The following is a 72089-nucleotide window of genomic DNA, read 5'->3' on the forward strand; positions in this document are numbered from 1 at the left end:
GCCCGTCAGGGACATGCCCGCCCACTTTCCCTCCATTTCGCCCAAAACCCAACCGCGCCCTTTCCCTCTCCCTCCACCATTGCTGGTGGCCCGACGAATCCCGGCGACCCGGCCGCGGTCGCGCTCCCCATGATGAAGAAGAAGCCTGCCAAGAAGCCGCGATCGGAGCTCACATCGGCAGAGGTCGCCAAGCTCGACGCCGAATCAGCCAAGAGGAGGAACCGGCAGATGAAGGTGGCGGAGAAGAAGGTCGCTACCGACTACGTCGCGGAGGCGGCCGTGCTTCTTGCCACACATCACCAGGCCTACATCGAGGACAAGGAGTCTATAGTCGCCAAGGCACACGCCCTCCTCATGCTAGGGTTGTGCCGACTCCCGCCGGTCATTATCTCAGTCACTGCCATGGCTGCGGCCAGCACAGGCTCGTCGACCGTTCGTCCTCCACAGCACCAGTCCCCGAGCTCGCCCGTCGCACCTGAGACACCAGGGTATCGTGCGGTGCCGCTGCTTAGCCATGGGCACACACGGTTCTCTACGTCGCCGAACTGTAGGATGTTCACTCCGGCCACGCCCTCGGGCATTATCGATCAACGTCATGCCGAGGTACAGTGGCGATGGCCAGCCGTCCGACGGGACGCAAATGAAGCAGCTCCGGTCGATCCCTTCGGCCAACATGGCCGTCGCTCGCAGGCTGTTCGACGAAATGCCACTGACGACGCCGACGATCGACGACCCTGACTACGCGACGCTCACGTAGAACGTCATCTTGGAGGGCCATGGTGAGGCTTTCCACGTCGACGGCCAAGGCCAGGCTTTTGATCCCGATGCGACCCAAAGCCAGGACGACCGTGACCACTATGATGACACTCAATTCGCGGGGCATGATGAAGATGAGGACGACCATGGCAACTCATGGCATGAAGGTGATTACCTGTATTGTGAGGATGAGGAAGAGGAGGTCGACATTTCGGTGTAGCCATTGGTGTTTATCGATGAGCTCACCCAGAGGGCCGAAGCACAAAAGAAGAGGCAAAGCATTCACACGGGATCATACACTCAAGAAGAGGACACTTTGATTTGCGAGAATTGGATGGAGATGGGCTAAGATCCCATGAAAGGTGCCGAGCAAAAATGATCCATCTTTTGGACTAGAGTTCATAAGAACTTTCACCAGCAAAGGAAGTTTCCCCCCTACCAATTTGCAAGCACCCGCGGCATCAATTCAATCCAAAAGAGATGGGGGTTCATTCAACAACAGTGGAACAAGTATTGTGTTGCTCTTGAGAGCGTTGAAGCCCATCCGTGAGTGGCCTAGGCATTGGTGACTTGGTATGGACCTCTTGTTTTTTCATCTTTGTGTCATTTCATGTTGGCATGCCATTTATGTTTGATGCATCTTGTGTCCTTCCATGTTACAATTGCGGCCACATCTTTAATTGTGTAGGCAATCCAATCTTTGGAAGTCTTCAAGGCCCGACACAAGTACAAGCCATTTACTCTCACGGATTGTTGGTCGCGTACCAAAGATTACCTCAAGTTCAAAGATGAGGGAGACTTGCTCAAGAGGCCGAGGAGCAAGACAAGCTCGAAGGCCGACGAGAAGCGTGATGCATCTTCCATAGTCTTGCAAGGAACTTTGGAAAACATGATGAGTCGAAAAGAAGTGAGGGAGCAGAGGAGGAGCAAATGAAAATATACCTATATCTTCAAACGAAGAAGCTTGACATGGAGGAGGCTGCGAAGAGGAGGAAGCTTGACATCGAGGAGGCCGCTCGACTCAAGAAGCTCAAGATCGGGGCCACCAATGCCGAGACCAAAGCAAAAGAGGTGGCACTCGTGATCATGAGCGTCAACAAAAACAACATGTCACCAAAGAGGAAGGCTTGGTTCGCGAACCGGCAGAAGGAGATGTTTCCTCGTGATGGCCTGAAGTAGGTGAGACCTCGGCCATGGACTGTGGCCATTCATTTTGAAGGCTGGATGGTGTGTAGGCCACTGGCTTTGCCGCCGGCACTAAAAACTTGTCCATTTTGAAGACTAACTCATGTGCCGGCCGCTGGCTTTTGTTGGGGATCGTAGCAGAAATTTAAAATTTTCTACGCATCACCAAGATCCATCTATGGAGTTTACTAGCAACAAGAAGGAAGGAGTGCATCTACATACCCTTGTCGATCGCGAGCGGAAGCGTTCAAGTGAACGGGGTTGATGGAGTCGTACTCGTCGTGATACAAATCACCGATGACCGAGCGCCGAACGGACGGCACCTCCGCGTTCAACACACGTACGGAGCAACGACGTCTCCTCCTTCTTGATCCAGCAAGGGGGAAGGAGAGGTTGATGGAGATCCAGCAGCACGGCGGCGTGGTGGTGGAAGTAGCGGCGATCCCGGCAGGGCTTCGCCAAGCGCAAGCGGGAGGGAGAGGTGTCACGGGAGGGAGAGGGAGGCGCCAGGGGCTGTGGTGCGGCTGCCCTCCCTCCCCCCCACTATTTATAGGGGTCCTGGGGGGGCGCCGGCCCCCTGGAGATCCCATCTGAGGGGGGGGGGGGCGGCGGCCAAGGGGGTGGCTTGCCCCCCAAGCCAAGTGGGGCGCCCCCCACCCCTAGGGTCTCCAACCCTAGGCGCAGGGGAGGCCCAAGGGGGGCCCACCAGCCCACCAGTGGCTGGTTCCCCTCCCCACTTCAGCCCATGGGGCCCTTCGGGACAGGTGGCCTCAGCCGGTGGACCCCCGGGACCCTTCCGGTGGTCCCGGTACAATACCGGTAACCCCCGAAACTTTCCCGGTGGCCGAAACTGGACTTCCTATATATAATTCTTCACCTCCGGACCATTCCGGAACTCCTCGTGACGTCCGGGATCTCATCCGGGACTCCGAACAACTTTCGGGTTTCCGCATACTAATATCTCTACAACCCTAGCGTCACCGAACCTTAAGTGTGTAGACCCTACGGGTTCGGGAGACATGCAGACATGATCGAGACGACTCTCCGATCAATAACCAACAGCAGGATCTGGATACCCATGTTGGCTCCCACATGTTCCACGATGATCTCATCGGATGAACCACGATGTAGAGGATTCAATCAATCCCGTATACAATTCCCTTTGTCAATCGGTACGTTACTTGCCCGAGATTCGATCGTCGGTATCCCAATACCTCGTTCAATCTCGTTACCGGCAAGTTACTTTACTCGTACCATAATGCATGATCCCGTGACCAGACACTTGGTCACATTGAACTCATTATGATGATGCATTACCGAGTGGGCCCAGAGATACCTCTCCGTCATACGGAGTGACAAATCCCAGTCTCGATCCATGTCAACCCAACAGACACTTTCAGAGATACCTGTAGTGTACCTTTATAGTCACCCAGTTACGTTGTGACGTTTGGTACACCCAAAGCACTCTTACGGCATCCGGGAGTTACACGATCTCATGGTCTAAGGAAAAGATACTTGACATTGGAAAAGCTCTAGCAAACGAACTACACGATCTTTGCGCTATGCTTAGGATTGGGTCTTGTCCATCACATCATTCTCCTAATGATGTGATCCCGTTATCAATGACATCCAATGTCCATAGTCAGGAAACCATGACTATCTGTTGATCAACGAGCTAGTCAACTAGAGGCTCACTAGGGACATGTTGTGGTCTATGTATTCACACATGTATTACGATTTCCGGATAACACAATTATAGCATGAACAATAGACAATTATCATGAACAAAGAAATATAATAATAACCATTTTATTATTGCCTCTAGGGCATATTTCCAACAGTCTCCCACTTGCACTAGAGTCAATAATCTAGTTACATTGTGATGAATCGAACACCCATAGAGTTCTGGTGTTGATCATGTTTTGCTCTAGGGAGAGGTTTAGTCAACGGATCTGCTACATTCAGGTCCGTATGTACTTTACAAATATCTATGTCTCCATTTTGAACACTTTCACGAATGGAGTTCAAGCGACGCTTGATATGACTGGTCTTCCTGTGAAACCTGGGCTCCTTGGCAAGGGCAATAGCTCCAGTGTTGTCACAGAAGAGAGTCATTGGGCCCGACGCATTGGGAATCACCCCTAGGTCGGTAATGAACTCCTTTATCCAGATTGCTTCCTGTGCTGCCTCTGAGGCCGCCATGTACTCCGCTTCACATGTAGATCCCGCCACGACGCTTTGCTTGCAACTGCACCAGCGTACTGCCCCTCCATTCAAAATATACACGTATCCGGTTTGTGACTTAGAGTCATCCAGATCTGTGTCGAAGCTAGCGTCGACGTAACCCTTTACGACGAGCTCTTCGTCACCTCCATATACGAGAAACATATCCTTAGTCCTCTTTAGGTACTTCAGGATATTCTTGACCGCTGTCCAGTGTTCCATGCCGGGATTACTTTGGTACCTTCCTACCAAACTTACGGCAAGGTTTACATCAGGTTTGGTACACAGCATGGCATACATAATAGACCCTATGGCCGAGGCATAGGGGATGACACTCATCTTTTCTCTATCTTCTGCCGTGGTCGGGCATTGAGCCGTGCTCAATTGCACACCTTGCAATACAGGCAAGAACCCCTTCTTGGACTGATCCATATTGAACTTCTTCAATATCTTGTCAAGGTATGTACTCTGTGAAAGACCAATGAGGCGTCTTGATCTATCTCTATAGATCTTGATGCCTAATATATAAGCAGCTTCTCCAAGGTCCTTCATTGAAAAACATTCATTCAAGTAGGCCTTTATACTTTCCAAGAATTCTATATCATTTCCCATCAATAGTATGTCATCCACATATAATATGAGAAATGCTACAGAGCTCCCACTCACTTTCTTGTAAACACAGGCTTCTCCATAAGTCTGTGTAAACCCAAACGCTTTGATCATCTCATCAAATCGAATGTTCCAACTCCGAGATACTTGCACCAGCCCATAGATGGAGCGCTGTAGCTTGCATACCTTGTTAGCATTCTTAGGATCGACAAAACCTTCCGGATGCATCATATACAATTCTTCCTTAAGAAAGCCGTTAAGGAATGCCGTTTTGACGTCCATTTGCCATATCTCATAATCATAGAATGCGGCAATTTCGAACATGATTCGGACGGACTTCAGCTTCGCTATGGGTGAGAAAGTCTCATCGTAGTCAACCCCTTGAACTTGTCGATAACCCTTAGCGACAAGTCGAGCCTTATAGATGGTCACGTTACCATCCGCGTCTGTCTTCTTCTTAAAGATCCATTTATTTTCTATGGCTCGCCGATCATCGGGCAAGTCAGTCAAAGTCCATACTTCGTTTTCATACATGGATCCTATCTCGGATTGCATGGCTTCTAGCCATTTGTTCGAATCCGGGCCCGCCATCGCTTCTTCATAGTTCGAAGGTTCACCGTTGTCTAACAACAAGATTTCCAGGACAGGGTTGCCGTACCACTCTGGTGCAGAACGTATCCTTGTGGACCTACGAAGTTCAGCAGTAACTTGATCCGAAGCTTCATGATCATCATCATTAACTTCCTCCCAAGTCGGTGTAGGCACCATAGGAACATCTTCCCGCGCTGCGCTACTTTCTGGTTCGGAAGGGGTGACTATCACCTCATCAAGTTCCACTTTCCTCCCACTCAATTCTTTCGAGAGAAACTCTTTCTCCAGAAAGGACCCGTTCTTGGCAACAAAGATTTTGCCTTTGGATCTGAGGTAGAAGGTATACCCAATGGTTTCCTTAGGGTATCCTATGAAGACGCATTTTTCCGACTTGGGTTCGAGCTTTTCAGGTTGAAGTTTCTTGACATAAGCATCGCATCCCCAAACTTTTGGAAACGACGGCTTAGGTTTCTTCCCAAACCATAATTCATACGGTGTCGTCTCAACGGATTTCGACGGAGCCCTATTTAAAGTGAATGCGGCAGTCTCTAAAGCATAGCCCCAAAATGAGAGCGGTAGATCGGTAAGAGACATCATAGATCGCACCATATCCAATAGAGTGCGATTACGACGTTCGGACACACCATTTCGCTGAGGTGTTCCAGTCAGCGTGAGTTGTGAAACTATTCCACATTTCCTTAAGTTTGTGCCAAATTCGTGACTCAAATATTCCCCTCCATGATCTGATCGTAAGAACTTTATTTTCCTGTCACGTTGATTCTCAACCTCACTCTGAAATTCCTTGAACCTTTCAAAGGTCTCAGACTTGTGTTTCATTAGGTAGACATACCCATATCTACTTAAGTCATCAGTGAGAGTGAGAACATAACGATAGCCTCCGCGAGCCTCAACACTCATTGGACCGCACACATCGGTATGTATGATTTCCAATAAGTTGGTTGCTCGCTCCATTGTTCCGGAGAACGGAGTCTTGGTCATCTTACCCATGAGGCATGGTTCGCACGTGTCAAATGATTCATAATCAAGAGACTCCAAAAGTCCATCTGCATGGAGCTTCTTCATGCGTTTGACACCAATGTGACCAAGGCGGCAGTGCCACAAGTATGTGGGACTATCGTTATCAACTTTACATCTTTTGGTATTCACACTATGAATATGTGTAACATCACGTTCGAGATTCATTAAGAATAAACCATTGACCAGAGGGGCATGACCATAAAACATATCTCTCATATAAATAGAACAACCATTATTCTCAGATTTAAATGAGTAGCCATCTCGAATTAAACGAGATCCTGATACAATGTTCATGCTCAAAGCTGGCACTAAATAACAATTATTGAGGTTTAAAACTAATCCCGTAGGTAAATGTAGAGGTAGCGTGCCGACGGCGATCACATCGACCTTGGAACCATTCCCGACGCGCAACGTCACCTCGTCCTTCGCCAGTCTCCGCTTATTTCGCAGCTCCTGTTTTGAGTTACAAATATGAGCAACCGCACCGGTATCAAATACCCAGGAGCTACTACGAGTACTGGTATGGTACACATCAATTACATGTATATCACATATACCTTTGGTGTTGCCGGCCTTCTTGTCCGCTAACTATTTGGGGCAGTTCCGCTTGTAGTGACCACTTTCCTTGCAATAAAAGCACTCAGTCTCAGGCTTGGGTCCATTCTTTGGCTTCTTCCCGGCAACTGCCTTACCGGGCGCGGCAAGTCCCTTGCCGTCCTTCTTGAAGTTCTTCTTACCCTTGCCTTTCTTGAACTTAGTGGTTTTATTCACCATCAACACTTGATGTTCCTTTCTGATCTCCACCTCCGCTGATTTCAGCATTGAATATACCTCAGGAATGGTCTTTTCCATCCCCTGCATATTGAAGTTCATCACAAAGCTCTTTTAGCTCGGTGGAAGCGACTGAAGGATTCTGTCAATGACCGCGTCATCCGGGAGATTAACTCCCAGCTGAGTCAAACGGTTGTGCAACCCAGACATTTTGAGTATGTGCTCACTGACAGAACTGTTTTCCTCCATCTTACAACTGAAGAACTTGTCGGAGACTTCATATCTCTCGACCCGGGCATGAGCTTGGAAAACCATTTTCAGCTCTTCGAACATCTCATATGCTCCGTGTCGCTCAAAACGCTTTTGGAGCCCCGGTTCTAAGCTGTAAAGCATGCCGCACTGAACGAGGGAGTAATCATCAGCACGTGACTGCCAAGCGTTCATAACGTCTTGGTTCTCTGGGATTGGTGCTTCACCTAGCGGTGCTTCTAGGACATAATCTTTCTTGGCAGCTATGAGGATGATCCTCAGGTTCTGGACCGAGTCCGTATAGTTGCTGCCATCATCTTTCAGCTTGGTTTTCTCTAGGAACGCGGTGAAGTTGAGGGCAACGTGGGCCATTTGATCTACAAGACATATTGTAAATATTTATAGACTAAGTTCATGATAATTAAGTTCATCTAATCAAAATATTCAATGAACTCCCACTCAGATAGACATCCCTCTAGTCATCTAAGTGAAACATGATCCGAGTCAACTAGGCCGTGTCCGATCATCACGTGAGACGGACTAGTCAATATCGGTGAACATCTTCATGTTGATCGTATCTTCTATACGACTCATGCTCGACCTTTCGGTCTTCCGTGTTCCGAGGCCATGTCTGTACATGCTAGGCTCGTTAAGTCAACCTAAGTGTATTGCGTGTGTTCCGAGGCCATGTCTGTACATGCTAGGCTCGTCAACACCCGTTGTATGCGAACGTTAGAATCTATCACACCCGATCATCACGTGGTGCTTCGAAACAACGAACCTTCGCAACGGTGCACAGTTAGGGGAACACTTTCTTGAAATTATTATAAGGGATCATCTTACTTACTACCGTCGTTCTAAGCAAATAAGATGTAAAACATGATAAACATCACATGCAATCAAATAGTGACATGATATGGCCAATATCATTTTGCTCCTTTGATCTCCATCTTTGGGGCGCCATGATCATCTTCGTCACCGGCATGACACCATGATCTCCATCATCATGATCTCCATCATCGTGTCTTCATGAAGTTGTCACGCCAACGATTACTTCTACTTCTATGGCTAACGTGTTTAGCAATAAAGTAAAGTAATTTACATGGCGTTATTCAATGACACGCAGGTCATACAAAAAATAAAGACAACTCCTATGGCTCCTGCCGGTTGTCATACTCATCGACATGCAAGTCGTGATTCCTATTATAAGAACATGATCAATCTCATACATCACATATATCTCATTCATCACATCCTTTTGGCCATATCACATCACAAGGCATATGCTGCAAAAACAAGTTAGACGTCCTCTAATTGTTGTTGCAAGTTTTTACGTGGCTTCTATAGGTTTCTAGCAAGAACGTTTCTTACCTACGTCAAACCACAACGTGATATGCCAATTTCTATTTACCCTTCATAAGGACCCTTTTCATCGAATCCGTTCCGACTAAATTGGGAGAGACAGACACCCGCTAGCCACCTGATGCAACTAGTGCATGTCAGTCGGTGGAACCTGTCTCACGTAAGCGTATGTGTAAGGTCGGTCCGGGCCGCTTCATCCCACAATACCGCCGAAACAAGATAAGACTAGTATTGGCAAGAAAAATTGCCAACATCTACGCCCACAACTGCTTTGTGTTCTACTCATGCATAGAAACTACGCATAGGCCTGGCTCATGATGCCACTGTTGGGGATCGTAGCAGAAATTTAAAATTTTCTACGCATCACCAAGATCCATCTATGGAGTTTACTAGCAACGAGAAGGAAGGAGTGCATCTACATACCCTTGTAGATCGCGAGCGGAAGCGTTCAAGTGAACGGGGTTGATGGAGTCGTACTCGTCGTGATCCAAATCACCGATGACCGAGCGCCGAACGGACGGCACCTCCGCGTTCAACACACGTACGGAGCAGCGACGTCTCCTCCTTCTTGATCCAGCAAGGGGGAAGGAGAGGTTGATGGAGATCCAGCAGCACGACAGCGTGGTGGTGGAAGTAGCGGGGATCCCGGCAGGGCTTCGCCAAGCGCAAGCGGGAGGGAGAGGTGTCACGGGAGGGAGAGGGAGGCTCCAGGGGCTGTGGTGCGGCTGCCCTCCCTCCCCCCCACTATTTATAGGGGTCCTGGGGGGGCGCCGGCCCCCTGGAGATCCCATATGAGGGGGGCGGCGGCCAAGGAGGTGGCTTGCCCCCCCAAGCCAAGTGGGGCGCCCCCCACCCCCAGGGTTTCCAACCCTAGGCGCAGGGGAGGCCCAAGGGGGGCGCACCAGCCCACCAGTGGCTGGTTCCCCTCCCCACTTCAGCCCATGGGGCCCTCCAGGGCAGGTGGCCCCATCCGGTGGACCCCCGGGACCCTTCCGGTGGTCCCGGTACAATACCGGTAACCCCCGAAACTTTCCCGGTGGCCGAAACTGGACTTCCTATATATAATTCTTCACCTCCGGACCATTCCGGAACTCCTCGTGACGTCCGGGATCTCATCCAGGACTCCGAACAACTTTTGGGTTTCCGCATACTAATATCTCTACAACCCTAGCGTCACCGAACCTTAAGTGTGTAGACCCTACGGGTTCGGGAGACATGCAGACATGACCGATACGACTCTCCGGTCAATAACCAACAGCGGGATCTGGATACCCATGTTGGCTCCCACATGTTCCACGATGATCTCATCGGGTGAACCACGATGTCGAGGATTCAATCAATCCCGTATACAATTCCCTTTGTCAATCGGTACGTTACTTGCCCGAGATTCGATCGTCGGTATCCCAATACCTCGTTCAATCTCGTTACCGGCAAGTCACTTTACTCGTACCATAATGCATGATCCCGTGACCAGACACTTGGTCACATTGAGCTCATTATGATGATGCATTACCGAGTGGGCTCAAAGATACCTCTCCGTCATACGGAGTGACAAATCCCAGTCTCGATCCATGTCAACCCAACAGACACTTTCAGAGATACCTGTAGTGTACCTTTATAGTCACCTAGTTACGTTGTGACGTTTGGTACACCCAAAGCACTCTTACGGCATCCGGGAGTTACACGATCTCATGGTCTAAGGAAAAGATACTTGACATTGGAAAAGCTCTAGCAAACGAACTACACGATCTTTGCGCTATGCTTAGGATTGGGTCTTGTCCATCACATCATTCTCCTAATGATGTGATCCCGTTATCAATGACATCCAATGTCCATAGTCAGGAAACCATGACTATCTGTTGATCAACGAGCTAGTCAACTAGAGGCTCACTAGGGACATGTTGTGGTCTATGTATTCACACATGTATTACGATTTCCGGATAACACAATTATAGCATGAACAATAGACAATTATCATGAACAAAGAAATATAATAATAACCATTTTATTATTGCCTCTAGGGCATATTTCCAACAGTCTCCCACTTGCACTAGAGTCAATAATCTAGTTACATTGTGATGAATCGAACACCCATAGAGTTCTGGTGTTGATCATGTTTTGCTCTAGGGAGAGGTTTAGTCAACGGATCTGCTACATTCAGGTCCGTATGTACTTTACAAATATCTATGTCTCCATTTTGAACACTTTCACGAATGGAGTTCAAGCGACGCTTGATATGCCTGGTCTTCCTGTGAAACCTGGGCTCCTTGGCAAGGGCAATAGCTCCAGTGTTGTCACAGAAGAGAGTCATTGGGCCCGACGCATTGGGAATCACCCCTAGGTCGGTAATGAACTCCTTTATCCAGATTGCTTCCTGTGCTGCCTCTGAGGCCGCCATGTACTCCGCTTCACATGTAGATCCCGCCACGACGCTTTGCTTGCAACTGCACCAGCGTACTGCCCCTCCATTCAAAATATACACGTATCCGGTTTGTGACTTAGAGTCATCCAGATCTGTGTCGAAGCTAGCGTCGACGTAACCCTTTACGACGAGCTCTTCGTCACCTCCATATACGAGAAACATATCCTTAGTCCTCTTTAGGTACTTCAGGATATTCTTGACCGCTGTCCAGTGTTCCATGCCGGGATTACTTTGGTACCTTCCTACCAAACTTACGGCAAGGTTTACATCAGGTTTGGTACACAGCATGGCATACATAATAGACCCTATGGCCGAGGCATAGGGGATGACACTCATCTTTTCTCTATCTTCTGCCGTGGTCGGGCATTGAGCCGTGCTCAATTGCACACCTTGCAATACAGGCAAGAACCCCTTCTTGGACTGATCCATATTGAACTTCTTCAATATCTTGTCAAGGTATGTACTCTGTGAAAGACCAATGAGGCGTCTTGATCTATCTCTACAGATCTTCATGCCTAATATATAAGCAGCTTCTCCAAGGTCCTTCATTGAAAAACATTCATTCAAGTAGGCCTTTATACTTTCCAAGAATTCTATATCATTTCCCATCAATAGTATGTCATCCACATATAATATGAGAAATGCTACAGAGCTCCCACTCACTTTCTTGTAAACACAGGCTTCTCCATAAGTCTGTGTAAACCCAAACGCTTTGATCATCTCATCAAATCGAATGTTCCAACTCCGAGATGCTTGCACCAGCCCATAGATGGAGCGCTGGAGCTTGCATACCTTGTTAGCATTCTTAGGATCGACAAAACCTTCCGGATGCATCATATACAATTCTTCCTTAAGAAAGCCGTTAAGGAATGCCGTTTTGACGTCCATTTGCCATATCTCATAATCATAGAATGCGGCAATTGCTAACATGATTCGGACGGACTTCAGCTTCGCTACGGGTGAGAAAGTCTCATCGTAGTCAACCCCTTGAACTTGTCGATTAACCCTTAGCGACAAGTCGAGCCTTATAGATGGTCACGTTACCATCCGCGTCTGTCTTCTTCTTAAAGATCCATTTATTTTCTATGGCTCGCCGATCATCGGGCAAGTCAGTCAAAGTCCAGACTTCGTTTTCATACATGGATCCTATCTCGGATTGCATGGCTTCTAGCCATTTGTTGGAATCCGGGCCCGCCATCGCTTCTTCATAGTTCGAAGGTTCACCGTTGTCTAACAACAAGATTTCCAGGACAGGGTTGCCGTACCACTCTGGTGCGGAACGTATCCTTGTGGACCTACGAAGTTCAGCAGTAACTTGATCCGAAGCTTCATGATCATCATCATTAACTTCCTCCCCAGTCGGTGTAGGCACCACAGGAACATCTTCCCGCGCTGCGCTACTTTCCGGTTCGGAAGGGGTGACTATCACCTCATCAAGTTCCACTTTCCTCCCACTCAATTCTTTCGAGAGAAACTCTTTCGCCAGAAAGGACCCGTTCTTGGAAACAAAGATTTTGCCTTTGGATCTGAGGTAGAAGGTATACCCAATGGTTTCCTTAGGGTATCCTATGAAGACGCATTTTTCCGACTTGGGTTCGAGCTTTTCAGGTTGAAGTTTCTTGACATAAGCATCGCATCCCCAAACTTTTGGAAACGACAACTTAGGTTTCTTCCCAAACCATAATTCATACGGTGTCGTCTCAACGGATTTCGACGGAGCCCTATTTAAAGTGAATGCGGCAGTCTCTAAAGCATAGCCCCAAAATGAGAGCGGTAGATCGGTAAGAGACATCATAGATCGCACCATATCCAATAGAGTGCGATTACGACGTTCGGACACACCATTTCGCTGAGGTGTTCCAGGCAGCGTGAGTTGTGAAACTATTCCACATTTCCTTAAGTTTGTGCCAAATTCGTGACTCAAATATTCCCCTCCATGATCTGATCGTAAGAACTTTATTTTCCTGTCACGTTGATTCTCAACCTCACTCTGAAATTCCTTGAACCTTTCAAAGGTCTCAGACTTGTGTTTCATTAGGTAGACATACCCATATCTACTTAAGTCATCAGTGAGAGTGAGAACATAACGATAGCCTCCGCGAGCCTCAACACTCATTGGACCGCACACATCGGTATGTATGATTTCCAATAAGTTGGTTGCTCGCTCCATTGTTCCGGAGAACGGAGTCTTGGTCATCTTACCCATGAGGCATGGTTCGCACGTGTCAAATGATTCGTAATCAAGAGACTACAAAAGTCCATCTGCATGGAGCTTCTTCATGCGTTTGACACCAATGTTACCAAGGCGGCAGTGCCACAAGTATGTGGGACTATCGTTATCAACTTTACATCTTTTGGTATTCACACTATGAATATGTGTAACATCACGTTCGAGATTCATTAAGAATAAGCCATTGACCAGCGGGGCATGACCATAAAACATATCTCTCATATAAATAGAACAACCATTATTCTCAGATTTAAATGAGTAGCCATCTCGAATTAAACGAGATCCTGATACAATGTTCATGCTCAAAGCTGGCACTAAATAACAATTATTGAGGTTTAAAACTAATCCCGTAGGTAAATGTAGAGGTAGCATGCCGACGGCGATCACATCGACCTTGGAACCATTCCCGACGCGCAACGTCACCTCGTCCTTCGCCAGTCTCCGCTTATTTCGCAGCTCCTGTTTTGAGTTACAAATATGAGCAACCGCACCGGTATCAAATACCCAGGAGCTACTACGAGTACTGGTATGGTACACATCAATTACATGTATATCACATATACCTTTGGTGTTGCCGGCCTTCTTGTCCGCTAACTATTTGGGGCAGTTCCGCTTGTAGTGACCACTTTCCTTGCAATAAAAGCACTCAGTCTCAGGCTTGGGTCCATTCTTTGGCTTCTTCCCGGCAACTGCCTTACCGGGCGCGGCAAGTCCCTTGCCGTCCTTCTTGAAGTTCTTCTTACCCTTGCCTTTCTTGAACTTAGTGGTTTTATTCACCATCAACACTTGATGTTCCTTTCTGATCTCCACCTCCGCTGATTTCAGCATTGAATATACCTCAGGAATGGTCTTTTCCATCCCCTGCATATTGAAGTTCATCACAAAGCTCTTTTAGCTCGGTGGAAGCGACTGAAGGATTCTGTCAATGACCGCGTCATCCGGGAGATTAACTCCCAGCTGAGTCAAACGGTTGTGCAACCCAGACATTTTGAGTATGTGCTCACTGACAGAACTGTTTTCCTCCATCTTACAACTGAAGAACTTGTCGGAGACTTCATATCTCTCGACCCGGGCATGAGCTTGGAAAACCATTTTCAGCTCTTCGAACATCTCATATGCTCCGTGTCGCTCAAAACGCTTTTGGAGCCCCGGTTCTAAGCTGTAAAGCATGCCGCACTGAACGAGGGAGTAATCATCAGCACGTGACTGCCAAGCGTTCATAACGTCTTGGTTCTCTGGGATTGGTGCTTCACCTAGCGGTGCTTCTAGGACATAATCTTTCTTGGCAGCTATGAGGATGATCCTCAGGTTCTGGACCGAGTCCGTATAGTTGCTGCCATCATCTTTCAGCTTGGTTTTCTCTAGGAACGCGGTGAAGTTGAGGGCAACGTGGGCCATTTGATCTACAAGACATATTGTAAATATTTATAGACTAAGTTCATGATAATTAAGTTCATCTAATCAAAATATTCAATGAACTCCCACTCAGATAGACATCCCTCTAGTCATCTAAGTGAAACATGATCCGAGTCAACTAGGCCGTGTCCGATCATCACGTGAGACGGACTAGTCAATATCGGTGAACTTCTTCATGTTGATCGTATCTTCTATACGACTCATGCTCGACCTTTCGGTCTTCCGTGTTCCGAGGCCATGTCTGTACATGCTAGGCTCGTTAAGTCAACCTAAGTGTATTGCGTGTGTTCTGAGGCCATGTCTGTACATGCTAGGCTCGTCAACACCCGTTGTATGCGAACGTTAGAATCTATCACACCCGATCATCACGTGGTGCTTCGAAACAACGAACCTTCGCAACGGTGCACAGTTAGGGGAACACTTTCTTGAAATTATTATAAGGGATCATCTTACTTACTACCGTCGTTCTAAGCAAATAAGATGTAAAACATGATAAACTTCACATGCAATCAAATAGTGACATGATATGGCCAATATCATTTTGCTCCTTTGATCTCCATCTTTGGGGCGCCATGATCATCTTCGTCACCGGCATGACACCATGATCTCCATCATCATGATATCCATCATCGTGTCTTCATGAAGTTGTCACGCCAACGATTACTTCTACTTCTATGGCTAACGTGTTTAGCAATAAAGTAAAGTAATTTACATGGCGTTATTCAATGACACGCAGGTCATACAAAAAATAAAGACAACTCCTATGGCTCCTGCCGGTTGTCATACTCATCGACATGCAAGTCGTGATTCCTATTATAAGAACATGATCAATCTCATACATCACATATATCTCATTCATCACATCCTTTTGGCCATATCACATCACAAGGCATATGCTGCAAAAACAAGTTAGACGTCCTCTAATTGTTGTTGCAAGTTTTTACGTGGCTTCTATAGGTTTCTAGCAAGAACGTTTCTTACCTACGTCAAACCACAACGTGATATGCCAATTTCTATTTACCCTTCATAAGGACCCTTTTCATCGAATCCGTTCCGACTAAAGTGGGAGAGACAGACACCCGCTAGCCACCTGATGCAACTAGTGCATGTCAGTCGGTGGAACCTGTCTCACGTAAGCGTATGTGTAAGGTCAGTCCGGGCCGCTTCATCCCACAATACCGCCGAAACAAGATAAGACTAGTATTGGCAAGAAAAATTGCCAACATCTACGCCCACAACTGCTTTGTGTTTTACTCATGCATAGAAACTACGCATAGGCCTGGCTCATGATGCCACTGTTGGGGATCGTAGCAGAAATTTAAAATTTTCTATGCATCACCAAGATCCATCTATGGAGTGTACTAGCAACGAGAAGGAAGGAGTGCATCTACATACCCTTGTAGATCGCGAGCGGAAGCGTTCAAGTGAATGGGGTTGATGGAGTCGTACTCGTCGTGATCCAAATCACCGATGACCGAGCGCCGAATGGACGGCACCTCCGCGTTCAACACACGTACGGAGCAGCGACGTCTCCTCCTTCTTGATCCAGCAAGGGGGGAGGAGAGGTTGATGGAGATCCAGCAGCACGACGGCGTGGTGGTGGAAGTAGCGGGGATCCCGGCAGGGCTTCGCCAAGCGCAAGCGGGAGGGAGAGGTGTCACGGGAGGGAGAGGGAGGCGCCAGGGGCTGTGGTGCGGCTGCCCTCCCTCCCCCCCACTATTTATAGGGGTCCTGGGGGGCGCCGGCCCACTGAAGATCCCATATGAGGGGGGGCGGCGGCCAAGGGGGTGGCTTGCCCCCCAAGCCAAGTGGGGCGCCCCCCACCCCCAGGGTTTCCAACCCTAGGCGCAGGGGAGGCCCAAGGGGGGCGCACCAGCCCACCAGTGGCTGGTTCCCCTCCCCACTTCAGCCCATGGGTCCCTCCAGGGCAGGTGGCCCCATCCGGTGGACCCCCGGGACCCTTCCGGTGGTCCCGGTACAATACCGGTAACCCCCGAAACTTTCCCGGTGGCCGAAACTAGACTTCCTATATATAATTCTTCACCTCCGGACCATTCCGGAACTCCTCGTGACGTCCGGGATCTCATCCAGGACTCCGAACAACTTTCGGGTTTCCGCATACTAATATCTCTACAACCCTAGCGTCACCGAACCTTAAGTGTGTAGACCCTACGGGTTCGGGAGACATGCAGACATGACCGATACGACTCTCCGGTCAATAACCAACAGCGGGATCTGGATACCCATGTTGGCTCCCACATGTTCCACGATGATCTCATCGGGTGAACCACGATGTCGAGGATTCAATCAATCCCGTATACAATTCCCTTTGTCAATCGGTACGTTACTTGCCCGAGATTCGATCGTCGGTATCCCAATACCTCGTTCAATCTCGTTACCGGCAAGTCACTTTACTCGTACCATAATGCATGATCCCGTGACCAGACACTTGGTCACATTGAGCTCATTATGATGATGCATTACCGAGTGGGCCCAGAGATACCTCTCCGTCATACGGAGTGACAAATCCCAGTCTCGATCCGTGTCAACCCAACAGACACTTTCAGAGATACCTGTAGTGTACCTTTATATTCACCCAGTTACGTTGTGACGTTTGGTACACCCAAAGCACTCTTACGGCATCCGGGAGTTACACGATCTCATGGTCTAAGGAAAAGATACTTGACATTGGAAAAGCTCTAGCAAACGAACTACACGATCTTTGCGCTATGCTTAGGATTGGGTCTTGTCCATCACATCATTCTCCTAATGATGTGATCCCGTTATCAATGACATCCAATGTCCATAGTCAGGAAACCATGACTATCTGTTGATCAACGAGCTAGTCAACTAGAGGCTCACTAGGGACATGTTGTGGTCTATGTATTCACACATGTATTACGATTTCCGGATAACACAATTATAGCATGAACAATAGACAATTATCATGAACAAAGAAATATAATAATAACCATTTTATTATTGCCTCTAGGGCATATTTCCAACAGCTTTGTTGCCAGTGTAAAAAACATGTCCATTTTGAAGATCAATTGGGGATATGCCTGTTTGAGCAATTGTCAGGATTGAAGATCAATTTTAACAAAAGTGAATTGTTCTGTTTGGGAGAGCCAAAGATATATGCTCAGTAAAAGGTTGTACACTCTTTCGGTTGAGACCGAAGGTACGTGGGTACAGATTTTGCGTAATAAGTGCCTGCAACCTAAGACATTGGCCCAGGTTACCGTAAGACCCAATGATTTGAAGGAAATATGCCCTAGAGGCAATAATAAAGTTGTTATTTTATATTTCCATATTCATGATAAAAGTTTATTATTCATGCTAGAATTGTATTGATCAGAAACTTAAATACATGCGTGAATACATAAACAAATACCGTGTCCCTAGTAAGCCTCTACTAGACTAGCTAGTTGATCAAAGATGGTTAAGATTTCCTAACCATAGACATGTGTTGTCATTTGATAACGGGATCATATCATTAGGAGAATGATGTGATGGACAAGACCCATCCGTTAGCTTAGCATATTGATCGTTCAGTTTATTGCTATTGCTTTATTAATGTCAAATACATATGAGATTATGCAACTCCCGGATACCGGAGGAATACCTTGTGTGCTATCAAATGTCACAACATAACTGGTTTATCATAAAGAGGCTCTACAGGTCTCTCCGAAGGTGTTTGTTGAGCTGGCATAGATCAAGATTAGGATTTGTCACTCTGAGTATCGGAGAGGTATCTCTGGGCTCCCTCGGTAATATACATCATAAGAAGCCTTGCAAGCAAAGTGACTAATGAGTTAGTTGCAAGATGATGTATTACAGAACGAGTAAAGAGACTTGCCGGTAATGAGATTGAACCAGGTATGAAGATACCGATGATCGAATCTTGAGCAAGTAACATACCGATGGACAAATGGAATTACGTATGTTGTCATAAGGTTTGACCGATAAAGATCTTCGTAGAATATGTGGAGCCAATATGGGCATCCAAGTTTCTCTATTGGTTATTGACCGGAGAGGTGTCTCGGTCATGTCTACATAGTTCTCGAACCCGTAGGGTCCGCATGCTTAACGTTCGTTGACGATATAGTGTTATATGAGTTATATGATTTGGTGACCGAATGTTGTTCGGAGTCCCTGATGAGATCACGGACATGACGAGGAGCTCATAAATAGTCCGGAGGTAAAGATTGATATATAGGACTGGTATTCGGACACCGAAAGTGTTTTGGAGTTTACCGGATGGTCATCGGAATATCGGAGGGGGTAACGGACACCCCCGGGAGGGCAATGGGCCTATTGGACCATTAGAGGGGAGTACACCAGCCCACAAGGGACTGGCGCACCCCCTATGGCAGCCGCCCAAGTGGGAGAAAGGAAAGGGGGGATTCAGCCTCCCCCTTCCTTCCGTCTCCCCCCTTTCCTTCCCCCCTCTGGCAAATATGGTAAGGGGCCGCCACTTGGGAAGGACCCCAAGTAGCCTTCGGCCTACTTGGGGGCGCCTCCTAGATGCTCCCTCCTCCCCCCCCCCCACCTATATATATGTGGGAGGGGGCACCACACATAACCACGACAATTGCTTAGCCGTGTGCGGCGTCCCTCTCCACCGTTTACACCCTCGGTCATATTTTTGTAGTGCTTAGGCGAAGCCCTACGGAGATAGCTTCATCATCACTGTCACCACGCCATCGTGCTGCCGGAACTCATCCACTACTTCGCCGTCTTGCTAGATCAAGAAGGCGAGGACGTCACTGAGCTGAACGTGTGCTGAATGCGGAGGTGCCGTACGTTCGGTACTCGATCGGTTGGATCGCGAAGAAGTTCGACTACATCAACCGTGTTACTAAATGCTTCCGCTTACGGTCTACGAGGGTACTTAGACACACTCTCCCCTCTCGTTGCTATGCATCTCCTTGATAAATCTTGCGTGTGCGTAGAATTTTTTTTGTTTTCCATGCAACGCTTCCCAACATGATTCACCTTTCCGAAAGCAGTTAATGAGGACGAAAGCAGCCTTTTTTCATAGGACTAAATTCATCATTGGGAACAGTAATTTGACTAGATTCTGGGAGGATACATGGTTAGGGGAGACGCCTGTAGCCACACAATATCCGTCTCTTTATAATATTCTACATCGTAAGGGCGCTTATGTTGCTACAGTATTATAGTATGTTTCTCTAAACATCCAGTTCAGGAGGTCCTTAGTAGGAGACCGATGGGACGCGTGGCTATATCTTGTGCGGAGGCTGATGGACATTCACCTCTCTGATGAGCCAGATTCGATTCACTGGAAACTATCTATGAATGGAGTTTTTCAGTGAAATCTATGTATCTAGACTTAACTAATTCTAGTCCAATTCCAAAATCATTACATATTTGGAAGATTAAAGTACCTTTAAGAATCAAAATCTTCATGTGGCTTGTTCACAAGGAGGTGATTTAGACTAAGGATAACTTGGCAAAGCGAAGATGGGAGGGTAGTAAGCGATGTTGCTTTTGTGATCAGGATGAAACTATTAAAAACCTCTTTCTCGATTGTCCTCTTGCCAAACTTTTATGGCATACAGTTCATATAGCCTTTAATGTCAGCTCTTCAAATAGTATTAACACATTATTTGAGGAGCTATTTTACGGTATCTTGGTACTCCCAAAACATGTGCTGGAGTACCGAACAGATCTTGCCGTTCGTTGTGAAGGGTAACTTAGTTATTTTCCCACGGGTACTTCCGATATTCTCCCTGTGATCTCGCATGGATGCCAAATACAGCTCCCAAAAGAAAAACAGAAACTCCAGATTGAGTGCCAGAAAAAGCTCCCGTTCGTTCGGCCGGAAATCCCGATCGCTCGGTGCCTAGCAATGGAGTGGCCGCGCCACCTCAAACCTGATCCTTCGCTACCGCAAGCCGCCCTGCTGCGCCGCCCGTCGAGCCGCCACCGGCCAACCCCTGTACTGCGCCATGGTTGCGGAAACGAGTCCTCGATCAGCTTCACGGCATAGATCTTGTTCCGGCTCGTCCCAGACGCGGATGCTTTCCCGTTACTCGCCTACGAAGGACGTGCATAGCCCGCCGGCATGGGCTCATCCCGGCATCTCCAGACGCTGCGTGCATATCAATATACTACGTTTTGCTTGTAATTGAAAAAAAAGACGCCAGAATACATGGGAGGTTACGAGGGGAACCACGAATATGAAATAATATTAGAATGTTATTATGATTACGGTTTTGCCCCTTAAATCAAGGTACTCCAGTACTTTTTAACTTAGTACTCCGTTGGATGAGTGATGGAGTACCAAGCAATACTGTCCACTGGATCAAGAGAAATGTACGGTCTATATTTATTTCGGGGTACTGTAAAAGATCTCTATTTGAGAGGTGGCTAAATGGAGTGGAACCAAACTATGCGGGACATATCCGGATAGGAGTATGCGCATTACTTTGGGCTATATGGAACTGCAGAAATGAAATAATTTTTAAAGTCAAACTCATATAAATATTTTGCAGGTTATCTACAGGGCCACTGCATGGTTCCATATGTGGTCATTACTCACTCTTGCGGAAGCCAGGGAGCATTTGGCTATTGGGTGTACCCGGTGAAAGATAGTAGCAAAGGGTACTTACAACCGGTTTGGATGTCAATCCAATAATAAGCAAGGTGTTTAGTCATCTCAACCTATTTTCACCGGTTGTTGTCAACTTTTATTTGCTCTTCTTCCTTTTTAGCTCCATGTGAGCTTGTATTGAACCGCGGACATTTTGGTACTTTTGCTTAATATATTATGGCTGCATGAATCAGTCTGATGTAGAGGCCGGGGATGACCCTCCTTTTCAAAAATAAAGTCAAAGCGTCTTCGGCTCGCTTCAGTGCTTATAGTTGTTGCTAGGTGGTCTACGAATCTGGATGTAGTTTTATTATTTCTTGTGTTCGTTGTATTACCATGATTGGAGATGGATAGATCAGAAGTTTCCCGCAAAATAATAAGAATTGCCATAAGTTTAGTATCGGAAAAAGTTAGCATGAAAAGATCAAGACGTGCCTAGCTTAGCTTGTAAACAATACAATGGAGTGGTTGGTAATCGGCCAGCATTGTTTATGTGACACTCCCCTGTTAATATGTTTTGCTGATTGAGCACTGAGAGCCACGATCTCAGTGGATCGTTTATTGCCAAAGTGAATGTTCGGAAGGTCCCAACCCCGTGAATTACAATAATCAGGTAGTACAATGATAGGTCTGCTCTTGACGTCTTCTTGGTGAGCATAAAATAGGCCAAAGAATACGAGTGACATGCAACTAAGTATTGTAATGACGTAGTACAATAATCAGGTAGAACATACTGTGTTTCTTCTCTCCGAGAGATGGCCGGACATGCGGGCAGATCCAGTGTTCCTCCAAAAAAAAGTCCATGTTGCCTTCAAGTGAGACGGAACTGTTATTTTCAACAAATATACTCCGTGTCATGGCACACCACCTTGCAGGTTATTATCAGACAGATCCAGATGGGTGAGCTGCTTTAAGCCGCCAAGCTCTATTGGGATGAAGCCCCAAAAATTGTTTCGCTGAAGGATTAGGTATTCTAACTGTTCAAGATTACCAAAAGAACCTGGAACTTGACCAATGAAATTGTTGGAAGAAAAGTTTAACAGTCTTAGCCCTGAAATATTGCCTAGTGAAGCAGGGAGATGACCTTCAAAATTGTTATTGTCCAAACAGAGATGTTTAAGATCTGGGAAGGTGTCACCAAAGTTCGATGGCAGTGTTTTTCCAAGCATATTGGAATATAAGTATAAATATTCGAGAGAAGACTGATTGTATTTGTACAGGGTTTCTGGTATTCCACCTGATAGCATATTTCCAGCAAGGCCTAAATAAACAAGAGATGGGAAACTTCCCATCTCATCAGGAATGGTTCCCATGAACCTATTATCAGTAAGCACGATGTCTTCAAGCTGACTATTGTTTCTTAGGCTTGGTGGGATTGTTCCGGTGAGATTATTTGAGGAAAGCCATACTTTCCTTAGATTGGATAGGCGACCTATACCTAGGGGAATTTCACCCATTAGTAAGTTGGCAGATAGGTCTAGGCTCCTTAGCTTGGAGCAGTTTGTGAGAGTATCTGGAATGGTCCCTCGCAGTGAGTTCTTTCCCAAGTCAAGGTATTCCAGTCTGTGGAGACGGTTGAGAGGAGGTAACTCACCGGTGAAGCCATTTTTGGACAGGTCCAGTGTCCTAAGGAACGTTAGGTTGCCAAGGGAGGAGGATATCCGGCCAAACAACCCTCGTTGTCTGAGGTACAGCTTAGTGACTCGCCCCGAGCTGCAGTGGACGCCCTCCCAACTGCAAAGAGGGAAGCTGGTGTGCCAAGATGTCAAGGCTTGTCTTGAGTCGTTGGTGATGGCCCGCTTGAAATCTAGCAGTGAGATCATGTCCGTGCTGTTATCATGGACTGTTGTCATTGATGAGCAGAGGATGCTCCCGACTCCGCAAGAAATGAGCAGCAACGGCAGTAGCATAAGCATGGTGGCGAGCCTTGCCGCTTGACTAATGGCCATGTCACCTGCAAAATAAAGTTTGAATGAAGAATAAAACATTGTGCGTACTATGTTTACTGCAAGTTTGGTCATTGCGTGCATCAATTGATACACAAGCATGCACCTTGCATATCTTGTTTTCAAAGAGAGAAAAAAAACTTATGAGTAGGTCATGAACAATACTACTAGGTTTTGTGAGCTTGCTCTCATGAACAACACTAATAGTTTTCATGATCCAATGGGGGGAAATATTAGAAGTAGAACCCATGTGAAAAATATTAGTTTTGCCTTTTGTGAGATTTTTGTTTTTGACAGTCAAGAAGATGTAAGAAGCAGTACTAAGTACTAACTACTAACTGAGTAAGTAATCAGGATTCAGGAGGAGGAGGCACCTTTGCCCAAGAGAGAGTGGCTAGGGCACCTTTGCTCGGCCGAATCACACGGAACGGCAGCCTCTCTTGCATGGTTTTGCCGCCGCCGGCCGGGCTCTGAGGTGTGTCAGCCGTGAAGCCTGTGAGTTGAGTTGGAGGTTGGAACGCTGGACGCTCAAATGGACGCTCAACTTGCTTTGCTTGCAGGTGTTTTAAAGAAAGAAACCACGCTCACAGTTACGTCCACACACCTGCAAGAATACTCTCACGCACGGCTCAGTCCTTCTCAGCTGGAATCAGACAGAGATGCTCTCCTTTGGCCCTTACTGCTTGTTAGAGTATGATTTGTAATCATCTCCTGCCTTATCTCTAGGAGAGACTTATTGTCCTTCAAGCCTTGTACTCTGTATAAACCGCCCGAAGGCTCAATACAACACCCATCATATTCTCTCAATCTCTCTTTATTCCCTTCTACCATGGTATCATCCTAGCCGGTCCAAACCCTAGCCGCCTCCCACTGCTTCCGCCCCGCGGCGCGCCCCTGGGGCGGTCGGCCTCCATGACGGCCGCCGGGGGCCGCGCCGCCCATACCTAGGGTTCTTCTACCGGTCGCGTTGACCGGTGCCCTAGAGAGTCTTTTTCTCAATCCTTTGATCCGGTTTTTTCTATCTCTCGCCGGTCGCTTTGATCGACGTTTCCTTTTTGGTTTTCAGATCTATGATCTTTCTTTGCTTATTCGTAATTCATTCAAATTATGACACCTCAGATGGTATTGTGCGTCTCGCATGGCATATAGGCGTATATTGTGTGCATAGTATCGCCGCCTGGAGCACATATTGCTTAATAGAGACAGCGATCGGCTTGCAATATTAACTCTACGCCCACATGCAGCTGGCAACAATATTATGTTAGAACCCCACTTGCAGCCGGCCACTAGAAGACATTTTAACATGTCTAGCAGATTTTCTGGTATTTTGATTCCAATCAGATAAGGTTGAAAGATCAAGTGGAAGTTTCTAAATGCTTTTCTGGAGTAGAGTAGATCAAACATTATTGTCCCAACTCTCAAGAGAAAGAATAAAAGTGTTATTGTCCAGGCCATCCCCATCGTCGCACCGCGTCACATGGGCTTAATTTTGTCACCATTTGCAACATGTTTACTAGTACTATACAATGCAATGACGCATCTTGCTGACAACACGTACTATATCATATAGAAGTACTACTAGAGACAACAAGGTCGCTTGACTAATAAGCTGAAGCTGTGATATATAATTAGCATTTGGCAAGCTAGACAGCATTGTAAAACAACGCCTAGCTGTTAGACAGAGGAGTCCAGCTTTTTCAAAAAATCATGTTGAGGATGTTGAGGATGCAACGACACAATATTAAAAAATAGTTGAGATGTTGAGGATGCACATAGTTAAGAAGATAAAACAAAAAGGGTAAAAAACAAAAAGAGTCACGCAACTAACGACACACGACTAAACAACTACACCACCACCAATGTCCTGGACAATAGACGAACCACATGCAAGGTTCTCTGAAAGCAACGCCTCCAGAAAAGGAACACTGCCCAAGCACCGCTATAGCCCGATCCGGGTGTTGAATGCCGGATCTTGGGGTTTTACCGTGAAGAGCACGTCTAAGAAATCTATGCCTTCCAACAAAGTGCGGAGCGTAAACTCCGTCATTGAAGGATGCAACCAATGATTGTCAGACGGAGGAGTCCAGCTAATTGAAAGAATCTATTGCGTTGTGCAACCATAGTTGCGGACTATGTCAAGTCTTACTCTTGTGTCGAAGCATGCAATAATGGTAACAACATACATATAAAGAAGGAAGACTCCACGTTGCTCATATTTTAAAGAGTGAATTCCGATTTTTACCCCCTATTTGACATTTTTTACACAAATTACCCCATTTAGCGAAATTTCATCCGTTTGGCCCTATTTAGCAGAAGTTCTGCCACGATTTACCCTATTTAAAATTTTACGAGTGTTCTGACCGGCAAGGTCCCAATTGTCAGGTCCAGCCGGCATGCCACATCGACGAGTTTTTCTGCCTATTTTTCTCTCTGCTGAACAGTCCTCGCAGCTTCTCCCGATGGAGGTCCCTCACGTTGCAGGTAAAAAACCATTGATGTGGCATGCCACATGGACCTGACAATTCGGACCTGCTCATCAGAACACTCACAATATTTTAAATAGTGTAAATTGCGGCAGAACTATTGCTAAACGGCGCAAAACGGATGAAATCCCACCAAATGGGGTAATTAGTGTCAAAAATGTCAAAATAGGGGATAAAAACCGGAATTCATTCTTTTTCTAAAAGAGAGTTTCCTCCCCGAATTCATTTACCAGAATCTAGTGTTCGTTACAGGCCCGCTAAGTCCAACTGAGCGGAAGGAAAAGAGTAGAGACATCCCATGACCAAGAAGCCTCTCTCTAACGGGACGAAACACCAAAGCCTGCTGGTGTCCACCCACGCAATGTTCAAGGTTATGATCCGAGCCAGAGTATAGCGTGCAAGGTGGATGGGAATTAAGAAGAGATTTTTTTTTTCAAAATGGTGGAAAATTTCCACAACCTATAGATCAGATAATGACGAAACAGCAAGCGGAAGTTTCTTTGCGACTGCTACTATACTCAAGGACGTACTTGATTGCTATATTTATAAGCAAAGTCTTCCTTTCGAACAGACAATATTGTCCCACCGCTAAAGAAAGGGAGAAAAGAAAAGTGTAGCTGTCCAGGCCATCCCCATCTTACCGTACCGGGTAACACGGGCTTACCATTTGCAACATGTCTAAAAACAATATAATGATGTACACATCTCGCCAACAACCGATATCATATAAGATTGCTACGCTGGAGACAACAAGTTCGCTTTACTAAGTTATGATATATAACCGGCAATTGCTATCTAGCATTGCCAAACAAGAAGTACCTAGCTGTTAGATACAGGAGACCAGCTAATTCAAGGAAGGAATCCCCTGCTTTGGCTGCCATAGGTGTAGACTATGCCAAGTCTAACTCTTGCATACGATGCAAACAAGTAATGATAAACATGGAAAAAGATGCCGGACCTTGTTGTGTCTTTTGTAAAGCGAGTTTTCTCTCCGATTTCTTTTACCGGAAACCAACTTCCATTACAGACCCCACGACCCCACTAGTACAACTAATACGAATAGGAAAAGGAGCAGAGACGGGATGTCCCTTCAGCGAGGAGCCTATGTCTAAGGCAAGTCATAATGAAGAGTAAATTAGACTAGTGTCATGCATATGATACCAGTTTATCGTTACCTTCATAGTGCAAAGTCCTTCCTCCCTTCCTAAATATAAGTCTTTGTAGAGATTCCACTATAGACCCATATGGGTCCATAGTGGAATCTCTACAAAGACTTATGTTTAGGAACGGAGGGAGTATCATAGATGGTCGCATTTATTAGCTTTTAGACTTAGTTTTTTAAAATGTTATGTGATGGTAACATAAATTGTCTTGGCGGCGCCACTGATTTTTGAATCATCTACACCAGTTTTGAGTGCCCACTTCCGCATCAAGAAAATCAGCAGCCGGAAAGTAAACCGCCTTTAGTATCCGTGAACTCAGTGATTCTTGATCTTGCAATATTCTCCATGCCCGCCTGGCTAGCAACGAGAGGTTGAAAAGCTCCATGTCACGAAAGCCTAGACCTCGTCTGTATTTCGGTATGCACATGGAATCCCAAGACACCAATGCGGTTTTCCGTTCACCCCCTTTGCTGCGCCACCAAAATTTCCGGATCATCGACGTAATACACTTGCACAGGCCCCTTGGTAGTTTGAACATTGACGTGGAATATGTAGAAATGGCTTGCACAATAGACTTGATTAGGACCTCTTTGCCCCTGCCTGGTAGCATCTTCTCCATCCATCCTTGTACACGCCTCCATATCCGTTCTTTGATATACGAGAAAGTTCCATTCTTCTCACGTCCAACATCCAATGGTAAACCGAGATATCTTTCATTCAATGACTCATTTGTTATCCCCGGTCTGGGCAGCCTTTGACAAAAAACAATAATGACTTTTGGGTATTGAGCTTTTGTCCCGAGGCTTGACTGTCCAAGTCATTATAAATCCCCCCCCCCCCCCCCCCCCTTGTTGGATTGCTTTGACTGTCCAAGTCATTATAATTTGTTGCCATAAGTTCATTATCAGAAAAAGTCAGCATGACAAAACCAAGACGCAGCCTAGCATAGCTTGTAAACAATACAATGGGAGTGGTTGGCAATCCGCCAGCATGGTTTATTTGAAACTGCCCTTTTAACATGTTTTGCTGATTGTTGAGCACTAAGAGCCACAGTCTCGCCGGATCATTTATTCCCAAGGTGAAGGTTTGGAAGGTCCCAACCCCATGAATTACACACAGCACCCCCAAAAAAAGAATGATAGGTTTGCTCCTGACATCTTGGGAGCATAAAATAGGCCACATAATATGAGTGACAAACCAAGTATTGTAATGAGTAGTCCAATAATCAGGTAGCTAGCACATACTGTGTTTCTTCTCTCCGAGAGATGGCGGGACATGGGAGCAGATCCAGTGTTCCTCCAAAAGATGTCTATGTTGCCTCCAAGTGAGACGGAACTGTTATTTTCAACAAACACTCCGTGTCATGGCACACCACCTTGCAGATTATTATCAGACAGATCCAGATGGGTGAGCTGCTTTAAGTCGCCAAGCTCTATTGGGATGAAGCCCCAAAAGTTGTTTCGCTGAAGGATTAGGTATTCTAACAGTGCAAGATAACCAAAAGAATCTGGAACTTGACCAATGAAATTGTTGGAAGACAAGTTTAACAGCCTTAGCCTTGAAATATTGCCTAGTGAAGCAGGGAGATGACCTTCAAAATTGTTATTGTCCAAACAGAGATGTTTAAGATCCGGGAAGGTGTCACCAAAGTTCGATGGCAGTGTTTTCCCAAGCATATTGGAATATAAGTATAAATATTGGAGAGAAGACTGATTGTATTTGTACAAGGTTTCTGGAATTCCACCCGATAGCATATTTCCAGCAAGGTCTAAATAAACAAGAGATGGGAAAATTCCCATCTCATCAGGAATGGTTCCCGTAAGCTTATTATCAGTAAGCACGATTTCTTCAAGCTGACTAATGTTTTTTAGGCTTGGTGGGATTTTTCCGGTGAGATTATTTGAGGAAAGCCATACTTTCCTTAGATCGGATAGGCGACCTATACCAAGGGGAATTTCACCCATTAGTAAGTTGGCAGATAGGTCTAGGATCCATAGCTTGGAGCAGTTTGTGAGAGTATCTGGAATGGTCCCTCGCAGTGAGTTGCTTCCCAAGTCAATGTATTCCAATCTGTTGAGACGGTTGAGAGGAGGTAACTCGCCGGTGAAGCCATTTTTGGACAGGTCCAGTGTCCTAAGAAACGTTAGGTTGCCAAGGGAGGGGGATATCCGGCCCAACAACCCTCGTCCATTGAGGTACAGCTTAGTGACTCGCCCCGAGCTGCAGTGGACGCCCTCCCAACTGCAAAGAGGGACGCTGGCGTGCCAAGATCTTAAGGCTTGTCTTGAGTTGTTAGTGATGTCCCGCTTGAAATCTAGCAGCGAGATCATGTCCATGATGTTACCATTGACGGTCGTCGAGGAGCAGCGGATGCTGCCGACTCCATAAGAAATCAGCAGCAGCGACAGTAACATAAAGATGGGGGCAAGCATTGCCACTTGACTAAGGGCTCCGTCACCTGCAAAGAGTGAATAAAGAATAAAACATTGTGCGTACTATGTTTACTGCAAGTTTGGTCATTGTGTGCATCAATCGATACACAAGCATGTAGCCATCTTGTTTTCAAAGAGAGAAAAAAAAACTTATGAGTAGGTCCAGTGGCGGAGCTAGGGAGCCATGGCTCCCCCCATGACCCAGGAAGTGTAGTATAATGCCCCTATTTTCCTTCAGATTTTAAGAAATTTTATGAAGATTACCATCATTTGGCCCCGTTCGTCAATATTATCACACATTTGGCCCCCGTAATCGTTTTTTCCTGGCTCCGCCGCTGTGTACACTAGTAGAAAAAGAGGCTTCCATACGCCCCCATTAGTCCCCAAAACAATCGAACCGCGACAAAAGGAGTCTTTAGTCGCGGTTCGGGAGGAGACCCGCGACCAACTATCTGGGCCCAGCGCGCTCGGTCGACAGCTGGCGGACGGGAGGGGCTTTAGTCCCGGTTGGCCTGGCCAACCGGGACTAAAGGTCCCCGAAGGCCTTTAGTCGCGGTTGGCCAGGCCAACCGGGACTAAAGGCCCATCCAGCTAGCGGACGGGAGGGGCTTTAGTCCCGGTTGGCCTGGCCAACCGGGACTAAAGGTCCCCGAAGGCCTTTAGTCGCGGTTGGCCAGGCCAACCGGGACTAAAGGCCCATCCCTATATATAGGACTCAGCTCACTTCACTTCACTCAGCTCACTTCACAATTTTCAGAAGGGGGTGGTGGGTTTGCTTTTGGTTCCTCCTATGCACACAAGGTGTCCGATGAAATGCCCGAGAGCCTGAAACAAACATGATATGAAGTGTCCGAGCCACACTTGAGCTTTCTCATTTATTTTTCCTCCGCGATCGCGGTTAGCAACTTGAACCTTTCATGTGTCATTGATAAAATATGCATGTGTGTAGTTTATTGTTTAATTTGTATTATTTCTAGCTAGTTAGTTTAACAAATGCATGATGGTTAATTATATACTTTATATAATAATAATGCAGATGAATCGGCAATGGATGTACGGTCCCCGACTCTTCGGCAAGTTCACTACGGGTTTGAAAGATTTCCTCGTAGTGGCAAATGCGAACAAGCAGCAAGGTTTTATTATCTGTCCATGTGCTGTTTGTAAGAATCAGAAGGGTTACTCCTCCTCAAGAGACGTTCACATGCACCTGCTTCGGCACGGTTTCATGCGAAGCTATAATTGTTGGACCAAGCATGGAGAAAGAGGGGTTAGAATGGAAGAAGATGAAGAAGGGGATGATATCGATGACAACTATCATGATCATTTCGGTGATACTTTCATGGAGGATGATGCTGAAGGTGGGGAAGGGTTAGGTGAAGGTGAAGAAGAGGCACATGATGAGCCCGCTGATGATCTTGGTCGGACCATTGCTGATGCACGGAGACGCTGCGAAACTAACAAGGATAGGGAGAATTTGGATCGCATGTTAGAGGATCACAAAAACTCGTTGTATCCAGGATGCGATAATAGTCTGAAAAAGCTGGGCTGCACACTGGATTTGCTAAAATGGAAGGCACAGGAAGGTGTAGGTGACTCATCATTTGAAAATTTGCTGAAAATGTTGAAGAATATGTTTCCGAAGAATAACGAGTTGCCCGCCAGTACGTACGAAGCAAAGAAGGTTGTCTGCCCTCTAGGTTTAGAGGTTCTGAAGATACATGCATGCATTAACGACTGCATCCTCTACCGCGGTGAATACGAGAATTTGAATGAATGCCCTGTATGCACTGCATTGCGTTATAAGATCAGAGGCGATGACCCTGGTGACGATGTTGAGGGCGAGAAACCCAGGAAGAGGGTTCCCGCCAAGGTGATGTGGTATGCTCCTATAATACCACGGTTGAAACGTCTGTTCAGGAACAAAAAGCATGCCAAGTCGTTGCGATGGCACAAAGAGGACCGTAAGTCCAACGGGGAGTTGAGACACACCGCTGATGGAACGCAATGGAGAAAGATCGACAGAGTGTTCAAAGATTTTGCAGCTGACGCAAGGAACATAAGATTTGGTCTAAGTACTGATGGCATGAATCCTTTTGGCGAGCAGAGCTCCAGCCATAGCACCTAGCCCGTGACTCTATGCATCTACAACCTTCCTCCTTAGTTGTGCATGAAGCGGAAGTTCATTATGATGCCAGTGCTCATCCAAGGTCCAAAGCAACCCGGGAACGACATCGATGTGTACCTAAGGCCATTAGTTGATAAACTTTTACAGTTGTGGGCCAGACCTGGTGTACGTGTCTGGGATGAGCACAAAGGAGAGGAATTTGACCTACGAGCATTGCTTTTTGTAACCATCAACGATTGGCCTGGTCGAAGTAACCTTTCGGGACAGACAAATAAGGGATACAATGCATGCAGGCACTGCTTACATGAGACTGAAAGTGTACGTTTGGTTAATTGTAAGAAGAACGTGTACCTGGGTCATCGTCGATTTCTTCCCCGAAATCATAATGTAAGAAAGAAAGGCAAGCATTTCAACGGCAAGGCAGATCACCGGCCGAAGCCTGTGGAACGTACTGGTGCTGAGATATTTGATATGGTCAAGGATTTGAAAGTCATCTTTGGAAAGGGTCCTGGCGGACAATCAGTTCCACGGGGAGTTGACGGGCACGCACCCATGTGGAAGAAGAAATCTATATTTTGGGAGCTAGAATATTGGAAAGTCCTAGATGTCCGCTCTGCAATCGACGTGATGCATGTTACGAAGAATATTTGCGTGAACCTGCTAAGCTTCTTGGGCGTGTATGGGAAGACAAATGATACAAAGGAAGCACGGCAGGACCAGCAACTTTTGAAAGACCCAGATGACCGGCATCCGGAATGGTTTCAAGGTCGTGCCAGCTACGCTCTTACCAAAGAAGAGAAGGTCATTTTTTTTTGAATGCCTGAGCAGTATGAAGGTCCCGTCTACCTTCTCGTCGAATATAAAGGGAATAATAAACATGGCGGAGAAAAAGTTCCAAAACCTGAAGTCTCACGACTGCCACGTGATTATGACGCAATTGCTTCCGATTGCTTTGAGGGGGCTCCTACCGGAAAATGTTCGAGTAGCCATTGTGAAGCTATGTGCATTCCTCAATGCAATCTCTCAGAAGGTAATCAATCCAGAAGATCTACCACGGTTACAGAACGATGTGGTCCAATGCCTTGTCAGTTTCGAGTTGGTGTTCCCACCATCCTTCTTCGATATTATGACGCACCTCCTACTCCACCTAGTCGAAGAGATTTCCATTCTCGGTCCTGTATTTCTACACAATATGTTCCCCTTTGAGAGGTTCATGGGAGTATTAAAGAAATATGTTCGTAACCGTGCTAGGCCAGAAGGAAGCATCGTCAAGGGCTATGGAAATGAGGAGGTAATTGAGTTCTGTATTGACTATGTTCCTGACCTTAAGCCGATTGGTATTCCTCAATCGTGGCACGAGGGGAGACTAAGTGGAAAAGGCAAGATCGGAAGGAAATCCACGATATGTATGGACGGTCATTCTATGACTGAAGCACACCACACAGTTCTGCAAAATTCCAGCTTGGTGGCTCCGTACTTCGAGCAACACAAGAATATTTTACGCTCGGACAACCCGGGGAAGCCTGAATCCTGGATTAGAAAGGCCCACATGGAGACTTTCGGCAGTTGGTTGCGAAAACATTTAATGAATGACAATGATGATGTTGGAGATCAGTTGTACATGTTGGCCAAGAAACCATCTTCGACTATAACGATTTTCCAAGGGTACGAGATAAATGGGAATACATTTTACACCATCGCCCAAGATAAAAAGAGCACCAACCAAAACAGTGGTGTCCGCTTTGATGCAGCAACCGAGAATGGGCGAAAGGTCACATATTATGGTTACATAGAGGAGATATGGGAACTTGACTATGGACCCTCCTTTAAGGTCCCTTTGTTCCGGTGCAAATGGTTTAAGCTAACAGGAGGTGGGGTAAAGGTGGACGAGCAATACGGAATGACAATGGTGGATTTCAACAATCTTGGTTACCTTGACGAACCATTCGTCCTTGCCAAAGATGTCGCTCAGGTTTTTTATTTGAAGGACATGAGTAGCAAATCGAGGAAACGGAAAGATAAGAAAACGATCAGTACATCATGCGATGATCCAAAGCGCCACATTGTTCTTTCAGGGAAAAGAAACATCGTGGGAGTGGAGGACAAGACAGAAATGTCAGAAGATTATAATATGTTTGGTGAAATTCCGCCCTTCAAAGTGAACACTGACCCAAGCATTAAGTTAAATGATGAGGATGCTCCATGGATACGGCACAATCGTAAGCAAGCAGGGACACAAGGGAAGAATTGATGTGTAATAATTTATTGTACCAAACTTTGTTGAATGGATCATGTGAATTAAAACGTACGATGGCGAATCCGGATGATTTGTATTTGGTCGATGAACTGAATGATGTATCAACCTTTTGTCAAACCTTCAAGGGATCGATGAACTGAATTTTTTGATATATTATTTGTATTTTTAAGATTTTAAAATGAATTAGTTTTATTTTTCTGATTTTTTTGATATATTATTTGTATTTTTAAGATTTTAAAATGAATTAGTTTTATTTTTCTGATTTTTTTGATATATAATTGCATTTTTAAGATTTTAAAATGAATTAGTTTTATTTTTCTGATTTTTTTGATATATGATTGTATTTTTAAGATTTTAAAATGAATTAGTTTTATTTTTCTGATTTTTTTGATATATAATTGTATTTTTAAGATTTTAAAATGAATTAGTTTTATTTTTTTGATTTTTTTGATATCTAATTGTATTTTTAAGATTTTAAAATGAATTAGTTTTATTTTTCTGAGTTTTTTGATATATAATTGTATTTTTAAGATTTTAAAATGAATTAGTTTTATTTTTCTGATTTTTTTGATATATAATTGTATTTTTAAGATTTTAAAATGAATTAGTTTTATTTTTCTGTTTTTTGATATATAATTGTATTTTTAAGATTTTAAAATGAATTAGTTTTATTTTATATGAAAAATGACCTTTAGTCGCGGTTCGTGACACGAACCGCGACTAAAGGCTCTTTCTGCGCGGGAACGAAAGCGGCACCAAAACCCTTTAGTCCCGGTTGGGGAGGCGGACCGCGACTAAAGGTACCCTTTAGTCGCGGTTGGGGAACCAACCGGGACTAAAGGGTACCTTTAGTCGCGGTCCGCCTCCCCAACCGGGACTAAAGCTCTGTCTATATATATAGCACTTAGCAGTTTCCGCCACCTCCCATTCTCCTCTCGACGCCGAAGCCCTGCCCCGACGCCGATCGCCGCCCGCCGCCGCCAGGCTGCTGCCCCGACGCCGATCGACGCCGATCGACGCCGACGCGCTGCCCCGACGCCGCCGCCCCTGCCCTAGTGAGCTCCGCCGCCCCCCACTTCCCCTGCCCTGCGCGCCGCCGCCCCTGCCCCAGTGAGCTCCGCCGCCGCCCTGCACTGCCCCTGCTCCTCGCCGCCGCCCCTGCCCTGCCCCAGTGAGCTCCGTCGCCGCCCCCACCCTGCCCCTGCGCCTCGCCGCCTCCCCTGCCCTGCCCTGCCCCTGCCCGCCGCCCGACGCGCTGCCCCTGCCCCTGCCCGCCGCCCGCTGCCCCTGCCCCTGCCCTGCCCACCGCCCGCCGCCGCCTGCCTGCCGTCCTCCGCCTCCCGCCGCCGCCTGCCGTCCTCCGCCTCCCGCCGCCGCCGCCAGAAACGAAGGAAAAAACAAAAGAAAAGAAAAACAGAGAAAACAAAGAAAAACAAAAGAAAAACAAAAGAAAAACAAAAGAAAACAAAGAAAAACAAAAGAAAAGAAAAACAAAAGAAAACAGAAGAAAAACAAAGAAAACAAAACAAAAAGAAAAGAAAAACAGAAGAAAACAAAGAAAAAAAAAGAAAAACAAAGAAAACAAAACAAAGAAAAACAAAGAAAAACAAAAGAAAAACAAAGAAAACAAAAGAAAAACAAAAGAAAAACAGAAGAAAAACAAAGAAAACAAAAGAAAAACAGAAGAAAACAAAGAAAACAAAACAAAAACAAAAGAAAAACAGAAGAAAACAAAAGAAAAACAGAAGAAAAACAAAAGAAAAACAAAAGAAAACAAAAGAAAAACAGAAGAAAAACAAAGAAAACGAAACAAAGAAAATCAAAGAAAAACAAAAGAAAAATGAAGAAAACAAAACAAAAACAAAAGAAAAACAAAAGAAAAACAAAAGAAAACAAAGAAAAACAAAAGAAAAACAAAGAAAACAAAACAAAAGAAAAGAAAAACAAAAGAAAACAAAACAAAACAAAACAAAAAGAAAAACAAAGAAAACAAAACAAAACAAAACAAAACAAAGAAAACAAAAACAAAGAAAAACAAAAACAAAGAAAAACAAAGAAAAACAAACAAAACAAAAACAAAACAAAACAAAACAAAAACAAAACAAAACAAAAGAAAAGGAAAAAACAAAATAAGAAAAGGAAAAAGAAAAGGAAAAGGAAGAAGAAAAGGAAAAACAAAATACTTGGCAGTGCTCAATAATCTTATTTTTTAATTCCTCCTCCTCTATGTCGCCTTAATCTTATTTTTTAATTTCTTTATACTTAAAGAATTTTTACTACATGCAGGAGTGACATATGGCGGACGATAGAGCCGAGCCGCTTAGGGATCCGGAGGCTGAACGTTATTTAATGGGCATCATCAACAACGAGATTCCTTATGTGCCGGGCTCAGAATATGAGCAAGAAGAGGATGTAGTCTCTTCTTTTCTGAACCTTGACGGTGACCAAGAAGACGATAATCAAGAAGGTGAAGGAACGGACATTGTCGACGGAGGTCAACCGTCAACAAACGACGATCTCGAATTGCAAGTACCAACCACCTCCGGCGAGGTATATATATACATTGAGCCTCTCGTGATACAAACTTACTGAAATGTGAATACATATGTATTAACGCGCGCGACTCTCTTTCTTTTTTTAGCCCTCGGCCGGATCGAGTACGACAAAGCGTGGCAAATCCAAGGCGATGAAAACAGGAGAAACATATGCCATTGAGTTTGTCAGTGAAACCGGCAAGCCCCTACAGCACACCTCAAAGTTTATCAACCAATGCGGAGTCGTTGTTAGAGACAACGTCCCCATCACCGTCCAGGAATGGAAGGAGCCAAAGAAGGCACGTCTTGGTTTCAGTTTTGTCGACAAGAGAACGAAAAAGGATTGCTGGAGAAAGCTTATGGAACATTTCATTCTACCTCCGGAATACAACAAAGTCGATGAATTCGGTAACGAGGTTCCGGGTGGACGTGAGAGGAGGAGGCTAGTTAAAGAGTTCGCTCTTCAGAAGATGGGCGAAGCATTCCGGAACTTCAAGAAAAATTTAACCCGTGACTATGTCAACAAGGGCAAGACTCCGGATTTCAATGGACAACATGAGAAACTGAAAGATGATTGGCCAGAATTTGTGAGGCAAAAGCAATCGGAGCATTTCAAGAAAATATCGAAAAAAATAAGGATAATGCGAGTAAGAAAAATTTCCATCATATTATGGGGCCAGGAGGATACCGCCTTTCGGAGCCTAGGTGGCAGAAGATGGAGGAGGACCTGAGGGTGCGAGGAATCCCTCTAGGTACAGAGGGATGGGACCCAAGGGCCAAAAGCTGGTGGTACGGGCATGGGGGATCGCTAGACCCGGAGACAGGGGTGTGTGTTCACCGGAAGAAAAAGTTTGCTCCCACCCAAGCCCTTATTGACGCAATGACCCAAGCTCAAGAGGGCTTGATCAAGTTCAACAGAGAGAAAGACGCACTGACAACAGCCCTCGGGAATGATGAACACGGAGGACGTGTACGAGGCAAAGGCAAAGTTCCGTGGAAAGTAGGGTTTTCCCAAGACAATGACCCGTACTGTTACAGAAGCCGTAAGAGAAAGACGGACCGGGATGCAGATCTTATGGCGAAGTTTGCATCGGAACTCCATGAGTTGAAGCAGACCGTGCATGAACTAGTAAAAGAAAAATCGGCTGCAGGGCCGCATGAAGATCATGAAGCGGATCGCGGAAGCCAGCAGCGGAGAAGCAGCGTGGCTTCCACGAATGCCCCGCCTGGTGCTAGTGCACCGATGATCGAGATTCGTGCACCGGAGCCTCACTACCCCGTGGATGATGTAAAGGAGATGAAAGAATGTGATCTGCATTATCCCGTGGGAAACGTTTCCACGAAGGTAGCTAGCGGCAGTGCTTTACCCTGTACACCTGGAGCACTCCACCACAACAACCCCATTGCATATGGCTATGCTCGTGTCACGGTGGAAGACATAGTCCAAGGGTTTGAGGACCTGGAGATTGACAAACCTACACCCGAAGGGGAGAGAAGACTTGGAGATGTCAAGCGCCAGATCATTCTATGGAAAAAGAAGTACATAGTGTTTCCAGGCGAGGCGCCAAGGCTAGCAAGTCCACCCCCCTCCGATGGTGGTGGTGGTGGTGGTGGCGGCGGTGGTGGCGGTGGTGGTGGTCGTGGTGGTTCACCTACACCTCCTTCACGCCATTCGACGCCGTCCCCCGATCCACAACCTCCGGCGGGTACGACGCCCCCCAATCCTCCTCCGGCGGGTACGACGCCCCCCAATCCACCTCCGGCGAAGAAGCAGAAGCAGGCGGACAGCATGGAAACCCGCTCCTGGACTATTAACCCGGACCGTTATGTACCTAAGACCACAAGGGTACCGGAGCCATCACTGAAGCCTCTCCTCCCAAGGCCTTGGGAACTTAGTGAAGCTGAAACCAAATTGGCCGCGTCTGCTGATTATGAGAAATGGAAGGCGGATATGAAGGCGATAAAAGAGCCTGAGCCCAAGCAAGTATTCACTGAGAAGCAAAAGAAGTGGGCTAAGGATTTTTTGACGACACCGTCCCAAGCCGAGCTGAATATGCCTGACGACTATGGACATGAACTTCGTAGGCAAGCAAAAATATTGAAGGAGGAGAAAGAAGAAAGTAAAAAAAGCGGGAAACAAGTTGACCAGCTCGGGATGCAGAAGAAACAATCGATCCCCCCGCTCATAGTGAAAGCCGGTCCGGAAGAGGACCCCGAGATCATAGCAGCTGCGGCAGCACTTGGATTGACTGTAGCGAGTGCCATGAAACAAGCGTCCGAGATGGGTTTGACTCTTCGTGCCTTCTTAGGCCTTGAGGATGCGCCAGTATGTGAGATAGCATTACAATATGTGCGGAATGGGCCTCTCGTCGAGCCTGCGCAGGAAAAGAGTCTACCACCACAAATGCGAAATCTGCTACGTTGGTACAAGCAATTCATAACATGGGCTGACAAAGAATATGTTTATGCGGATGTTACAGAGGAGCATCACACCAAACGGTACTCTGTACAAGTTCATATGAGTGAATTGTTCCAGCTGTTCAATCTGCGCGACCTCGACAAATCTATGCTGAGTTGCTACGTTCTGTAAGTGATTTATTTCTACCTCATCTCGTTCTTCATTGCCTGCACTATATATATATATATATATATATATATATATATATATATATATATATATATATATATATATATATATTGTCCTAACTATATTGTTGCGTACGCTATTATGCAGATTGAAGATTTGGGAATGCAAAATAAGAAACATCCATGATGTTGGGTTCATTGACCCACATATCGTTAATGGACATGTGTTACAAAATCACCCCGAAGACGTGGAGAAAGACTTGTACAAGTTTCTTAGAAAGCATCAACTCAAAAGTCATATTCTATTTCCTTACCATTTTGGGTGAGTGTTTCTCTCTTGTGCCCATTCTATTTTGTTTACTCCATCCATGGTATGTCTAATCGATGAGTTATGTATGACTGTGCATGTAACGTGTCCGCAGGTTTCACTGGATTCTGCTAAATATTGAACTTCAGACCTCCGGAGTTCTAATCATGGACTCTATGGATTCGGATCCAAAGCGTTGGGCCGACATGAGAAAAATGCTGCAAAAGTAATTATTTTCAATCATTTGAGCTCTATATCGATCGGTCTCTTTCGTTCATTTCCTAATATCAAGTAACTAATAACTCCCTTGTTCATTTAATTATCTTCTTGCCCTGTAGGGTTTGGAGACGGTTCTCAGAAGAAATTGTCGGTGAATTCAAACATGAGCTAGATTTTAGAAGGTTAGTTAATGTGGATAAGCAGCCACCGGGGACCAATCTATGTGGATACTATGTTTGTGAGAACATCCGGAGACACACCTCTGAGCGGAAGGCATCGGATAGCGTGCGGAAGGCGACGGATAACTTGCGGAGGAGGCTTAGTCCAGAAGCTCGATTCCGACCAATTCAAGATGAATTAGCAGAATTTTTCATGAGGGAAGTCATCAATCCTAAAGGAGAACACTATACCGAGGACGAAGAAATTTATATGCATACCCGAGATTGAAATTTGTTCGAAGTTGTATATGGTCATCCATCCTAATTGTGTATGGAAACTTGTTCGAAGTTGTATATGGTCACCCGAGATTGAATATATATTATATATTTCTCTTGAATTCTTCTTGTTTGAAATTTCATATGCATGTATATAGTAGCGTAGAATATGTGTACTGAAACTTCATCAAAATTAAAATAAAACACAAAAAAAATAAAAAAAATAAAACACTACAAATTAAAAAGAAACCAGGTTTAGGGGGGCTAAAACCCTAAACCTGCGGAGGAAGCCTTTAGTCCCGGTTAGCCACGAGAACCGGGACTAAAGGTCCTCCGCCCCGACGGACCCCTGGCGCCCACGTGGACGGGCCTTTAGTCCCGGTTAGCCACGAGAACCGGGACTAAAGCTTTTAGTCGCAGTTCGTAAGAGGCGCGACTAAAAGGGGGGGTCTTTAGTCGCGCATATTTAGTCCCGGTTGCACAGCCGGGACTAAAGGCCTTTGCGAACCGGGACTAAAGGGCTTTTTTCTACCAGTGGTAGCTCATGAACAATACTGGTAGGTTTTGTGAGCTTGCTCTCATGAACAATACTAATAGGTTTCATGATCCGATGAGGGAAAATATTAGAAGTAGAACCCATGTGAAAAATATTAGTTTTGCCTTGCGAGATTTTTATGTTAGGCAGCAAACAAGATGGAAGAAGCAATATTTTTTTTCGACAAATGGTGGATTTTATTGGCTTAAAATGAAGCATCAAGAGGATATATAACACACTGAGCACACACCCGGCCTTTGGGTAACTAAGATGCACACAATCAACCGAACACACACACGAAAACACAGACACGCGCGCGCGGGGGGGGGGGGGGGAGAAGCAAGTAATCAGGAGGAGGCACCTTTGCCCAAGAGAGAGGCAGCTAGGGCACCTTTCCTCGGCCAGATCGCACGGAGCGGCAGCCTCTCTTGCATGGTTTTGTCGCCGCCGGCCGGGCTACGAGGTGTGTCAGCCGTGAAGCCGGTGAGTTGAGTTGGAAGTTGGAATGCTGAATGTTGGACGCTCAGCTTGCTTTGCTTGCACGGGTTTAAAAAGAGGGCTGCTATGCACACGATGATGCGCGGACGATGTGTGAACGACAGCGTATATCGGTCCGTCCATGCATATCAGTAAAGTGTAGCTGTCGTGCAGGCTGTGTCGTTCACACCTGCCAAAATATTCTCACGCACGGCACCTTATCAAAAGTCGAAAGGAGAATAGACCTCGCCACTTGGATTAGTGCTGACTTTATCACGCACTCACGGCACTTTATCACGCGCGGCAGCATGTAGAAAAAGAATTTCTTTATTTCTTTATTTTAGGATCAACAAACATGAGGAATGGTGACTTGATAATGCGAGCATGACTTGTCATCAAAGAAGACTTTTAGGAAGGCACCCCAACTTGTCTGCCGTGCTGTCTGACTCATGGCAAATTCTAGCCACTACAGCCTGCACGACAGCTACAGCCGCGTCGCGGCGGCGCGTTAGGCGACGGCGCAAGGCGGCGGCATGGTGCTGGGCGGGGGAGGCGGAGCTGCGGCTCCGAGGAAGATATGGTGGCGCCGGCCGTTCGATGGGCTCGCGGGCATGGCGGCCTTGGTCTCGGTGGTCGGCGGCTCGGCCTGTCGGCGGCGGCTGGATCACGGGGCGGCGGCCCTGGAAGGTGGCGGCAGCTGAAGCTCGGGCTTCCCGCGACGGCATGGCGTGGTGCTGTCCCTATCCAAGGCGGATCTGCATCGCAGATCTCGTGGTTTTGCCGCGGATTGGTTCAGATCAGAGACGGTGATGAGCGTGCGGGATCGATCTCGACGGCTCTCGCGGCTTGGCGAGGTGGATTGGGAGTCCTCCTCCCAGGCTCCAGTGGTGGCGCATTCAGGCAGTGGCCGGTGTGCCAGGGCTCCTACGGTGGCACTGCTGTTGCGGTTGGTCGTCGGATCTAGGCGGCTAGATCTGGGGCTTTGAAGGCGGTCGAGACAGTGCACAGGTTGTCGGGTGGATGTCCTAGGACGGATCCGATGAAAACTTGTCTTCGGTCGTTGGCCGGAGCCAGTGATTACGATGCCTTGATCATCGTTTCCTTCATGAAGGCATCATCGAGGTACAAATCCCAAACCCACCCAATACCTCCGGGGGAAACCCTAGATCAGTTGATCGGATGAAGGCGGCATTCATGTGTCGTTACCCCCTTGGGGGCGGCATTCTTGGAGATGCACTCAGGCTTGAAGGACCAGCGGATGGCTTCTTTGGTGGAGCGGTGTTTCCTTCTACATATTCATGGCGGCGGCTCTTGGCGGCATGGAGCAGCGGAGGCTTGGCGTCAGATGTGTGGTGATGGACACGCGCAGGAGGTCGACGCTGTCTGGAGTCGTAGTGGCGTCGGCGGCAGCTAGACCGGGCAAGGTCGATGCAGCAGTACAGCTCTGAAGATGGATTGATGGCAGGTAGCTGCGGCGGCCTCATACCCAGCAGCTGTCACTACTAGGAAAAGGGCTATAGATGAAATGGCCACTAATGGCGTACCAGACATGTGGTGCGCCAATACTATATAGCAGTGGCGCACCATATGCTGGTGCGCCATTAGTGTGACACACGGTGCGCCACTAGTAACAATTTTTTTTTTCATTACTAGTTTAAACTAGTAATGGCGCACTATACCCTGGTGCGCCATTAGTAGTTTTGTAAAAAAAAATATAGAACTAGTAATGGCGCACTGTGCCCTGGTGCGCCATTAGTGTATTTTTTTAATTATTTTTTTGCAAAACTACTAATGGCGCACCACCAGCAGGTGCGCCATTAGTAACCAGGGTTACTAATGGCGCATTTGTACAGCCACACCTACCCACTCACTTTCCCCACTTCATTCTCTCCACCTCCTCCTCCAAGCTTGTCTCGGCTGCCTCCTCCTCCTCACCTCATTTGCACCATAGATTCATCCAAATTAAGTGGTTAAATTACCTTTTTTTGATAGGTAAGTAAGGGGAAGCTATCTTTATGTTGTTCTCCCACCAACAACGTGCACATGCACTTTTTATGGCCTAGCTAGATCTATGTATGTTTGTGGTGTTGCATATATGTTTGTGTTTGCACGTACCGGTATTTGAAATGCGATAGTTGCCAATATTTTGCCGGAATGTTGATTCATTTCCGTTTCGGTGAGAATTTTGGCACTATGCATTCTTTTTGGTCCTATTTTTAGGGAAAGTCATGCCAAATTTTTTTTTGGTTCTAAAATATCGTTTTGCTCTACCCCGCAGGCGACCATGGTCCGCACGATGACCGAAGGCATCGTGAATAGGTTTTTGAGCTCCGCGAAGGCCGAGATGCTTCAAAAGAACGAGACGGAGATAAGATGTCCGTGTCGAAGATGCAAGCTGAAGAGCCTTATTGCGGACCCGGATTCCGGGCAGGTGCGGGACCACCTGCTCTTGCGTGGTTTCATGGATGGCTATCGGTGGCAAGGTGATGAAGATGACTATGAAGTCGTCCATGGGGGCCGGGCAAGAAATGAGGAAGGGCAGCAAGACAACCACCGCGGCTCCGGCGGGCGAGAAGACGAAGAATCTCCAGGACATGATCACGACGGTGATGTTGTACACAGTCATCATGTAGAAGATGCCGGACATGATGATGAGGAAGATGCCGGAGCAGACGAAGGGCATGATCATGAAGATGAAGATGTCGGCGGAGCAGACGACGATGGACCATCGATGGGCTGGGTGCAGGACCCTCATATTCAAGAGCTGCTTCTCAAGCAGACGGATAACGCAAGAGCTGCCGCCCGAGAGAAAGCCAAGCTGGATCAACTGGAGATAGACGCGGTTACTCCATTGTATGAAGGATGCAGGCCCGAGGATACCCGCCTGAAAGTAACGCTCATGGCTCTGGAGATGAAGGTAAAACACAAAATGACCGACGCATGCTTCGACGAGAACATGTCATTCTGGCACGAACGTCTTCCCAAGGGGAACAAGTGCCCGACCAGTTTCGAGGAGGCGAAGAAAATCGTGTGTCCTCTGGATTTACCTCACGTGAAATACCATGTGTGCATGAACAATTGCATCATTTATTGGGACGAGCACGCGGAGTCTACCATATGTACGGTGTGCGGCGTCACTCGATACAAGAAGAGGAAGAAAGCTCCTCGAAAAGTGGTGTGGTACTTTCCAATCACTCCTCGTCTGCAGCGGTATTTCACGGACCCTAAGGTAGCAAAGCTCCTGCGTTGGCACGCGGATAGGGAGGAGAAGAAGCGAGAAGATGACGCAAATGATCCGGAGATAAATAAAAAAGACAAGATGCTGAGTCACCCTAAGGATGGGAGCCAGTGGCAAGCGTTGAACTTCGAACACCCAGAATCTGGGAAGGATCCAAGGAACATCGTGCTGGGCGCGAGCACCGATGGAGTCAATCCGTTTGGCAGCCAGAGAAGCACACATAACACCTGGCCTGTGTTTGTGTGGATGTACAACCTTCCCCCTGGTTGTGCATGAAGAGGAAGTACATTCACATGAGTATGCTAATTGAAGGGCCGAAACAACCAGGAAACGACATCAATCTGTATCTGGGGCTGCTGAAAGAGGAGCTAGACACGCTGTGGAAAACGCCAGCCAATACGTGGGACGCCGCAGAGAAAGAATATTTCCCTATGAGAGCCGCACTGCTCACGACGGTGCACGACTATCTCGGTTACGGATATCTCGCGGGGCAGGTGGTCCACGGATTTTCTGGATGCGTCAGGTGCATGGATGACACAACGTATCGCCAGCTAGATAGAGATCTCGGGTCTTCAAAAACCGTGTTCATGGGACATCGAAGGTGGCTTCGCGACGATGACCCGTGGAGGAAACGCAAGGATCTGTTCGATGGTGAAACCGAACCCCGAAGACGCCCGCATACGAGGAGCGGCGAGGAAATAGACGAGCTGAAAGATTGCCCACTGCCGGGAAAGAAGCAAAAGGCGCCAGAGCCGGGAAAGAAGCGAAAGGCGCCAGAGCCGCTGCTGAAGGTATGGAAAACGAGGTCTGTTTTCTGGGACTTGCCGTACTGGAAGATCCACCGTGTGCCTCACAGCCTTGATGTCATGCATATCACGAAGAACGTGTGCGAGAGTCTGCTTGGTACCCTGCTCAACATGCCAGAGAGGACCAAAGATGGGCCGAAAGCAAGGGCAGACTTGAAATCAATGGGCATCAGGAGGAGCTTCACGCTAATGATGATGATGATGATGATGATGAGGCGAAGCAGGACACGGAAAGTCCTCGCAAAGGCAAAAAGGCCAAGAAGACCGGAAATGACTACCCTCCCGCGTGCTTCACTCTAAGTCAGGAGGAGATCGATCAGTTTTTCACCTGCCTCGTAGGAGTAAAACTTCCTTATGGTTACGCGGGGAAGATAAGAAGATACCTAGACCCAGCGTAGCAGAAGTTCAGCGGGATGAAGTCTCACGACTGTCACGTGCTGATGATGCAGATACTTCCAGTTGCAATCCGTGGGATCATGGACGCGCACGTCTGTGAAACGCTATTTCGCCTATGCAACTTTTTCGACGTCATCTCTCGGAAGTCGGTTGGCGTGAGGCAACTCAGAAGGCTACAGGAAGAGATCATGGTGATACTATGCGAGCTTGAGATGTACTTCCCGCCCGCATTCTTCGACGTTATGGTGCATCTGCTGGTCCATATCGTGGAGGATACCATTCAACTCGGGCCGATGTTCCTGCACAGCATGATGCCGTTCGAAAGGATGAATGGTGTCATCAAAGGATTCGTTCACAACATGGCACGTCTAGAGGGAAGCATAGCCAGGGGCTTTCTGACCTAAGAGTGTATCTCCTACTGCACGAATTATCTAGGCATCGAGAACCCTGTTGGTCTGCCCGTCAACAGGCACCTCGGCAGGCTCGCTGGATGGGGTCACCGTGAGGGTCGCCGCGAAATGCATGTCGACTTCGAGGGTCGACTCACCGACTTTGAAAGAGCAAACCTAGTCGCGCTACAACACATAGACGTGGTCGATCCTTGGGTGGTAGAGCACAAAACCTTTATTGAGAAGACGTACAATGACCGAGGCCAACAGAGGACGGACGGAGATATAATCAAAGAGCACAACTCATGTTTCACGCGTTGGTTCAAGCAGAAGCTTATGTCGTACCCTTTACATGAGGATTCTTCTGCGGAAGAACAACTCATATTCGCCTTGTCACAGGGCGCTGGGCACAACCTGATGACGACGTATGAGGCGTACGATATCAACGGCTACACATTCTACACCGAGGACAAGGGCATGAAGAGCGATGGTTATGAGAACTCCGGGGTAACGATGGAGTCCTACACCGGTAACGACAAGGACAGATACTATGGAAGGATCGAGGAGATCTGGGAGCTGAGCTACGTTGGAGAGAAGGTCCCGATGTTCCGTGTCAGATGGGCCAAGAGCGTCATAAAAGAAGACCGGTATTTCACCACCATGGTTATACCCGAAGCCAAATCCAAGACCGCAGGCGCGAACGTCACCGCGAAAAATGAGCCATGGGTACTGGCTTCCCAAGTGGACCAATGCTTCTTCATTACCGACCCGTCAAAGCCCAGTCGTGTTGTCGTGAGGAGAGGCAAAAGGAAGATCATCGGAATGGATGGAGTCGCCAATGAGCAAGACTTCGACAAGTACGGCGACCCGAAGATGGAACATGATGACGACGATGAAGTATCAGCATACACCACAAGAAGAAGCAGGACCACCCTACCTAAAGGACGTCCGTTCAAGAGAAGAACTCCATTTACGAAAAATAAGGGCAAGAAGATTGTGAACAGATAGCTAGCTAAGATCGATTGTATTTAAATTGTAGCCTTCATTTCTTGATTGTATTTCATGGGCACTTTTTGAAGTCATGAATATTTTTAAATTTCATGGACACTCGATCTCGATCCCCCTCCATCTCGATCGCTATCCCACCTCGCCAGATCCGGTCCCCCTCGCCGCCAAGCACCCCCAGCACCCTCTCCCCCGCTCCACCGGCCGCCGCCGCCGACCCCCCGCACCCTCCCCCGCTCCACCGCCGCCGACGACCCACCGCACCCTCCCCCGCTCCACCGCCGCCGACGACCCACCGCACCCCTCCCCCGCACCCTCCCTAGCCCACTCCACCGGCCGCCGCCGCCGACCCACCGCACCCTCCCCCGCTCCACCGCCGCCGACGACCCACCGCACCCTCCCCCGCTCCACCGCCGCCGACGACCCCCCGCACCCTCCTCGGCCCGCTCCACCGTCACAAATGAATGCAACTAAAATTGCAAAAAAACAAATTTGATTATATTTTCAAATAACAAATTTGATGATATTTTCAAATAATAAATTTGATGATATTTTTTCATATTCATAAATATTTTCAAATAACAAATTTGATGATATTTAAAAAAAATTATTACTGTTTTTATAAAAAATTATTACTGTTTCATATTCATTTTCATTTTCTAAAAAATTATTAGATGCAACAAAAAAAATAATTACTTATGGCGCACCTCTGGCTGGTGCGCCATTGCTATATAAAAAAAAGATTACTAATGGCGCACCTCTGGCTGGTGCGCCATTGCTATATATATATATATATATATATATATATATATATATATATAAAGATTACTAATGGCGCACCGATCGTGGGTGCGCCGTTGCTATCTAAAAAAACATACTAATGGCGCACCGCTGCGGGGTGCGCCATTAGTAAGCTTCCCCCCTAGCTAATTCCTCCCTCTCCCTCGCCAGATCCCCTTCGTCCCTCTCCCTCGCCAGATCCACCCGCGCGCTGCCCCGACCCACGACGCCGCCGCCCCGACCCCTGCCGCCCCCGCGCCCCCACCACTGCAGCTCCCCCGCGCCGCCGCCCCCGCGCCCCCACCACTGCAGCTCCCCCGCGCCCCCGCGCCCCGAGTCAGAGGAGGAGGACCAGGAGGAGGACGAGGAGGAGGAGGAGACGACGACCGCCTCTACCTCAGCTCAGCCAGGCCACGCGACGCTGAGCTAGGCGCCTCTGCTTCGACCGTTGGAGTTAGGCGCCTCTGCTTCGACCGGATCGGGATCGTCTTCAACCTTCGGTCACCGGCGATCTTCCTCAATTTGGGCATCCCCTGTTGCTCCTAGTCACTCGCCGGGTCTCTGTGTGCCTCTGCGGTGAGCCCCTCTGCCGATTCCCTGCCTTTCCCCTTCGAATCCCTCGGCGTAGAAGTCCCACGGGCTAGGCTGTCACGGCGGAGCTTCGCTCTCCACTTTCCTGGCTGCGCTCCCACGGGCCCTGGCCGCATCCGTCCGCGCCCCTGCGGCACCCCCCACGCGTGCCCGCGCCTGCCTGGGCCACGCCCTGCCTCGCCCCTGGAACGCACTCTCCGTGCCCGCAGCCGCCCGGCCGCCCGTGCGTGTCCGCGTCCCACTGTTGGTCCTGTCGCGCGCACCCCTGCTGTGCACCATAGCCTCATCCCGCTGCTATTGCTGCACTGCTGCCACTGCAACTCTGCTGCTGTTGCCCTCAGACTAGCATCATAGACCAGTTGCCACCGTGCCTGTATGATAGCTGCATCGACTTCATCCAGTATGTAGAATGGTGATTGCCTGAAATTGTGAATGGCAAACAACAATGCCAGTGCAGCAACAGTCTTCCCACCAGATAACTGTTTCATATCCCTAAAGCACTGATTTTTTGTGTGTGGGTGATATCCCTAGTATGTTGCATAGCTCTGTACTTGATTGATTCCATGTAGAAATGGATCATCTTCATTTTCTAGATTTAAATACGATGTTCCTCTGAGTGGGTGCGTGTGACCTTTTTGTTGACTGCTTGTAGATTTTGTCTATGCCTTTAGATATTATGATCAAAGGCTTCCATGAACAGCTCATACCTTCTTGGCTTGACAGAGTTATACTTGATAGATGAAGTATATGTGTATTCAGATGCTTTGTGTAATTGTACCTGTTATATCTGACCAATGTTTATTGTGGTTTTGATTTTGTTACAGTGTTCTCAAGTATAACAACATAGTGGGATCATTTGTCAACATAGTGGGATCATTTTGCAGATTCCAGCAAACAACATAGTGGGATCATTTGTCAAGGCCAGCATCAGAGTGCTAATTTACAGGTATAAATAGATAAAAGATTCAGAGAGTAGCTCTTTTCTTACCAGCATCATGAAGGTTGGGAATATCTTTGTAGAAAACAAAAAGATTAGGAAACTGAATCTAAGGACCAGGGCTAAACCTCTATACTTTACTGTCTTTAACATGGTATAAAATACCTGAACTGAATTTGTGGGGCCTCTAAAATTAAACTCAAGATTCTGGTGTTTAACCCTATTGTGTTGCTTCTATAAATAATATAAAAGCTGTGAAAAAGAAATCTGTGGAGTTGGCACCTTACATAAGGTTGTAGATCATTTTACATTGCTGGCTTTAACATGATACCAATTGGCACCTGAACCTTTCTTTTGGAGAGTTCTCTGAACTTCAATGAAGCATAAAGTAGAATGCGAAGCTTGTCTTGAGGCTCATCTTTGAGACAGGTTATCTGTGTCGGTTGTCGGAGCCTTGGAGGTTACTGCTGAGAGCTGTCACAGCAGTGCGTGGCGTCAGTGATGGCCAAGCTGCTAGTTCAACTACTGGCCAACTAGTGGCCCTTGTTATCAAAGTAGTCTTGCCACATGTTCATAGTAATCTCCAACCATATTAGCAGTACTGAATAAAACTTGTCTTGTTTTATGGGAATGGTTGATTACCTTGATTATACTTACTGGATGGTTTATTTATAGTTCTTAAAATATGAAAATGAAAATTATTTGTATCCCTCGTTGAAGGTATTTGACTCTATAAATCATACTGATGTTGACTCTATAATCATACTGATACTGATGTTAAAGGTATTTCTAGCAAAACCTGAAATGCTAGATGGATTGATTTTTCTGAGCTGTTTGTGCTCCCTGCATCTTTCAGCTCTCATTTTCAGTGGAGTTGTTGAATTATATGCTCTTATTGGACATATGTATATAGTACATAGCGTCGACCAAGCACGGAGATAAGAGAGGACACTTCTCTCTATTAATTAGCTAGCTAACACAATATATGAAACACCTAAATTAACCCCCCAAAACCCCTAAACCACCCCCTTTCAAAAAAACAAAAACCTCAGCTCCTGCCAGCTGCTGACGCATGGATGCCTATTGGTCCCGGTTGGTGACACCAACCGGGACAAAAGGCCCTGCCTATTGGTCCCGGTTGGTGGCACCAACCGGGACCAAAGGCCCCCCTGCCTGGGCTGGCAGCAGCGGCCACGTGGAGGACCTTCTGTCCCGGTTCGTGTAAGAACCGGGACTAAAGGGTTGGTGCTTTAGTAACGACCCTTTAGTCCCGGTTCGAGAACCGGGACAAAAGGCCCTTACAAACCGGGGTAAAAGCCCCTTTTCCTACTAGTGCATGTTTTACGTGTTGATCCATCAATTGCTAGTTTGCTAGGTTTTGTCTCCAACCATCGTGTCGTGATGATTTTGTAGGTACCCCGAGAGGCCCTTGAGTTTGCCGGAATGTCGATTAACTTCCGTTCCGGCAAATTCGGGTACTCCATATGTCCTATTTTCAGCAAAGGTCATGCTGAAATTTTCCGTGAATTTTAGCATGACTTTGCTAAAAAATAGGACATATGGGGTACTTGCGACTAATGCATGGGCCAGGGTATCTTAGTACTTAATTAAGTAGGATCAACTGCCTCTTGTGTTATACATATAGAAGTGTGATATGTTTACTGTCTCTTGGTGTTTGTCCTTAATTAAGTAGGGTATATTATTAGAAGATACCCATATATATCGGTTAACCTAGGGTGCCTCGGCATCGATAAACCCTAAATGATGAAAACTTAACTTAGCATTTAGGGTGCCTCGGCGTCGACAAACCCTAAATGATAAAACCTTGGCTTTTAGGGTGCCTCGGTGTCGATGAGAACCTAAATGATGTACGCTTAGGCTTTTAGGGTGCCTCGGCGTCGACAAACCCTAAATGATAAAAGCTTAGCTTTTAGGATGCCTCGGTGTCGACAAACCCTAAATGATGAGACCATGATCTTGTTCCTTGACAATAACCAACTTTTTGACCAAACTTTTTTCCTATTTAGAGCGAAACATGGCCCACAACGATGAGGCCGGCGGTTCGGGCGGCAAGCAATTCTGGGAGCTGTCCCAGGAGCTGGAGGAAGAACCTCACCGCTATGAGGACGCCGCGGAAGACACCGATCCTGACTACACAACCCCTAGTGGCGTCGGGGATGACACCACTGATGGTGCCGCCGAGGATGCCACCACTGATGATGGCGGCGCACGCACAGATGGCAGCCAACCGAAGAGGCAACGGAAGGACCGGCACCCGAGCGTGCTCGGCACCGTCAAGGAGGAATTTACTGAAGTGAACTCCGACGGGCATCCAACGGCGCCCAAAGAATTAGTCAAGGGGTACTCGGTTCAGCTCGGGTGCATTCTCCGGAGCACCGTCTCGATCAACACTGAGAACCTAAGGCATAAGGACCGAGGGAATTTGCGCAGCCTCCTCTTCACGAAGCTGCACGAACGATACAAGTTCCCCGCTGACTTTGCAAACACACGCCTCTCAGGGAATAAAGTGAACAGTGCCGCCCTCACGAGGATGAGCACGGCCCTGTCTACTTGGAGAAGCACGGTGAAGGCAATGATTGAAAAAGGTGATAGTTATGAGAAGATCAAGGCGAAATATCCTTTGATCAGCGAAGATGACTACAAGGAGTTCAAGATCAAGTGCGAGAGCAGCGCAACCTCCGAAACAAGTCAGTGGGGGAAAGAAATGCGGCAGTTGAACTTAGGGGTCCACCAACTCGGTCCCGGCGGTTACAGAGTGGCGGAGCCTATATGGGACAAGGAGGACGCGGAGCGTGCCGAGCAAGGCCTACCGCCCCGCTTCGAGAAATATCGTGACAAGCAGACCAGGAACTTTGTCAGGGCCCGGTATAAGGAGGACCTGGTAACAAAGGAGCTTACCACGGATCCGAAGACCAGGGCGCTTGAGCTTGTTCTGGTAAGGAATACACCCCCGCGTAATTAGCTCCATATGGTTGCATTCTAATTAATGAAGCCAACTTTCTAAATGGTTCACATTCCTTCCGCAGGAGGCTGAAAGCAGTAGCGCGGGGTCGTCTCAGAGCTCCCCTTTCGACACCCCTTTAAATAGGGCGTTGAACGTAATGAAAAACAAGGATAAGCTCAGTAAGCCGTCGTCAGCTGGTCGTGTGGCCGGCAAAGGCTTGTCCACAAAATGGTCGTCATACTATACCACTGGTGGGCGAAAGGAGAAAAAGACCAGCTCGGAAAGCCAGTCACGCGAGGTTCAAGAACTCAAGGCACAAGTGGCGCGGATTCCGAAGATTGTCCAAGAGCAAGTGCAACAACAACTAGGAACGACGCTCACCGCCATGGTGCCTACCTTGATTCAGGGGCTGACGACGTGGATTGCAGGCGGCCAACAAGGGCCTCCCCCGGTTCCCAGCTTCACGACCACTAGTAGGAAAAGGGGCTTTTACCCCGGTTCATAAGGGCCTTTAGTCCCGGTTCTGGAACCGGGACTAAAGGGTCGTTACTAATGCCCTAGCCCTTTAGTCCCGGTTCTTACACGAACCGGGACTAAAGGCCGTCCACGTGGCCGGTGCGGGGAGCCCAGGCAGGAGGGCCTTTGGTCCCGGTTGGTGCCACCAACCGGGACCAATAGGCAGGGCCTTTTGTCCCGGTTGGTGTCACCAACCGGGACCAATAGGCATCCACGCGTCAGCACCTGGCAGGAGCTGAGGTTTTTGTTTTTTTTGAAAGGGGGTGGTTTAGGGGTTTTGGGGGGTTAATTTAGGTGTTTCATATATTGTGTTAGCTAGCTAATTAATAGAGAGAAGTGTCCTCTCTTATCTCCGTGCTTGGTCGACGATACGTACTATATACGTATGGAGAGGAGTAGACACGCTAGCTAGTAATCAAATGAAGGAAACAGAAGATCGTCATGAACATATGCATACAGAGAGAAGTGATATCGACCACCTCTCCTTCTCCGAGATATTGGTCGAACAACAAGTTCTCGTATATCTATCCGACACTACCGGCTACATATATACAATAATTATCTATTACAATACAATCTCCTAATTATATTGTAGGAACACAGGGTCCACATAGTATTCTCCGTTTTCAGCGATCACGTGGTCAAGGAAGAATGCCGCCAATTCCTCTTGAATTCCTCGCATACGATCTTCTGCTAGGAGTTCATCCCGCTTCCGAAACATCTAATTTGAAGAAGGGGGTCAATACATATATATATATATATATATATGAATAAATGAAACTCAACACAAATGATGGTAATAAAATAAAATTGTGAATATTATTGCTTACGCACTTCATATTGTTCTTCAGTGTAGCCCCGCTCACAGGTATGGTAGCGGATGGACTCGCAAACGTAGTATCCACAGTAATTATTCCTGGGTTCCTGCCACAACCACTTTACAAGAAATAGAGGTCAATCAAACTGATAAGCAAGCATGCTAAATGGTATTGATGAAACTACCGCTTGAATCACTAGGAGATGCGCGGAACATGCTACTATAGTACTTACTTTCGGGTGATTAAATTGCAGCTTCTTCGGCAGTCCCGAAGCTTTTGAGGTGAATTTTCTCCAAACCCTGCCAGACAAAGAAAACAATTACTTGATATCAGGAAATGAACAAAGTTGCTGATATGGTGGATAATGATCGATTTAACTTACTTCTCGAGCATTTGAGTCATGTTCGCATAGTCCTGGGGATCTTTTCGTCTCGAGTCTAAGACGGTTACTACTCCCGGCTCAAGCTTAATCTCTAGGAGAATATAGTGGAAGCTGCGCATGTATGCATAAGTCATCAATTACATTACCATAACCTGGACTAATAAGGGAAACCGAATATGCACAAGACAGTAACACTCACTTGAAGTTGTAAGGAAAGAGTATTATATCTTTGTTTTGATTTAATACCAACGATTGTAGCTAGTTGGCCTCGGCTTCTTTGGGATGTTTTTCAACCATATATGCATCTATGAGATTTGTGTTAATGAACCCAATATCACCGATTTGTCTTTTCTTCAATTCGGCGATCTTCAATCCGCATAATATAGTGAGGATAAGTATAAATACAGGCAATGAAAGAGCTGACCTATATAGAGAGACTTAATGACAGAAGTAGTAGTACTTACAGACAGTAGCAAGTGATCGTTGTTTTATCGAGGGCCTTTTGATTGTAAAACTGGAAGAAATACTCAAATGGAACATTCAGCAGTTCAATTCCAACGAGGTCATGCTCCGGTTTAACTCTCAGCGTCAAAGTACTCATCCCATCAGACTCTCTGCAGGTTTTCATGTACCAATCATGTAGTCTTCGCATCATCGTGCTTAGAGATCCGACATCTTTGACGAGAGGCTTCCGTAATGGTATTTGTGTTCGTCCACCTCCATGATTTCATAATGTACATCGTCGGGCAGGTAATCTCCAAGATTGCTATAACCGGGCACCATACTCGGATCATTAGCGACGATGTCTTTTGACACCTTGAGCGGGGGGCACGATTGGTTCGCTTGTTCGCCGAGCTGGGCAATTTTTTTCCCAGCTCGTCGTTCTTTCATCCTTTTATCACTGACAGTACTTCCCGACCGCTCCGCTGCGGCATATGTCTTTGCAAGAACGCGCTCATAGTTGCCTCTCGGCGGAGACTTTGGTGGTTTTGTCAGGGCAGCCAGAGTGCGCTTTGCTTTCACCGGATCTACCTTCTCCTCCGGAGGTGGATGTTTCTTTGCTTTCACCCCTTCAAAGAAGTTCTTCACTTTGGCTCGCACGATCTTCGCGTTCTCCTCCTCGGTCCTCTTATATGGTAACTTCTCTGGAGTCTTCAGAGAAGGACCGAATCTGTATTGCCTCCCGCCTCTGGCAGCTGTACTGCTAGACGCTGGCAGAGCAGACGGAGCGGCTGCGGTTGTCTTCTTTCCTTGCTTACGAGGCGGAGGAGAAGGACTACGACGCGCCGGAGCAGCCGCAGTGGCGGCGGGTCTCTTCCGCCCTTGCTGATGAGGCGGAGAAGGAGGAGGCTGGCTGCTCTGGCGCGCCGGCGCTGGCGGAGAAGGAGGCGGAGTGCCGCCACGTGCCGGAGAAGGAGGCTGAGTGCCCTGATCACTCGCCGGAGGAGGAGGCAGAGGAGGAGGCGGAGGAGGAGGCGGAGTGCCCTTACTCGCCGGAGCCGTCCAGTTCGGAAGCTTGATGAGCTCCTTCCGCCATAGGCATGGAGTCTTCAGAGCTAAACCCAGCCGAGTCTTCCCTTCACCCGTAGGGTGGTCAAGCTGGAGGTCCTCAAATCCCTCCGTTATTTCATCCACCATCACCCTAGCATATCCTTCTGGAATCGGCCGACAGTGGTAGGTTGCGCCGGGTTCAGTAGGTAAAACAGAGCCAACAGCCGCCTTGACTTTCAAGTTCTGCCATTCCGCCATAAGGTGGCAATGTTGAGACTCTGTGATAACATCCACGGGGTAGCTAGCAGGAGCCGCATGCTCCAGCTGAGGCAGCTCGGTGGAAGCCACGCTGCTTCTCCGCTGAGATGGCGGTGTAGCTTCGGGGGCAGTTTCGGCATCTCGATTGCCGTCTCGTTCCTCTAGCGCTTGAACCCTTTCGTGCAGCTTCTGAATTTGGATCTGCTCCACTTTTTTCCTCCTCTCCTAGGTTTTGTAACCGCCCGCGTCCGGAAAACCAGCCTTCCACGTAACGGAGCCTGGCGTGCCTCGTGTTCGTCCAGGGTGCTCAGGATTCCCGAGGGCCATTGTGAGCTCGTCGTTCTCTCTGTCTGGAACGAACGTCCCTTGCTGCGCTGCATCGATATAGTGCTTAAGCTTCTTGACGGGTATTGCAAGTTGCTCGTCCGTCCAACGACACCTCCCTGATACAGGGTCCAAGGTTCCACCAGCCCCGAAGAACCAAGTCCGGCAACGGTCTGGCCAGTTCATTGTCTCTGGTTCGATCCCTTTATCAAGCAGATCCCTCTCAGACTTGGCCCACTTAGGCCGGGCTTTGAGGTAGCCACCTGACCCCGTGCGATGGTGAAGCTTCTTCTTCGCAGCATTCTTCTTGTTTGTCGCTGACATCTTCTTACTCTTTTCTGATGTCTTGTGGGCCACAAATGCGGGCCAGTGATCTCTGATCTTCTCATACCGGCCGATGAATTCTGGTGTCTCTTCTTTGTCGACAAACGTTTTCAGCTCATTCTTCCACCTCCTGAATAGGTCTGCCATCTTCTTAAGAGCATGAGACTTGATTATTTGCTCTATAACTGGCTTCTCCGGATCCTCCTCTGGCGGTAGGGTGAAATTTGCCTTCAGCTCAGTCCAAAGATCATCTTTCTGCATATCATTGACATAAGACACCTCAGGGTCTTCCTTCTTAGGCTTATACCATTGGTGGATGCTGATCGGGATCTTGTCCCTAACTAGAACCCCGCACTGAGCAGCAAAAGCATCCTTTGTCCGGAGGGGTTCAATCGGTTGGCCGTCGCGCGCGATTGCTGTGATCTCAAACCTTTCATCCGAGCGCAACTTTCTCTTCGGGCCTCGTCTCTTTACCGCAGTTGTGCTCGATCCGGAGGGCTAGAAAAAAGAAGAAAGACGAGTGTTAATTAATATGTGTACATACCAAAACAATGAATGCATCAATTAGCTAGTCAGCACAGGCTTAACTAATATATTTACCTGGCCGGACTCTGTTCGGTCATCGGAGCCGTCACCACGGGCTCCTTCTTGCACCAGCATTGGGTCACCGGAGCCATCATAATCATGTCTTTCCTCCTCAACTCTTCGATCACCGTAGCCTGCTTCTTCACCCTGTTCTTCCAGACCATCATTGTCGTTAAGATGCGACAAGATATCACCTCCGGCTAAGATTATGTCCCCCAACACCTCTTCTGCTTGCTCATCTCGTCCGTGCTCCATTGTTTCTGCAAATATTACAACATGGCAATTATTACACAAACATGACAGCAGGTGGATATATTAGTGCAAACGTAGACCTAGCTTATTCCGGGTTTGGGGTGGCCTAGGCAACGCTTCAAGGGTAGGGGCGCGGCGGGAGGGGGTAGGAGACCGACATCGTTTTTTTCTAGGGTTTGGGTGTCCTCGAGAGTTTTGGTCGAGCGAGAGGGCCGGGGGTGCTCCCGTGGTATAAGTTATCACGGTCGAGAGGGGGTATACATATCGACCGTCCATCATGTCGAAGTTATCTGGGAGGGAGTTATATATATCGACAACGACGACATACATACACGGGAAAATAATGTTATCGGGGAGGGGGTATATCAACCCCCCCCACGTGTTGAAGTTATCGGGAGGGGGTTTTATATCGACAACGACGACATACATACACGGGAAAATAATGTTATCGAGGAGGGGGTATATCGACCCCCCCTCGTGTTGAAGTTATCGGGAGGGGGTAATATCGACAACGACAACATACATACATGGGAAAATAATGTTATCGGGGAGGGGCTATATCGACCCCCCCCCCACGTGTTGAAGTTATCAGGAGGGGGTTATATCGACAACGACGACATATATACACGGGAAAATAATGTTATCGGGGAGGGGGTATATCGACCCCCCCTCGTGTTGAAGTTATCCCCCCTCGTGTTGAAGTTATCGGGAGGGGTATATATCGACGACGACAGACCCGATAAAACATAAGAAAACGAAGAAGAAATAAAAAGAGGAGAAGAAGAAAGGAATAGAGGAGAGGATTGAAAAAAAAAGAAGAAAAAAAAAGAGGAGAAGAAGAAAGGAATAGAGGAGAAGAAGAAAAAATAGAATATTTTCCATTTTTTCTTCTTCTCCTCTATTCCTTTCTTCTTCTCCTCTTTTTTTTCTTCTTTTTTCCTCTTCTTATTTATTTCTCCTCTTCTTCCTCTCCTCTTCTTCTTTCTTTCCTCTTCTTATTTTCTTCTTTCCTATCCTTCTTTTTCTTCTTCTTCCCTTCCTAGCTAGATATATAAACTTTTCTAAAATTGTAACTTTTGCATATATAAGACTTTTCCATGTGGATCATCATTTCTCATATATATCGAATATATATCCATTGTCATATATAAATGAAGGAAATATGCCCTAGAGGCAATAATAAAGTATTATATATTTCCTTATATCATGATAAATGTTTATTATTCATGCTAGAATTGTATTAACCGGAAACATAATACATGTGTGAATACATAGACAAACAGAGTGTCACTAGTATGCCTCTACTTGACTAGCTCATTAATCAAAGATGGTTATGTTTCCTAGCCATAGACATGAGTTGTCATTTGATTAACGGGATCACCTCATTAGGAGAATGACGTGATTGACTTGACCCATTCCGTTAGCTTAGCACCCGATCGTTTAGTATGTTGCTATTGCTTTCTTCATGACTTATACATGTTCCTATGACTATGAGATTATGCAACTCCCATTTACCGGAGGAACACTTTGTGTGCTACCAAACGTCACAACGTAACTGGATGATTATAAAGGTGCTCTACAGGTGTCTCCAAAGGTACTTGTTGGGTTGGCGTATTTCGAGATTAGGATTTGTCACTCCGATTGTCGGAGAGGTATCTCTGGGCCCACTCGGTAATGCACATCACTATAAGCCTTGCAAGCATTGTGATTAATGAGTTAGTTGCGGGATGATGTGTTACGGAACGAGTAAAGAGACTTGCCGGTAACGAGATTGAACTAGGTATCGAGATACCGACGATCAAATCTCGGGCAAGTAACATACCAGTGACAAAGGGAACAACGTATGTTGTTATGCGGTCTGACCGATAAAGATCTTCGTAGAATATGTGGGAGCCAATATGGGCATCCAGGTCCCGCTATTGGTTATTGACCGGAGACGTGTCTCGGTCATGTCTACATAGTTCTCGAACCCGTAGGGTCCGCACGCTTAACGTTACGATGACAGTTTTATTGAGTTTTGATGTACCGAAGGAGTTCGGAGTCCCGGATGAGATCGGGGATATGACGAGGAGTCTCGAAATGGTCGAGACGTAAAAATCGATATATTGGACGACTATATTCGGACTTCAGAAAGGTTCCGAGTGATTCGGGTATTTTTCGGAGTACCGGAGAGTTACGGGAATTCGTATTGGGCCTTAATGGGCCATACGGGAAAGGAGAGAAAGGCCTCAAAAGGTGGCCGCACCCCTCCCCATGGTCTGGTCCGAATTGGACTAGGGAAGGGGGGCGCACCCTTCCTTCTTTCTCCTTCCCCCTTCCCTTCTCCTACTCCCACAAGGAAAGGAGGAGTCCTACACCCGGTGGGAGTAGGACTCCCCCCTATGGCGCGACTCTCCCCTTGGCCGGCTGCCTCCCCCTTGCTCCTTTATATACGGGGGCAGGGGGCACCCCAGAGACACAACAATTGATCCTTGAGATCTCTTAGCCGTGTGCGGTGCCCCCCTCCACCATATTATACCTCGATAATACCGTTGCGGAGCTTAGGCGAAGCCCTGCGTCGGTGGAACATCATCATCGTCACCACGCCGTCGTGCTGACGAAACTCTCCCTCAACACTCGGCTGGATCGGAGTTCGAGGGACGTCATCGAGCTGAACGTGTGTAGAACTCGGAGGTGCCGTACGTTCGGTACTTGATCGGTCGGATCGTGAAGTTGATCATGTTTTGATGTGATATGGTCAAGACATGATGCTATATTTTATTGTATGAGATGATCATATTTTGTAACCGAGTTATCGGCAACTGGCAGGAGCCATATGGTTGTCGTTTTATTGTATGAAATGCAATCGCCATGTAATTGTTTTACTTTACCACTAAGCGGTAGCGATAGTCGTAAAAGCAATAAGTTGGCGAGACGACAACGATTCTACGATGGAGATCAAGGTGTCGCGCCAGTGACAATGGTGATCATGACGGTGCTTCGGAGATGGAGATCACAAGCACGGTGCTTCGGAGATGGAGATCACAAGCACAAGATGATGATGGCCATATCATATCACTTATATCTATTGCATGTGATGTTAATCCTTTATGCATCTTATCTTGCTTTGTTTGACGGTAGCATTATAAGATGATCCTTCACTAAATTATCAAAGTATAAGTGTTCTCCCTGAGTACACCGTTGCGAAAGTTCTTCGTGCTGAGACACCACGTGATGATCGGGTGTGATAGGCTCTACGTTCAAATACAACGGGTGCAAAACAGTTGCACACGCGGAATACTTAGGTTAAACTTGACGAGCCTAGCATATAACAGATATGGCCTCGGAACACGGAGACCGAAAGGTCGAGCGTGAATCATATAGTAGATATGATCAACATAGTGATGTTCACCATTGAAACTACTCCATCTCACGTGATGATCAGACATGGTTTAGTTGATATGGATCACATGATCACTTAGAGGATTAGAGGGATGTCTATCTAAGTGGGAGTTCTTAAGTAATATGATTAATTGAACTTAAATTTATCATGAACTTAGTCCTGATAGTATTTTGCAAATTATGTTGTAGATCAATAGCTCGCGTTGTTGCTTCCCTATGTTTATTTTGATATGTTCCTAGAGAAAATTATGTTGAAAGATGTTAGTAGCAAACATGCGGATTGGATCCGTGATCTGAGGATTATCCTCATTGCTGCACAGAAGAATTATGTCCTTAATGCACCGCTAGGTGACAGACCTATTGCAGGAGCAGATGCAGACGTTATGAACGTTTGGCTAGCTCAATATAATGATTACTTGATAGTTTAGTGCACCATGCTTAACGGCTTAGAATCGGGACTTCAAAGACGTTTCGAACGTCATGGACCATATGAGATGTTCCAGGAGTTGAAGTTAATATTTCAAGCAAATACCCGAGTTGAGAGATATGAAGTCTCCAACAAGTTCTATAGCTAAAAGATGGAGGAGAATCGCTCAACTAGTGAGCATGTGCTTAGATTGTGTGGGTACTACAATCGCTTGAATCAAGTGGGAGTTTATCTTCCAGATAAAATAGTGATTGACAGAATTCTCTAGTCACCATCACCAAGTTAGTAGAACTTCGTGATGAACTATAGTATGCAAGGGATGACGAAAGTAATTCCCGAGCTCTTCGTGATGCTAAAATCGACGAAGGTAGAGATCAAGAAAAACATCAAGTGTTGATGGTTGACGAGACCACTTCAAGTGTTGATGGTTGACGAGACCACTAGTTTCAAGAAAAGGGCAAAGGGAAGAAGGGGAACTTCAAAAAGAACGGCAAGCAAGTTGCTACTCAAGTGAAGAAGCCCAAGTCTGTGCCTAAGCCTGAGACTAAGTGCTTCTACTGCAAAGGGACTGGTCACTGGAGGCGGAACTGCCCCAACTATTTGGTGGATAAGAAGGATGGCAAAGTGAACAAAAGGTATATTGGATATACATGTTATTGATGTGTACTTTACTAGTGTTTATAGCAACCCCTCGGTATTTGATACTGGTTCAGTTGCTAAGAGTAGTAACTCGAAACGAGAGTTGCAGAATAAATAGAGACTAGTAAAAGGCGAGGTGACGATGTGTGTTGGAAGTAGTTCCAAGATTGATATGATCATCATCGCACACTCCCTATACTTTCGGGATTAGTGTTGAAACTAAATAAGTGTTATTTGGTGTTTGCGTTGAGCATGAATATGATTGATCATGTTTATTGCAATACGGTTATTCATTTAAGTTAGAGAACAATTGTTGTTCTGTTTACATGAATAAGAACCTTCTATGGTCATACACACCAACGAAAATGGTTTGTTGGATCTCGATCGTAGTGATACACATAATCATAATAATGAAGCCAAAAGATGCAAAGTTAATAATGATAGTGCAACTTATTTGTGGCACTGCCGTTTAGGTCATATTGGTGTAAAGCGCATGAAGAAACTCCATACTGATGGAATTTTGGAATCACTTGATTATGAATCACTTGATGCTTGCGAACCGTGCCTCATGGGCAAGATGACTAAAACGCTGTTCTCCGGAACTATGGAGAGAGCAACAGATTTGTTGTAAATCATACATACAGATGTATGTGGTCCGATGAATATTGAGGCTCGTAGCAGGTATCATTATTTTCTGACCTTCACAGATGATTTGAGCAGATATGGGTATATCTACTTAATGAAACAGAAGTCTGAAACATTTGAAAAGTTCATATAATTTCAGAGTGAAGCGGAAAATCATCGTAACAAGAAAATGAAGTTTCTACGATCTGATCGTGGAGAAGAGTATTTGAGTTACGAGTTTGGCCTTCAGTTAAAACAATGTGAAATTGTTTCACTACTCACGCCACCTGGAACACCACAGTGTAATGGTGTGTCCGAACATCATAACCGTACTTTATTAGATATGGTGCAATATATGATGTCTCTTACCGATCTACCACTATCGTTTTGGGGTTATGCATTAGAGACAGCTACATTCACGTTAAATAGGGCACCATCAAAATCCGTTGAGACGACGCCTTATGAACTGTGGTTTGGCAAGAAACCAAAGTTGTCGTTTCTTAAAGTTTGGGGTTGCGATGCTTATGTGAAAAAGTTTCATCCTGATAAGCTCAAACCCAAATCGGAGAAATGTGTCTTCATAGGATACCCAAAGGAGACAGTTGGGTACACCTTCTATGACAGATCCGAAGGCAAGACATTCGTTGCTTAGTATGGATCCTTTCTAGAGAAGGAGTTTCTCTCGAAAAAAAGTGAGTGGGAGGAAAGTAGAACTTGATGAGGTAACTGTACCTGCTCCCTTATTGGAAAGTAGTTCATCACAAGAAACGGTTCCTGTGACGTCTATATCAATGAGTGAGGAAGTTAATGATGATGATCATGAAACTTCAGATCAAGTTGTTACTAAACCTTGTAGGTCAACCAGAGTAAGATCCGCACCAGAGTGGTACGGCAATCCTGTTCTGGAGGTTATGTTACTAGACCATGACAAACCTACGAACTATGAAGAAGCGATGGTGAGCCCAGATTCCGCAAAATGGCTTGAGACCATGAAATCTGAGATGAGATCCATGTATGAGAACAAAGTATGGACTTTGGTTGACTTGCCCGATGATCGGCAAGCAATTGAGAATAAATGGATCGTCAAGAGGAAGACGGACGCTGATAGTAGTATCACTATCTACAAAGCTAGAATTGTCGCAAAAAGTTTTTCGACAAGTTCAAGATGTTGACTACGATGAGAGTTTCTCACTCGTATCTATGCTTAAGTCTGTCTGAATCATGTTAGCAATTGCCGCATTTTATGAAATATGGCAAATGGATAAACAAAACCGCATTCCTTAATGGATTTATTAAAGAAGAGTTGTATATGATGCAACCAGGAGGTTTTGTCAATCCTAAAGGTGCTAACAAAATATGCAAGCTCCAGCGATCCATCTATGGACTGGTGCAAGCATCTCGGAGTTGGAATATACGCTTTGATAAGTTGATCAAAGCATATAGTTGTATACAGACTTGCGTTGAAGCCTGTATTTACAAGAAAGTGAGTGGGAGCACTACAACATTTCTGATAAGTATATGTGAATGACATATTGTTGATCGGAAATAATGTAGAATTATTCTGCAAAGCATAAAGGAGTGTTTGAAAGGAGTTTTTCAAAAGAAAGACCTCGGTGAAGCTGCTTACATATTGAGCATCAAAATCTATAGAGATAGATCAAGACGCATGATAAGTTTTTTCAATGAGTACATACCTTAACAAGATTTTGAAGTAGTTCAAAATAGAACAGTCAAAGAAAGAGTTCTTGCCTGTGTTACAAGGTGTGAAATTGAGTAAGACTCAAAGCCCGACCACGGCAGAAGATAGAAAGAGAATGAAAGTCATTCCCTATGCCTTGGCCATAGGTTCTATAAAGTATGCCATGCTGTGTACCAGATCTATTGTATACCCTACACTGATTTTGGCAAGGGAGTACAATAGTGATCTAGGAGTAGATCACTAGACAGCGGTCAAAGTTATCCTTAGTGGAATAAGGATATGTTTCTCGATTATGGAAGTGACAAAAGGTTCGTCGTAAAGGGTTACGTCGATGCAAGTTTTGACACTAAATCTAGATGACTCTAAGTCTCGGTCTAGATACATATTGAAAGTGGGAGCAATTAGCTAAGAGTAGCTCCGTGCAGAGCATTGTAAACATAGAAATTTGCAAAATACTTACGGATCTGAATGTGACAGACCCGTTGACTAATATTATCTCACAATCAAAACATGATCACACCTTAGTACTCTTTGGGTGTTAATCACATAGCGATGTGAACTAGATTATTGACTCTAGTAAACCCTTTGAGTGTTGGTCACATAGAGATGTGAACTATGGGTGTTAATCACACGGTGATGTGAATTATTGATGTTAAATCACATGGCGATGTGAACTAGATTATTGACTCTAGTGCAAGTGGGAGACTGAAGGAAATATGCCCTAGAGGCAATAATAAAGTATTATATATTTCCTTATATCATGATAAATGTTTATTATTCATGCTAGAATTGTATTAACCGGAAACATAATACATGTGTGAATACATAGACAAACAGAGTGTCACTAGTATGCCTCTACTTGACTAGCTTGTTAATCAAAGATGGTTATGTTTCCTAGCCATAGACATGAGTTGTCATTTGATTAACGGGATCACCTCATTAGGAGAATGACGTGATTGACTTGACCCATTCCGTTAGCTTAGCACCCGATCGTTTAGTATGTTGCTATTGCTTTCTTCATGACTTATACATGTTCCTATGACTATGAGATTGAACTAGGTATCGAGATACCGACGATCAAATCTCGGGCAAGTAACATACCGGTGACAAAGGGAACAACGTATGTTGTTATGCGGTCTGACCGATAAAGATCTTCGTAGAATATGTGGGAGCCAATATGGGCATCCAGGTCCCGCTATTGGTTATTGACCGGAGACGTGTCTCGGTCATGTCTACATAGTTCTCGAACCCGTAGGGTCCGCACGCTTAACGTTACGATGACAGTTTTATTGAGTTTTGATGTACCGAAGGAGTTCGGAGTCCCGGATGAGATCGGGGATATGACGAGGAGTCTCGAAATGGTCGAGACGTAAAAATCGATATATTGGACGACTATATTCGGACTTCGGAAAGGTTCCGAGTGATTCGGGTATTTTTGGGAGTACCGGAGAGTTACAGGAATTCGTATTGGGCCTTAATGGGCCATACGGGAAAGGAGAGAAAGGCCTCAAAAGGTGGCCGCACCCCTCCCCATGGTCTGGTCCGAATTGGACTAGGGAAGGGGGGCGCACCCTTCCTTCTTTCTCCTTCCCCCTTCCCTTCTCCTACTCCCACAAGGAAAGGAGGAGTCCTACTCCCGGTGGGAGTAGGACACCCCCCTATGGCGCGCCTCTCCCCTTGGCCGGCTGCCTCCCCCTTGCTCCTTTATATACGGGGGCAGGGGGCACCCCAGAGACACAACAATTGATCCTTGAGATCTCTTAGCCGTGTGCGGTGCCCCCCTCCACCATATTACACCTCGATAATACCGTTGCGGAGCTTAGGCGAAGCCCTGCGTCGGTGGAACATCATCATCGTCACCACGCCGTCGTGCTGACGAAACTCTCCCTCAACACTCGGCTGGATCGGAGTTCGAGGGACGTCATCGAGCTGAACGTGTGTAGAACTTGGAGGTGCCGTACGTTCGGTACTTGATCGGTCGGATCGTGAAGACGTACGACTACATCAACCGCGTTGTGATAACGCTTCCACTGTCGGTCTACGAGGGTACGTGGACAACACTCTCCCCTCTCGTTGCTATGCATCACCATGATCTTGCGTGTGCGTAGGAAATTTTTTGAAATTACTACGTTCCCCAACAATAAAAACTTTCTATATATGAACAAAAAACTTTCTATGAACAAAAAAACATTTTTGACATATATATTCATACATTTTGAACATCTACATACATACAAATTTTTTTTGTTCACATATACATTATAGCCACATACACATATACATCACATATGAACAAAAAAATTAAACTAATAAAAAAAACATATAGCCACATATGAACAAAAACATATAGCCACATACATACACATATACATTATATATATATATGATCAAAAAACAATTAACTAATAAAAAAACAGAGCCGGGGCGGCGGCTCTCACAGCGGGGGCGGCTAGGACGATGGCGACGGCGGGGGCGGCGAGGGCGCCGGCGCGCGGGGGCGGGACGGGGCGGGGACGGCGAGGGCGCCGGCGAGCACGCGTGGGCCGGGCAGGGGGGCTCGGGGCGCCGAGGCGGCGCGCGCGAGCAGGGGAGCACGAGGCGGGGCGGCGCGTGGGGGCAGGGCGACGGCGACGAGCACCGGGCGGCGACCTGTCGAGGCAAGGGCGGGGCGACGGCGACGAGGAGCGGGCGGCGACGGCGAGCACGTGTATCCTGGCGGCGTCGGGGGCAACTGGCGAGGTATCTGAAAATTTCCCAAGTGTTGGCTTATATAGGCACACCTTTGGTCCCGGTTGGTGGCACCAACCGGGACCAATGCCACCCTTTAGTCCCGGTTGGTGCCACCAACCGGGACCAAAGGTCCCTTTTCAGCAGCACAAAGGGCGAGAAGCGGCGGCCTTTGGTCCCGGTTGGTGGCACCAACCGGGACTAAAGGGGGGCATTGGTCCCGGTTGGTGCCACCAACCGGGACCAAAGGCCTTACGCTGCCCGCGGCCAAAAGTTTAGTCCCACCTCGCTAGTTGAGAGGGGCTCGGAGTGGTTTATAAGCCCCACTGCGGCTGCCCTCTCGAGCTCCTCTCAAATGCAGGCTTACGGGCCTAATGTCACACTGTGCTGTCTGTGGGCCTACTGGGCCTTCTGCGGGCCTGAATCCTGGCCCAGGTTGGGTTTCTAGTCGTATTCAGGCCGTGGTGGCCCAATAGGTGGCAGTTTTTTTTAAAAAAAATCCAGTTTTTTGGTTCTGCTTTTTGCATTATTTATTTTCTTTTGTTTTTTGCTTTATTTTTTAATTCTTTTTGCTTTTAGGTCAGCAAAATTATAAACTGTCTGTTAGTGCCATTAGTTTTAGAAAAAATATAAACTTTCTATTAGTGCCATTAGTTCTTTATGAAAATTCTTTTTGCTGTATTTAGTTTTTTTGTTTTCTTTTTTGCTATATTTATTTTGTTTTGTTTCTACTTACAACAAAAATCTTATTTATTTTATTTTATTTTATTTTATTTTATTTCTAATTACTTATTTATTTTACTTTATGATAATTCTTTCTGCTATTAAAGTTTCTATCAAAAAAAGTTCTTTATGAAAATTCTTTTTGCTTTTATTGATTAAAAATAAAAAAGAGGCGCAATGTGCGTTGATTTGCTTCAAGCCTTTCGGAATAGTGTAGACTGCACTGCACATAGCTCGATGCGGTCTACCTTATTCCTCAAGGCTTGAAGCTAAGCAACGTGAGCATTGCGCCTCTTCTTCATCGTCTCTGCACTCAGGGCTTATAAACCGCTCCTAGTGCCTCTCAGCTAGCGAGGTGGGACTAAAAAACTGCTTAGCTAGTAAGAAACTCTAGTACCGGTTCGTGCCACGAACAGGTACTAAAGGTGCTCGTGGGGCCACAGCCTCATTAGTACCGGTTCGTGGCACCAACAGGGACCAAAGGGTGGAATTGGTCCCGGTTTGTGCCACCAACCGGGACCAATGGCCTTGCACAGCGGCGTGGTGGTGAGTTTAGTCACACCTCGCTAGCTAAGAGAGAGCCGCACCTGTTTATAAGGTGCGGTGCGCCTGAGCTATCGAGCTCCTCTCTAAAGCAGGCTTACGGGCCTAACCTCTCTGTACATGCCTGTGGGCCTACTGGGCCTTCTGCGGGCCTGAATCCTGGCCCATGGATGAGTTTCTAATCGTATTCAGGCCGTGGTGGCCCGGTAGGTGGCATAATTTTTAATTTTTGGCCTGTTATTTTTCATGCATTTACTAATTATTTTGAGCTATAAGACCCTAAAATTGAAAAGCATTTCAAATGAACTCTGAAAAGGTTGAAAGTTGGCATGGTATCATCATTTCATCCACATAGCATGTGCAAGAAAGCTGAGAGGGTTACGGCAAAAACTAGATGCACTTCTTGTACAAAACGGACAATGGTATCATACTCGTCTATTACAAAGTTGGCATGGTATCATCATAATAGTTGCGGGAGAAAGTCTTCACTTTTTCTTCGCTTGTGTCATTTGCTTATTGCGCCGTAACCATGGATAATCTTCATCGTTTATCAGGATGCTTGGGTCAGCCTTGACTTTGAAGGGAGGAATTTCATGAAACTTTTCATAATCTTCAGACATGTCTGTCTTGCCCTCCACTCCCACAATGTCCCTTTTTCCTGAAAGAACTATGTGCCGCTTTGGCTCATCGTATGATGTATTCGCTTCCTTATCTTTTCTTTTCCTCGGTCTGGTAGACATGTCCTTCACATAGATAACCTGTGCCACATCATTGGCTAGGACGAACGGTTCGTCAGTGTACCCAAGATTGTTCAGATCCACTGTTGTCATTCCGTACTGTGGGTCTACCTGTACCCCGCCTCCTGACAGATTGACTCATTTGCACTTAAACAAAGGGACCTTAAAATCATGTCCGTAGTCAAGTTCCCATATGTCCATTATGTAACCATAATATGTGTCCTTTCCCCTCTCGGTTGCTGCATCAAAGCGGACACCGCTGTTTTGGTTGGTGCTCTTTTGATCTTGGGCGATCGTGTAAAATGTATTCCCATTTATCTCGTATCCTTTGTAAGTCAATACAGTCGAAGATGGTCCCCTGGACAACGAGCACAACTCATCACAAACAGTGGTGTCACCTCTCAGACGTGTTTCCAACCAACTGCTGAAAGTCCTGATGTGTTCACATGTAATCCAGTCGTCACACTGCTCCGGGTGTTTGGAGCGCAGACTGTTCTTGTGTTCATCGACATACGGGGTCACCAAGGTAGAGTTCTGTAGAACTGTGTAGTGTGCTTGAGACCAAGAATATCCGTCCCTGCATATTATTGAGTCCCCCCCTCCAAGCGTGCCTTTTCCAGTCAGTCTCCCCTCATACCTCGATTTAGGGAGACCTATCTTCTTAAGGCCAGGAATGAAGTCAACACAAAACCCAATGACATCCTCTGTTTGATGGCCCATGGAGATGCTCCCTTCTGGCCTAGCGCGGTTACGGACATATTTCTTTAGGACTCCCATGAACCTCTCAAAGGGGAACATATTGTGTAGAAATACGGGCCCCAGAATGACAATCTCGTCGACTAGATGAACTAGGACGTGCGTCATGATATTGAAGAAGGATGGTGGGAACACCAGCTCGAAGCTGACAAGACATTGCGCCACATCACTCCTTAGCCTTGGTATGATTTCTGGATCGATCACCTTCTGAGAGATTGCATTGAGGAATGCACATAGCTTCACAATGGCTAATCGGACGTTTTCCGGTAGAAGCCCCCTCAATGCAACCGGAAGCAGTTGCGTCATAATCACGTGGCAGTCATGAGACTTTAGGTTCTGGAACTTTTTCTCTGGCATATTTATTATTCCCTTTATATTCGACGAGAAGCCAGTCGGGACCTTCATACTGAGCAGGCATTCAAAGAAGATTTCTTTCTCTTCTTTCGTAAGAGCGTAGCTGGCAGGACCTTCATACTGCTTCGGAGGCATGCCGTCTTTTTCGTGCAAACGTTGCAGGTCCTCCCGTGCCTCAGGTGTATCTTTTGTCTTCCCATACACGCCCAAGAAGCCTAGCAGGTTCACGCAAAGGTTCTTCGTCACGTGCATCACGTCGATTGAAGAGCGGACCTCTAGCTCTTTCCAGTAGGGTAGGTCCCAAAATATAGATTTCTTCTTCCACATGGGTGCGTGTCCCTCAGCGTCATTCGGAACAGCTAGTCCGTCGGGACCCTTTCCAAAGATTACGTGTAAATCATTAACCATAGCAAGTACGTGATCACCGGTACGCATGGCGGGCTTCTTCCGGTGATCTGCCTCGCCTTTGAAATGCTTGCCTTTCTTTCGACATTGATGGTTGGTCGGAAGAAATCGACGATGGCCCAGGTACACATTCTTCCTGCTTTTGTCCAGGTATATACTTTCAGTGTCATCTAAACAGTGCGTGCATGCGTGGTATCCCTTGTTTGTCTGTTCTGAAAGGTTACTGAGAGCGGGCCAATCGTTGATGGTTACAAACAGCAACGCGTGCAGGTTAAATTCCTCCTGTTTGTGCTCATCCCACGTACGTACACCGTTTACATTCCACAGCTGTAAAAGTTCTTCAACTAATGGCCTTAGGTACACATCAATGTCGTTGCCGGGTTGCTTAGGGCCTTGGATGAGAACTGGCATCATAATGAACTTCCGTTTCATGCGCATCCAAGGAGGAAGGTTATACATACATAGAGTCACGGGCCAGGTGCTGTGATTGCTGCTCTGCTCCCCAAAAGGATTAATGCCATCCGCGCTTAAACCAAACCATACGTTCCTTGGGTCACCTACAAACTCAGCCCAGTACTTTCTCTTGATTTTTCTCCACTGCGACCCGTCAGCGGGTGCTCTCAACTTCCCGTCTTTCTTACGGTCCTCAGTGTGCCATCGCATCAACTTGGCATGCTCTTCGTTTCTGAACAGACGTTTCAACCGCGGTATTATAGGAGCATACCACATCACCTTCGCAGGAACCCTCTTCCTGGGGGGCTCGCCGTCAACATCACCAGGGTCATCTCGTCTGATCCTATACCGCAATGCACTGCATACCGGGCATGCGTTCAGATCCTTGTACGCACTGTGGTAGAGGATGCAGTCATTAGGGCATGCATGTATCTTCTGCACCTCCAATCCTAGAGGGCATACGACCTTCTTTGCTGCGTATGTACTGTCGGGCAATTCGTTATCCTTTGGAAGCTTCTTCTTCAATATTTTCAATAGCTTCTCAAATCCTTTGTCAGGCACAGCATTCTCTGCCTTCCACTGCAGCAATTCCAGTACGGTACCGAGCTTTGTGTTGCCATCTTCGCAATTGGGGTACAACCCTTTTTTGTGATCCTCTAACATGCGATCGAACTTCAGCTTCTCCTTTTGACTTTCGCATTGCGTCCTTGCATCGACAATGACCCGGCGGAGATCATCATCATCGGGCACCGGTTCCTCTTGATCTTCAGCAGCTTCCCCCCTTGCAGCATCATTGGGCACATCGTTTGGTTCCTCTTGATCTTCAGCAGCTTCCCCCGTTGCAGCATCACCGTATTCAGGGGGCACATAGTTGTCATCGTCCTCTTCTTCTTCGCCGTCTTCCATCATAACCCCCATTTCTCCGTGCCTCGTCCAAACATTATAGTGTGGCATGAAACCCTTGTAAAGCAGGTGGGTGTGAAGGATTTTCCGGTCAGAGTAAGACTTCGTATTCCCACATGTAGGGCATGGACAACACATAAAACCATTCTGCTTGTTTGCCTCAGCCACTTCGAGAAAATCATGCACGCCCTTAATGTACTCGGAGGTGTGTCTGTCACCGTACATCCATTGCCGGTTCATCTGCGTGCATTATATATAATTAAGTGTGTCAAAAACCATTACAGAACATCATGAATAGATAATTAAGTGACCAAATTAATAGAAGTTCATCATCACATTAGAACCAAAGTACATACATAGTTCTCATCTAACAACATATATATAGCTCTCCAGAACATCTAATTAATTAAACCATACATTGAAACTATGTAAAACATTTCAATGCGAAAACAAATGCGATCATAATCGCAACCAATGTAACAATTGATCCAACGGCATAATGATACCAAGCCTCGGTATGAATGGCATATTTTCTAATCTTTCTAATCTTCAAGCGCATTGCATCCATCTTGATCTTGTGATCATCGACGACATCCGCAACATGCAACTCCAATATCATCTTCTCCTCCTTAATTTTTTTTATTTTTTCCTTCAAGTAATTGTTTTCTTCTTCAACTAAATTTAACCTCTTG

The 72089-nt window shown here is 46.6% G+C and overlaps 2 protein-coding genes across 3 annotated transcripts; both read right to left on the reverse strand.

The window, feature by feature from the left end:
* Positions 1-19665: 19665 nt before the first annotated feature.
* LOC109742597 (uncharacterized) lies at positions 19666-24208 on the reverse strand. 2 transcript variants are annotated; one of them, XM_040393131.3, is made up of 2 exons: positions 23821-24208; positions 19666-23425 (listed from the first exon to the last, which is right to left on the reverse strand). In XM_040393131.3, exons 1-2 carry the CDS (start codon positions 23861-23863, stop codon positions 22326-22328), a joined length of 1143 nt encoding a protein of 380 aa, XP_040249065.1. In that variant the 5' UTR covers positions 23864-24208; the 3' UTR covers positions 19666-22325. The 2 variants fall into 2 exon arrangements, with proteins under 2 accessions (XP_040249065.1, XP_040249066.1); XM_040393132.3 differs by having other exon boundaries at positions 19668-23425; positions 23792-24204.
* Positions 24209-26560: 2352 nt separating this feature from the next.
* Positions 26561-41029, reverse strand: LOC109742588 (uncharacterized). Its single transcript, XM_020301692.4, has 2 exons — positions 40854-41029; positions 26561-29521 (listed from the first exon to the last, which is right to left on the reverse strand). Exons 1-2 carry the CDS (start codon positions 40924-40926, stop codon positions 28425-28427), a joined length of 1170 nt encoding a protein of 389 aa, XP_020157281.1. The 5' UTR covers positions 40927-41029; the 3' UTR covers positions 26561-28424.
* Positions 41030-72089: the final 31060 nt, after the last annotated feature.

The sequence above is a fragment of the Aegilops tauschii genome, chromosome 6, assembly GCF_002575655.3.
Source record: "Aegilops tauschii subsp. strangulata cultivar AL8/78 chromosome 6, Aet v6.0, whole genome shotgun sequence".
Taxonomy (NCBI): Eukaryota; Viridiplantae; Streptophyta; class Magnoliopsida; order Poales; family Poaceae; genus Aegilops; species Aegilops tauschii.

What these genes read in the sequence shown, in the direction of transcription:
- LOC109742588 (XM_020301692.4), bottom strand. Translation starts at nt 40,926, where the DNA reads ATGCAAGAGAGGCTGCCGCTCCGTGCGATCTGGCCGAGGAAAGGTGCC. An exon ending in TGCCTCTCTCTTGGGCAAAG is followed by an intron (nt 29,522 to 40,853) that starts GTGCCTCCTCCT and finishes CACTCTTTGCAG; the next exon opens with GTGACGGAGCCCTTAGTCAA.
- LOC109742597 (XM_040393131.3), bottom strand. Translation starts at nt 23,863, where the DNA reads ATGCAAGAGAGGCTGCCGTTCCGTGTGATTCGGCCGAGCAAAG. An exon ending in TGTGATTCGGCCGAGCAAAG is followed by an intron (nt 23,426 to 23,820) that starts GTGCCCTAGCCA and finishes TTTATTTTGCAG; the next exon opens with GTGACATGGCCATTAGTCAA.